This window comes from Staurois parvus, unplaced genomic scaffold (assembly GCF_062004578.1).
Source record: "Staurois parvus isolate SC_StPar_1 unplaced genomic scaffold, SC_StPar_1.0 ptg000101l, whole genome shotgun sequence".
Taxonomy (NCBI): Eukaryota; Metazoa; Chordata; class Amphibia; order Anura; family Ranidae; genus Staurois; species Staurois parvus.
The window spans coordinates 2,407,019-2,479,107 of NW_028317897.1; positions in this window are offsets into that span (position 1 = coordinate 2,407,019).

Consider the following 72,089-nt stretch of genomic DNA (forward strand, 5'->3'; position numbering starts at 1 on the left):
TTAGTGTAGAGCTTGGCTGATCTACTAAAGCTGATCTCTGGGATAAACAAATATCCTCTAAATACAAGAGGTATGTGTATTCTTACTTGAATCTTGATGTGCTTTGTGTATTTATTCCAGATCTGTGTAGTAATCTAGCATAAAACTTTTATCAATAAAAACCAGCGCAAACCCACATAATCAATTGCATTACTCAAATTATTAAACAAACTTAAAGACTGTGTCAAAAAAAACCACTTTTGTGTTAATAAAAATTAAATTATAAAATATATAAAAATAAATATATAAATATAAAAAATTAAAATTCATAAGTCCAGTGACAAAAAAATCCCAAAAACTTAAGTAGACAGTCCCGTGACAAAATAAATCAAATAATAATTAAATTATAATTTTCATTGGATTCTTCCGTGCCTTTGATCCCTTCACCATCCACCAGTGCAAAAACCAACATTAACCGCACTCACCAGATATTAGTGAGTCACACGCCTTTCAGGAATATTAAGGGCTCCTGGACCCCCTTTACTTTTTATGAGACCTCCAAATGCTGCTTCCTCTTATGTCTGGGTGCCTCTTCTGCTTACTCCTCTCACCGAATCCCCCAAGGAAAATCAGGAAGAAGAAAAGACCATAGCGTGATACCGTAGTGATTTCTCCTCAAAATAATCTCTCCAGACCACTCACATTTTAGCGGGGTATAACCCGCATTTTATTAGAAACAACAATGATTTTCTTTCAAAATGATCCACTTTCCAGGTACAGCGACTTTGCATAAAGACCCCACAGCCTGGTATACAGCAGGATGGCAGACCTCAGATGCAGACTCATCCACTATGCTAAGATGGCCCCTTGGAACGCACCGCTCGGCGTGCGTTCCACTCACCGGAAATGACGTCAGACGCCGGAACAGGCAACCGGAAGTGCGTCAACGCGTTTCGCCCCACCCACAGGGCGTTATCAAGATGCTCATTTCCACTTCCAAGCCGCTTATAAAGCAATGGGAGATCCCTCCCACTAATTAATCTGGACACAAACCTGGACACAAGCATGTCCATCACCGCCATCCCTCTGTACACCCATGTGGGGTCCCCTTACAACAAAAACAGATCCCATTAAATTAAAAAACATAATTTAAAAACCTAATTTCATAACCTTAAGTCTTCTACCCCAAACATAAGGGTAAAGACAGGAAATTACAATACATTAAATAAAAAATCTATATTAAAATAAAATAAAATAAAATAAAAATAAATGAAAATAAAAATAAATATAAAAATAAAAATAAATAAAAATGAAAATAAAAAATAAAAATATCACTAACATATAACATCTAAATATTATATATATTATAAAACTTCAAAAACACCTAATCATGAACACGCACTTCGGACATTAACTGGGTATTACCAATTTGACAAAAAGCAATTTATATCAATATCTGCATTCAACCCATTAGGATACAATGTACCCATTTGATAAATCCACTTCGTTTCATTTTGAGACACATTTATTACCATATTTCCTCCTCTCCAAGGGACTTCCACTCTATCTATCCCACAAAATTTCAGCGATGCCGGATCTCTGTTACGATACTTTCTAAAATGATATGATAAACTATGATGTTTGAATCCCTTCTTTATGTTTCTAATATGTTCTCCCAATCTGGTGGCAAGTTTCCTCGTTGTTCTCCCTATATACTGGAGTTTACAAAAAAGGGGACAGGAAAAAGCATTACAAGGATTTTCAATCCTGTTATAATGGAGCATTCCATAAGATCAATAAGTTTATATCATGTGATAGTACGCATGTTACCTATCTGCTGGAGTGCTCTTGTAAACTCCAGTATATAGGGAGAACAACGAGGAAACTTGCCACCAGATTGGGAGAACATATTAGAAACATAAAGAAGGGATTCAAACATCATAGTTTATCATATCATTTTAGAAGGTATCATAACAGAGATCCGGCATCGCTGAAATTTTGTGGGATAGATAGAGTGGAAGTCCCTTGGAGAGGAGGAAATATGGTAATAAATGTGTCTCAAAATGAAACGAAGTGGATTTATCAAATGGGTACATTGTATCCTAATGGGTTGAATGCAGATATTGATATAAATTGCTTTTTGTCAAATTGGTAATACCCAGTTAATGTCCGAAGTGCGTGTTCATGATTAGGTGTTTTTGAAGTTTTATAATATATATAATATTTAGATGTTATATGTTAGTGATATTTTTATTTTTTATTTTCATTTTTATTTATTTTTATTTTTATATTTATTTTTATTTTCATTTATTTTTATTTTATTTTATTTTATTTTAATATAGATTTTTTATTTAATGTATTGTAATTTCCTGTCTTTACCCTTATGTTTGGGGTAGAAGACTTAAGGTTATGAAATTAGGTTTTTAAATTATGTTTTTTAATTTAATGGGATCTGTTTTTGTTGTAAGGGGACCCCACATGGGTGTACAGAGGGATGGCGGTGATGGACATGCTTGTGTCCAGGTTTGTGTCCAGATTAATTAGTGGGAGGGATCTCCCATTGCTTTATAAGCGGCTTGGAAGTGGAAATGAGCGTCTTGATAACGCCCTGTGGGTGGGGCGAAACGCGTTGACGCACTTCCGGTTGCCTGTTCCGGCGTCTGACGTCATTTCCGGTGAGTGGAACGCACGCCGAGCGGTGCGTTCCAAGGGGCCATCTTAGCATAGTGGATGAGTCTGCATCTGAGGTCTGCCATCCTGCTGTATACCAGGCTGTGGGGTCTTTATGCAAAGTCGCTGTACCTGGAAAGTGGATCATTTTGAAAGAAAATCATTGTTGTTTCTAATAAAATGCGGGTTATACCCCGCTAAAATGTGAGTGGTCTGGAGAGATTATTTTGAGGAGAAATCACTACGGTATCACGCTATGGTCTTTTCTTCTTCCTGATTTTCCTTGGGGGATTCGGTGAGAGGAGTAAGCAGAAGAGGTACCCAGACATAAGAGGAAGCAGCATTTGGAGGTCTCATAAAAAGTAAAGGGGGTCCAGGAGCCCTTAATATTCCTGAAAGGCGCGTGACTTACTAATATCTGGTGAGCGCGGTTAATGTTGGTTTTTGCACTGGTGGATGGTGAAGGGATCAAAGGCACGGAAGAATCCAATGAAAATTATAATTTAATTATTATTTGATTTATTTTGTCACGGGACTGTCTACTTAAGTTTTTGGGATTTTTTTGTCACTGGACTTATGAATTTTAATTTTTTATATTTATATATTTATTTTTATATATTTTATAATTTAATTTTTATTAACACAAAAGTGGTTTTTTTTGGCACAGTCTTTAAGTTTGTTTAATAAGTTGAGTAATGCAATTGATTATGTGGGTTTGCGCTGGTTTTTATTGATATAAGTTTTTTTGGTTTTTGCACCTGTGTACAGCAGCATCTCACGGGGAATTGTGTGTATAATAGGAGAGTCCTGGGCGCTGAGGTTTTGTCTTTTTTAGCATAAAACTTTGCCTGTGGGCTGCAGCCTCCTTCAATAAAAATTAATCACTCTTGCTCTCTGCTTTTGTTGCGTAACTGGTCTTGTATCCACCCCCTACTGTAGTTTTGATGATGTTACTGCTATTTTCCCAGCTGATTTCAGGCAGTTTCTTTACAACTTGTCACTTAGCTCATGCACTCAGAGGCGTAGCTGGGGGGGGGGGGGGGGGGCAGGGGGGTACATATAGTGGGTCAAAAAAGTATTTAGTCAGCCACCAATTGTGCAAGTTCTCCCACTTAAAAAGATGAGAGAGGCCTGTAATTGGAATCATAGGTAGACCTCAACTATGAAAGACAAAATGAGAAAAACAATGCAGACAATCACATTGGCTGATTTGGAAAGAATTTATTTGCAAATTATGGTGGAAAATAAGTATTTGGTCACCTACAAACAAGCAAGATTTCTGGCTCTCACAGACCTGTACCTTCTTCTTTAAGAGGCTCCTCTGTCCTGCACTCATTACCTGTATCAGTGGCACCTGTTTGAACTTGTTATCAGTATAAAAGACACCTGTCCACAACCTCAAACAGTCACACTCCAAACTCCACTATGGTGAAGACCAAAGAGCTGTCGAAGGACACCAGAAACAAAATTGTAGACCTGCACCAGGCTGGGAAGACTGAATCTGCAATAGGCAAGCAGCTTTGTGTTAACAAATCAACTGTAGGAGCAATAAATAGAAAATGGAAGACATACAAGATCACTGATAATATCCCTCGATCTGGGGCTCCACGCAAGATCTTACCCCGTGGGGTCAAAATGATCACAAGAACGGTGAGCAAAAATCCCAGGACCACACGGGGGGACCTAGTGAATGACCTGCAGAGAGCTGGGACCAACGTAACAAAGGCTACCATCAGTAACACACTACGCCACCAGGGACTCAGATCCTGCAGTGCCAGACGTGTCCCCCTGCTTAAGCCAGTACATGTCCGGGCCCGTCTGAAGTTTGCTAGAGAGCATTTGGATGATCCAGAAGAGGATTGGGAGAATGTCATATGGTCAGATAAAACCAAAATAGAACTGTTTGGTAGAAACACAACTTATCGTGTTTGGAGGAGAGAGAATGCTGAGCCGCATCCAAAGAACACCATACCTACTGTGAAGCATGGGGGTGGCAACATCATGCTTTGGCGCTGTTTCTCCACAAAGGGACTGGGATGACTGATCCATTTACAGGACAGAATGAATGGGGCCATGTATCGTGAGATTTTGAGTGCAAACCTCCTTCCATGAGCAAGGGCATTGAAGATGAAACATGGCTGGGTCTTCCAACATGACAATGATCCCAAACATACCGCCCGGGCAACGAAGGAGTGGCCTCGTAAGAAGCATTTCAAGGTCTTGGAGTGGCCTAGCCAGTCTCCAGATCTCAACCCCATAGAAAACCTTTGGAAGGAGTTGAAAGTCCGTGTTGCCCAGCGACAGCCCCAAAACATCACTGCTCTAGAGGAGATCTGCATGGAGGAATGGGCCAACATACCAGCAACAGTGTGTGCCAACCTTGTGAAGACTTACAGGAAATGTTTGACCTCTGTCATTGCCAACAAAGGATATATAACAAAGTATTGAGATGAACTTTTGATATTGACCAAATACTTATTTTCCACCATAATTTACAAATAAATTCTTTCCAAATCAGCCAATGTGATTGTCTGGATTTTTTTTCTCATTTTGTCTCTCATAGTTGAGGTCTACCTATGATGCCAATTACAGGCCTCTCTCATCTTTTTAAGTGGGAGAACTTGCACAATTGGTGGCTGACTGTATGTACCCAGGCGCAAGGTACAGGGGCGCCAAAATGAGGCTTACAACGTTACATTATAATAAGTGAACAAGGGTAATAAATAGGTCACAAGATCACTGTAGCGGCTGCAGCAGACGTGTCATCTGATACGTCTGCCATCCACAGTGATGATGCTGCCTGCCAGCCAGCCACTGCAGCCAGCCGAGATATGGATTCTGCATACAGCTGGTTGTTATCGTGGCAGAAAACAAAGATGGTTTAAACTCTATTAAGGTACATGCAGGCTGAATATTGTGTACATATAGTGTTTATTAAATTAGTAGTACTTGTTCTAGTATAAAACAGTCCATAACTGCTGGGTAATGTCTGTTGTTGTGCTATGATTACAACATGGACAAGGCAGTGCTTCTGTTTCGTGAATGGGTGGGCTATATTTGTTAGCTTGCCATACTCTCCTCTGGCCATACTTAAAAGCTGGACCAACGGTGGCGAGCTAACAAGGTTTATCTGTAATATTTTTTTACATATTGAATAAAATTTGTTATATCGATATTTTTAAATATCTGGAGCATAATCTGTGATTAAACGGGGAGGGGGACTGAGGTGCCAATTTTATAGTTCGTCCCTGGGCGCAAAATATCCTAGATACGCCTCTGCATGCACTACAGTTATAACATGCTACATGTGTTTTTTCACATAGCACATTTCCTTATTGTTGTTGCTGCAATTATTTTTTCACAGCTTATCCCTCTCCACAGTATAATGATAACAGGCTGCATGTGTGTTTATATGGCATATTTTCTACTTGTTCCTGGATATAATTGTTTTTTCTCACAGCCTGTCTGTCAATCTGCACTACAGCGATAACAGGCTGCGTTTATTTTTTCACAATACAGAATATTGGTGGGTGTACTCTCATGTATGCCACATCCACAAAACATAACCACAAAAATCTTTAACTCCAGTTTGGGACTTTAAAGGCACCACACTCCAAGTATTAAAGTGGTTGTAAAGGCTCAAGGTTTTTTACCTTCATGCATTCTATGCATGAAGGTAAAAACCTTTCTGAGTGCAGCAGTGCCCCCAGCCCCCTCAGTACTTACCTGAGCCCCATCGAGATCCAGCAATGTGCATTCAGCTGTCCCGGGTCTCTGTCTCCTCTGGGGGAGGTTGCCCAGATGGTGTCTGGGGGTGAGCATAAATAATCTGAAGCCTGGAGCTGCCCTATTCTTGTCCAGGAGAAGATCCTAGCCTGAATGGCTGCTGTCTTTCTGGGCAGTCCAGCTGTGCTTTTGCTCATGGAGGTACCAGCTTTGCTAGCTGGGGGGCTACCCTTCTGCAAATTCCTTTGAATGTAAGGGAGGGGTTTCACTGGGGATTTGCTCTGGAAGATTCACTGAGGAGCCTGGATGCAGCCAAATACTCGGGGATACTGTGAGTACAGTCCTGAGAGAAGGATCCTAATGACTGCTGCTGCTGTTAACCCCTGGTGCACTAATACTAAGGCTTTCCTGGCCAGGAACATTACTAATGGTGTCACAGTGCTGTCTACTTTATGTTCTACTGCTTAAGGGATCGTTCTAAGAAGTAGCTTCAAAGGGAACAGTGTCCTCACATTCTTATCAAGTGTTCTGGAATGTTCCACAGCTCACCTTCTCTTTGGCACTGTCTCCTACAGTATCTCTTTTCTGCCACAAAATGTCTTCAGTCTTTTGAATTGAATGACACCCCCTGAAGCAGTGTCACCATGGCTCCCTGCACTCACAGTGCATCACAGTGCATCACTGAGGACTATCCACCACTGCAAAACATTTGAAGACACATATCATGTGACGGCCTGCAGACATCTAGAAAAAGACTTTAAGACAAACCTATTTTCATTATGTTTTTCTTTTTATAGGGCTAGAGGTTTTGCACTTTCCACTGCTGTCGTAAAATAGCTAAAAATCTAAAAGCAAAAAAGCAGGTAATTAATGATGAGACTCTAAAGAGAATGAGTAGACGTTTCAATGTTTTAGATGCATGTAAAAGAAATAAACTTCAAGTAAATAATTGTATTCATGTATATTAAAAGTTTTCCATTTTGAAGGGGCAGCCATATGCGTGCTTTACATACATAGGCTCTGCTTCTTGCTTTTCAGTGCTACACAATGGTTGTGCTTTCTTGCTCCTTCTAACAATGCAAATCTATGAGCTAGCTCACTGTGCTCCTTGAGAGGGTGATATCTTATGCACACAGCTGTTAAAAGTGAACTTTGCATGAAAATACAAGGTCAAAGGCCTGCTTTCCATAAAAAAAATACTAATGAAATATCCTAAGTTAAGCATTTTTTTTTAAATTCTGAAGATACTACTGACATCACTAAGCCTCACTGTTGCCCTTTGTGCAAACTGGTTGCTCAGCAGAAGTTTTGTGGAATTTAGAGAAACCAGCTGTCATGTACCTGGTGAAGACTGGAACATTGCACCTCCTGCCCAACGCTCCTGAAGGGCGAGATAGTGTGAAGGCACAGAGTGGCATGAATGTCGGAATAGCTGGCTGGTGATGTCCACTTCTTAGGTGGGTAGAGATAGAAGTCACAGTCCTCGGGAAAGCATGCTGAAGCAGCTGGGCACCAGAGCAGAAGACAGGAAGTAAAGCCAGGAGGCAAGCAGCAGTCAGCAATAGCATAGTTGCCAACATTTAAAAAAAAATTCTAGGGACACCTTTTTTGGGTGTGCATCCAGCAAGCTATTGTAGGTGGAGATTTATTTTGATTAGGAGTGGGGCTTTCATTTAACATGGGTGCGGTTTTACAAGAAGCATATCATTAACCTGATGCCATACTCTAATTAACACTAATTAAACATATGTAAGAGAGCTATAGTTCTATGGTTAAACAAATACAAAGTAACCAAAAATGTATGCAGTGCAGGGCAGTAAGAAATGGCAGTGCAGAGCAGTGGAGTACAGTTGTGACCAAAATTATTCAACCCCCAATGCTGTAAAGGGGTTTAGGGACTATAGTGTACATTTGGAATTGTATTCAGAATCAAATCCTACAAGGACGTTGTAACTACCCAAATGCAACTAAAATGACATCAATTGTTTATGTAATACAGTAGTAAATGGTTCTTATGTGGTTTCTTCATTGCCACAATTATTCAACCCCTTAAAGACTACCACTCTGAAGAACAGAGGTTCATACAGGTGCTTTCCATCAGGTATTGAAAACACCTGTGGATGTCACCGAGCAGCAATCAAGCATAATAAGCACCAATTAGGCAGCTTTAAAATGACTGTGATACTCAGCTCCTTCTAGACATTTACTGGTGTGGTTACAAACATGGTGAAGGCAAGAGAATGGTCCAGGAAGACAAGAGAAGAGGTGATTTCTCTTCACAGGAAGGGCAATGGCTATAAGAAGATTGCAAAGATGTTAAACATACCAAGAGACACCTTAGGAAGCATCATTCGCAAATTCAAGGCAAAGGGCACTGTTGAAACGCTACCTGGTCGTGGCAGAAAGAAGATGCTGACTTCGACTGCTGTGCGCTACCTGAAGCGTAGAGTGGAGAGAAGTCCCCGTGTGACTGCTGAGGAACTGAGAAAAGATTTGTCAGATGTGGGTACAGAAGTTTCAGCCCAGACAATAAGACGCACACTGCGTAATGAAGGCCTCCGTGCCAGAACTCCCAGGCGTACCCCCTTGCTGTCTCCAAAGAATAAGAAGAGTCGACTGCAGTATGCCAAAAGCCATGTGGACAAACCACAAAAGTTGTGGGATAGTGTTCTGTGGACTGATGAAACAAAATTAGAACTGTTTGGGCCCATGGATCAACGCTATGTTTGGAGGAGGAAGAACAAGGCCTATGATGAAAAGAACACCTTGCCTACTGTGAAGCATGGTGGAGGGTCAATCATGCTTTGGGGCTGTTTTGCTTCTGCAGGTACAGGGAAGCTTCAGCGTGTGCAAGGTACCATGAATTCTCTTCAGTACCAGGAGATATTGGATGGAAACGTGATGCAGTCCGTCACACACCTGAGGCTTGGGAGACGTTGGACCTTTCAACAGGACAATGATCCCAAGCATACCTCCAAGTCCACTAGAGCATGGTTGCAGAGGAAAGGCTGGAACATTTTGGAGTGGCCATCGCAGTCACCAGACTTAAATCCGATTGAGAACCTCTGGTGGGACTTAAAGAAAGCAGTTGCAGTGCGCAAGCCTAAGAATGTGACTGAACTGGAGGCCTTTGCCCATGAAGAATGGGCGAAGATACCCGTAGATCGCTGCAAGACACTTGTGTCAAGCTATGCTTCACGTTTAAAAGCTGTTATAACTGTAAAAGGATGCTGTACTAAGTACTAAGATTGAATGTCACTTGGGGGTTGAATAAAACTGATAATGCTGTGAGCACAGAAAAGACATTTGTGGTTATTTCATTATAACTGTTATGTTATATTTGTCTGACCTACAAGTGCCTCTTTAATGTAAATGTAAGCAAGATGACTGAATGATCAAAAGCAATGTCAAACTGGCCAAAACACTCAATTTCAGTGGGGGTTGAATAATTTTGGTCACAACTGTATATCGTATGCAGCAGTATGATGGTCAGTGAGCAGTGTGTAGTGAAGGGGCAGTCAGTGTATGCAGTGGTGGGGCAATCAGTGCATGCAGTGGTGGGGCAGTCAGTATATGTAGTGGTAGGGCAGTTATTCTGTCACTTACTACCTTGCTGGAGTTGAAAGGCTTCCCACAGGCCCCTTCTCTTACATTATTTTCAGTTGCTATCTGTGCCCGAACATAGCAGCCACCTGTACTAGAACAGAGAGAAGCGGCCACATCTCCTGCCCTCCCACCAACTCCGGCAGCCCTGCCTGTGTTACTTGCCTCCTATACTGTGACAGCAAGTTTACTAGTCCCTGCATTAAGTAATACTCTGGGCTCCCTGACCCTGTGTGGCACCCGAAAGCCCCTCACAGCGGGCAATAGCTCTCTGGAAATAGAGGCTATGTGGTAGGTATAGCCAGAGAAAATCCATGGGCTGGAGCAGAGATGTAGGCAGATTGTAGGGCGGGAGTGGGAGGCACTATATTGATTTGCGTAATAATAGATTATATTATACTCCCACCGCACCACCCCTAAATTAGACGTGGTGTGGTAAGAGTATAACAAAATCTATTTTCTTTTGTAGAGTTTCAGGTTGGGTGCTTGGAGCTGTCTGTGCGGCTCTGATTCTGGGACAATTTCTGGGACAGAGCCATTACAGGACAATAGTGCAGAAAGCAGGACTGTCCCGGAGGATCCGTGACTGTTGACAAATATGCAACAGCTGGGCAGCAAGGGACAAAATCAGTGGACAGAGCAAGTCCAGGAGACAAGCCAAGGTCAGTAAGAGCCGGGCAAAGTAGTACAGGATCAGCAGGCAAAGACACCAATCATATTGTCCCTAATCACCACCACACCAGTAACAATGTCCCTGATCACCTTTACACCAGTTACAATGCACCTGATCACCATCACACCACAGTCCTTGTGCCACTGATCACCTCCACATCAGTTACAATGTCCCTGATCACCACCACACCAGTCATATTGTCACTAATCACCGCCACACCAGTTACAGTGTTTCTGATCACTGACACACTATTTACAGTGTCCCTGATCACTGCCACTGTAGCTAGTGTCCCTGATCATTATTAGATGCATAATGTATTCCCCTAGATAGCCTTACAGTAGTTATAAAGGCTTAAGGTTTTTCACCTTCATGCATGAAGGTAAAAAAAACCTTTTCTGTGCAGCAGCCCCCCTAATACTCACCTAAGTCCCCTCTCAATCCAGTGATGTACACTGGAGTCTCGGCTATCCTGGGACTCCCTCTCCTCATTGGCTGAGACAGCAGCGGGAGCCATCGGCTCTGGCTGCTGTCAATTACAGTCAGTGAGCCAATGAGAAGAGAGGGAGAGAGGGTGAGACTGAGCCATGGGTCCATGTGCTGCTTGCTGTGAGGGACACCCGAAAGGGAGGGAGGGGCCAGGAGAGCCTGCGGGGGACCCGAGAAGAGGAGGATCCGGGCTGCTCTGTGCAAAACCACTGCACACAACAGGTAAATATAACATGTTTGTTATTTTTAGAAAAAGAAATATAAGCCTTTAGTATTGCTTTAAGGGGCTCCTTGGATTTTGGGCCTCTCTATGTTGCTAGGCTGTGAAAAAGCATAACATGCGTTATTGCCATACCTGAAAGGAGTAGCAGAATGTTTTTTGGGGTGTAATTCTAAGTATACCAATGCTATATATTGGAAACATCTTATTAATTGACAATTTTGTGAAATAAAATACATTCATTTTCATTTTCTTTCCTGCATTTTCCAAAAACTCGTGGTAAAAAATTAAATTTTCAAAAGACTCACTATGCCTTTCAGAAAATACCTTTGGAGTGTTTTCTTTCCAAAATGTCATTTTGTGGGTGTTTCTACTGTCCAAAAGTGTGATAGGTAATCAGGAAATTAGATGTGTAATTTATGCCCCTAGAATGTCTGAAGGTGCTCCTTGGATTTTTGGCCCCTCTAGGAGGCTAGGTTGTGAAAGTCTCAGATATGTAGTATCCTCGGAAGGCATAGCAGAATGTGTGTTTGGGGTATAATTCTAAGTATGACTGTGCTGCGTGTGAGAAATAACTTGTTAAAATTAATTTCTTCATTTTCCAAAAAATGGTGACAAAAAAATTACAACTCAAATTTAAAACTCTGCCTCTTATTAAATACCTTGGGCTGTCTACTTTCCGAAAAGGGGTCATCTGGGGGGTATTTATATTGTCCTGGCATTTTAGGACCCCAAAAAATTAGATAGGCAGTCATTACATCAGGATTGATCAATTTTCAAATATACTGCATATACCATAGTTTGTAGACTCTATAACTTTTACACAGACAAAATAATAAACACTGATTTGGGTTATATTTATCAAAGAAATGTAGCAGAATACATTTTAGCCTAAATTTATGGAAAAAAATATATATATTTGCAAAATTTTGCAGTTCTACCCCAGTAGGTCCCACTTGTAGTTTGGCCAGGCCTTTCCCCAAATCTTCACCCACAGCCAAGCACACAGTATTTCCAATAGCCAGGTGCACACACGCTTTTGCTCGTTGCCTCCAATGACCAGTCTAGGGAATGTTTGTTTTGTTTTATTGCAGAACTTGGTTTGGGATGGAGAGTTTAGTAGGATACTCTAAGAAAAGAACTAATTACGAGGGCCCAGTCCCATCTCCATGTCAAGCCTCTAAAATATTTATAAAAAAATGTGTTCAAACATATCCTTCACTCATCCCACTATATGATCTTGACACCATATGAGGCCTGGTCTACAAACCAAGGAGAAGATGGAGAAGTTACTTAGGTCTCCATATTCTGGCTCTCATCAGCATGCAGTGCATGCACTTCCACAGTGATTTGAAATTTCACCTTATGTGCAGGTAATGGTAAAATCGTTTTATAGAGAATTACAGTTTAAAGCATGTTAAGCAATTTTTACCCTATGTATGGAAACATGAGTTAACTTTGGGGTTAACGGTTTTCAGACCATTAATTTCAACAAAAACAATCCCATAATATTTATGGACATTTAACATATTTTATGCATGTTTCTTTACTTGTAAAAGCCTCCCTTTTGAGAACATCCACAAGCCCTGAGACTCCTGCTGGATGCCGCCATCTTGGATGTCATATCAGCAGCCCCAGCAGACTCAGAACTGTCACCCAAGTGACACTTTATTGCCTTTCTCTCCTTGGCAGCTACATAAAAGGTTATATAGGGAAGTGAAGAAAGGGGTATAGTAGCTAGGCCACAGACAGTAATCAGACATTCTCAGAAAAGAAATGGGCCATGACATGCAAGGAGGGGAAGGGGGGCTGTAAAGGGGAACTGAATGGTCAAATTTTCTAGCAAGTTTAAAGTCACCTTACATGTGAATAAATACATAGTAAGTAAGCACTTAAAGCAATTGGAAAGTTATTTTTTTTTAATAGCAAACATCATAATTATGTGCATTGTGCAATGGTTTAGCACAGAGCAGCCCCGATCTTCCTCTTCTCGCCTCTCGCACCAGTGCTGCTGGCTCCTCCTCTTCTCCTTGTGCCCCCATAGGAAGCCACTTCCTGGGGTGGCACACTTGCGGGCTTGATCCTGAGACACACTGTGCATGTCTATAGACATACACAGTGCCGCTCAGCCGTGACCCCCCTCCCACGCCACTGGATTTGATTGACAGCCCCCAGTGAGGAGGGATAGATCAGCACTGCTGTTCTTGGGCACCACAGTGGATCAAGAAGGCAAGTATTTGGGGGGCTGAGAATCAAAGGGATTTTTTACTTTAATGCAGAGAATGTATTAAGGTAAAAAACCTTCAGCCCTTACAACCACTTTAAAATACTTGATTTGTCTGTGCTTTTACCTGCAAGTTTTTACGTTGATGACATCTCATTAAATAGTTAAGCAATTTTAAACCCTTTATCTTTTTGTTTATGCTAAAGGCCTAATTGAATTAACTTACACTTGTAGAGGTTTCTGAATAATTACATTTATTTGTAATGTCACCATCTGTCTGGTATATTGACATGTATTTAATAAAGCAGTGTGCTACATGCAGCAAATTCTGACTCACTGAACTGTGACTCATTCTATTTTTCTATGAAAAAATGGGTTTCCCTAACTAAAGGTTTAAGCATTGTGCACATGTTGAAAAAGGTTTCAATGAAACATTAAACATGAAAATAGAACTCATTCAATCTAATTTTGTTTAAGGCTAAACTGGCTTAAAAATTTGTGGCGCTACCCACACAAGAGCAGCTTTGTAATTTGGGTTTTCTGTTCTGCACCTCAATCCGAGAACACACTCCGCTCCCCTGACACACCTGGTTGAATGAAAGTTACTGCAAGCACTTATAAGAACAAGTATAGATACCTTTTTCCTGTGAATTAGCACCAGGAAATAGACGCAAGACTTTAGTGGTATATGAGCTTAATGTATTGGTATGGTTAGAATAAATGTTGGTTTGAGCATAAACAAACACACAGAAGGAAAGTTTAGACACATTCTGCTAGACAATATAGTCACTACGCTAAAGTATCATAGAACAGAGTTCTGTACCACTAGACTGGAATTAACTCACAAATGCGCAAAAGACAATGCATGTAAGCAATGTGAATAATACTAATATAACTAGTCTAGAGTGCACTCTAGAATGGTGAATGGTTAGGATATAGTTTAATGTTCCCTGAGAGATACCTCTTAGCATAAGCAATAGCAGAAGATATCTGTGTTGCAGCTGTAAAAGGACAGTCTTTAGTCCTACCTTTTCAGCCAGCTAGCGTTGGGACCCAGTTGTACCTTTGGTGCACATGAGAATATTCCCAGTTAAGCCTGCAGGCAGCAATAAGGCTTCTAGATGCATATATGGTCAGTTCCTTAAGGGCTCAGACTCTTCAGTAGCAGATAGTAAATCTCTACAGCAGCAGCTTGTCAGTCCCAGTGATATTGCAGCTCACCATTTGGTCACATACAGCAATCAGTCCACTCTGCTCTACACCTAGGTGACTGTGGCTGTTGGCACCCCTAAACTTAGCACTCCAGATGCTGCCTAGGCTGCTATTATGCAGCAGTGATGGTGCACTCTGGACAGCAATGTACACTCTCTGGGCTCCCTCATGGAAAGAGGAAGTTTTGTCCTGATATAGCTGTCAACCAGTTCAGCACCACAGGGCAGAAGCAACAACTGCAGGAGCAGCTGCAGCCAGTGTTTCCCTCACTCTCCATTCTTAGCAAAGCACTTGGCTACAACGTAATAGCCAAGCATTCACCACCCTGTGCTAGGCCCCATTCACACTTGTTAATTGGGCCATTGGTGGTTAGATGCAGGAGACTCAGCAGGAGGTTCAGAGTGATTAGCTGCAGCCTGGCAGCATAGTGTGGAACTTACCTGATATAATCAGTCTTCGGCAGGCAGGAGGAAAAATGTTATTCTCCTCTCTCCTAATTATAAGGTAATTCTAACAGCAGAACTTTACCCATTCTAACAACCTATACTCTTCTGGTTCCACCTCCCTCTTTCTTACAGAACTGCAAAAAATTCTTTCCTATTTTCTGTAAATTAGATTACGTAGTAGAATATTTACAGCACTTCCTTCTTTCTGGCCTAGGCAAAAAATTCCGTAGGCCACCACTTTCTCTTGGGATTGCATGTCATGTATCCACGGAGGCAAGTCTGCCAGGTATTTTAGACATGGCAGAGACCTGTGGCATATACTTGTGCATGATCTGGGCACAGCTTCACTTTAACCACTTGCAGACCCCCCCATCCACAGTGTACTGTGAACGGGCGGCCCGTACAGGCACTGCAACATACCTGTATGTCACTGTCCTCCCGGCATTAGTACAGTGTCAGTGTACAGTATTTTTCATTGGTCACTGTATTGCTGTCACTAGGGACACCAGATAGAGTCAGGTTCAGTTTGCAGCGCTCCTAACAAGCATCAGTTAGCATTAGATTACTCATACTATAGGTCGCTGATCCCCGCCATTACTAGTATAGTGTCTGTATGGATCAATATATTGATCACAAACTAAACTATACTAGTATCCCCCTTAGTATAGTGTCCCCAAAAATGTAGCATTAACAGGATCAGCCCCGATACCTGCCAGCACTTGCATTTAGCTCCCTCCCCCCAACAATTGCAATGTCAATAGATTACTGTCACCTCTGATACAGTGCACACAAAACTGTAGTGTTAGCAGAATCTGGCCTGATCTCTGCTAGCACTAACAGGTAAATTTTATTTCTAGCAGTTCAAACAGTCCTTGATAGCCAGGAGCTCTTCAGTGGGCAATAGCTCCTGTGCTTGGACATATATACTTTTTTTTGGCCGAGATTTTTTAATCCACTTCGATTGATGTGAAAGGAGGAATCTGTTAGATTCTTTTTTGCATACATTACATGTATGTTCAACATTAAAAGAGTGGTTTGGATGCAGGGCCGTATATAATTTTTCTTTCTGGGGGGCTCAGCTCGCTGCTGGGCTGTGTTTTTACCCTCCCCCCAATCATTCCCCCTTAAGTTGCAAAGACAGCAGATGGAGGTACCCAAACTCAGCGGGCAGTGGCACCCACCAAGCACTACCCATTCATCACGCAGTTGCGGTGCAGATCCCAAAAGTCCCCTCCAATACATCAGGGTCAGTCCTTTACATCATGGTCTCCAGAATCCCCCCACCTTCTATGAGAGGGTCCTCATAGGCCCTTCCTTTACATCATGGTCCCCCAGAGCCCCCTCCTTAAATCCGGGTCCCCATAGTCCTTACCACTTATATCAGGGTCCCAAGAGTCCCCACCAATACATTAGGGTCCTACTTTACATCATGGTCTCCAGAGTCCCCCCACCCATAGACCCTTCCCTGTACATCAGGGTCCCCCAGAGACCCAGATCCCCCTCCTTAAATAAGGGTCCCCAGTGTTCCCCCCTTCCCTTACATCAGGGTCCCAAAAGTCCCCCCAATACATCAGGGTTCCCCTATACATCATGGTCTTCAGAGTACCCCACCTTACATCAGGGTCCCTAGAGCCCATTATCTTTAATTTGGGTCCCCAAAGTTCCCCCTGCTATTACATCATTATCCGCCTACCCCCCCCACACCCTTACTTCAGGATCCATTCCATCTCATTCCTCCAGGCAGCTACACGAGCTGGAAGAAGGAAGTCCTGTCCTTACCGCCCTCCACCTCCTCTGAATGTCGTGGCCTGGGGGCAGGCCAAGCATGTGATTGGTTTTTAGGACCGCCAATGTCCTAGCAACCACTCATGTTCTTTCCCTGTCCCCACCAGCATTGACAGGGACAACACAGGACAGTGGCACGGCGGTGGATGTTAGCCAGCTCTGATGCACAGCCTGCCTATTGGTAAGGCCGAGCCGAGTCTATAAAAGATTATATTTTTTGTCAAAAAATTTTTTTTTTACACAACGTTGTCACTTTAATGAAACATTTCACACACATGCCATGGGTATGTGTGGAATAAATACCCCAAAACACATTCTGCTACTTTTCCTGAGTATGGGGATATCACATGTGTGAGACTTTTTGGCAGCCTAGCCATGTACAGGCCCCCAAAATCTAATGGCCACCTTCAGGTTTTCAAGGTTTTGAAAAATGAAAACAGAAAATAAAAAACACATTTTCGCTTTCTTTTTTCATTTTCCAAAATCTTATGGCAACAAATTAGATATCTCTGTCATTCAACTCTCTACTCCTATCAACATGTTTCTTGTTTGCACATGAGCAATGCAGCACAATTGATTGGCTCTTTGCTCTGCGTCTTCCTTTCCTATTCTGAGCTCTGCTGTACAGGGGATTTCAAGACATACATAGTAAAAATAGTGTATCTACACTTGTTGCATTAAAAAATATAGGTATTGTGGAATACAGGGCTGGCTTCATTTGTTTCTTTTTATTTGCCTGGAGTTCAGCATTAATTGTATTATTATCACCATGTATTGGCAGTAGATTCTCTATAAGAATTCAAGAGGCATTACTCTTGAAGACTAACAATAGCTGATTACACCATTAATATAGGAATATGGGGGGTAAACAGGATGTTTGCCCTTTAATAAAGAATGAAACTATGTGGCACCTAAAAATATTGTCAGTTTCCACCTAGATAAATATTACAGAAAATGGAATCTATCTCATAAATTACAGCTGATAGACATAAAAATGTAATCTCTCTATACCTCCCTTCCCATTCCGTGGATCTCAGCCTGCAGAAATATATTTAGCTAAGTGCTAATGATGTCTGAAATTAAGGCCAGAAAGAGAAGTGGCCTATAGTGGGTGTACATTCTGATGTGTCTATTCACATTAAATACATACTTCTCATCCCCTATATAATGATTGCAGAGTTTCCGAAAAGCTGCAGAGTACCCTGGCAATTGCTGTTGCCGTAGCAATTACAACGTCACACGATACGCACTTTGGCTATATCTGAGCTCTGAAAAACAAGCTAGAGAATGGAAGCTGTCATGTGATGCAGATGCTGAAGTGTTGTCGAAGTATACAAACACATAGACATATGTACATTATTGCACTATTGTACTTTTTCTTTAATATATGGATTTGTTTTCTCTAAAATAAAGGTCACTTCTATTTAAAATTAACCCCCTAGCCACCCCATAATATAATTTATTACCTGTCAATCCTGCCAGTAGAACTGGTTCTTTTCCCACTGGCCTTGTGTGCACTGGGCATTTGCTCCGTTGCATGAGGCTCTGGCATTTAGGTGCCGGGGAAGGCACAGTTGCACCACCCAGCACTGCTGCTGGCAAACTATAAAACTCTATGAGAGAATGACAGCTGCTGTGGCTGGACAGGGCCACAGTGTCCAGTAAAAGTGGCAGTAAGAGGGAGTGAGAAACTACATGGCACTGCTGGGGGTGCTTACAGTGGTAGTAATTAGAGATGAGCGAATTATTCAAAAATTCGATTCGGCTGATTCGCCGAATTCGCGGAATAAATTCGATTCGAGGCGAATATATTCGCTGCGAATTTAACTTATAAAAAGGGTGTTTCTAGGCTTCAGAGAGCCTTTATATTAGTGCAGAACACTGTACCTTTAATTTAAATGCCCTTGGAGTCTGCTGGGGAAGAGAACTAATACTGTCAGTCAGTATGACATGCAGATGAGTGCCGTCGATCTTAGAATCACCGCACACTTCACTCATTTGGGCAGTCACGGGGCCAAAACCAGAGTGTGGAGCCACAGTGTGGCGGTGGAGGCAGCAGCAATGGGAGGCCATACAGCGCCCTATGACAAAATGGAACCCACCAGCAGTGTGAGGAGACCTGAAAGTGGCACATGGCAGAGTGTGGCGATGGAGACAGCAGCAATGGGAGGCCGTACAGGGACCCATGACACACTCTGGACCTGGCAGCAGCATGAGGAGGCGGTACAGGGGCCCATGACAGATTACGGGCCTGGCAGCAGCATGAGGAGGCGGTACAGGGGCCCATGGCAGAGTGGCGGAGCGTAAGCAGCTAAAATTGAAGGCCATACAGAGGCCTATGTTAAAAAGTCCCCCCAGCAGCAGCGTGGGGAGACGACTAATAGTCGTCTCCCCACGCTGCTGCTGGGGGGACTTTTTAACATAGGCCTCTGTATGGCCTTCAATTTAAGCTGCTTACGCTTCGCCACTCTGCCATGGGCCCCTGTACCGCCTCCTCTTGCTGCTGCCAGGTCAAGAGTGTGTCATGGGTCCCTGTACGGCCTCCCATTGCTGCTGACTTCATCGCCAGACTCTGCCATGTGCCACTTTCAGGTCTCCTTACACTGTTGGTGGGTTCCATTTTGTGATAGGGTGCTGTATGGCCTTCCATTGCTGCTGCCTCCACCGCCACCCTGCGCCATGTGCCTCTGTCGTCTGCTCATGCTGCTGACGGCTTCCGCTTTTTAACCGAGGCCTGTGTTTGGCTTCCGAATACTGCTGCATCCACCGCCACCCTACGCCATGTGTCTCTGTCGTCTGCTCACGCTGCTGACGGCTTCCGCTTTTTAACCTAGGCCTGTGTATGGCTTCAGAATAATGCTGCCTACACCGCCACCCTGCGCCATGTGCCTCTGTCGTCTGCTCACGCTGCTGCCAGGTCCATACTGATTCATGGCCCCCTGTACCGGCTCCTCATGAACGTGGTTCAGCGGGTTTGCATCACTTAACGGCAAATCGTTGACAAACGCTGGGACGTTCAGTGTTGTGCGCATTAAGCCAGACACCAAAGGGCAGCACAGACCTGTTATTACTCGCTCAAGCATGGCTGAACAAAACCAGTCTCTACCACAAATTGGACCCAGACCTGCCCAGGGTCTCGTAAGTAGATTGCACGGAGGAGTAGAGTTCGTTATTGGAATTAACTGTGAGGGACTTTTAAACCTAGGCCTGTGTATGGCCTTCAATTGAAGCTGCTTCTGCTCCGCCACTCTGCCATTGGACTCTTGATAGTCGTCGACTATCAAGAGTCCAATGGCAGAGTGGCGGAGCAGAAGCAGCTTCAATTGAAGGCCAAACACAGGCCTAGGTTTAAAAGTCCCTCACAGTTAATTCCAATAATGAACTCTACTCCTCCGTGCAATCTACTTACGAGACCCTGGGCAGGTCTGGGTCCAATTTGTGGTAGAGACTGGTTTTGTTCAGCCATGCTTGAGCGAGTAATAACAGGTCTGTGCTGCCCTTTGGTGTCTGGCTTAATGCGCACAACACTGAACGTCCCAGCGTTTGTCAACGATTTGCCATTAAGTGATGCAAACCCGCTGAACCACGTTCATGAGGAGCCGGTACAGGGGGCCATGAATCAGTATGGACCTGGCAGCAGCGTGAGCAGACGACAGAGGCACATGGCGCAGGGTGGCGGTGTAGGCAGCATTATTCTGAAGCCATACACAGGCCTAGGTTAAAAAGCGGAAGCCGTCAGCAGCGTGAGCAGACGACAGAGACACATGGCGCAGGGTGGCGGTGGATGCAGCAGTATTCGGAAGCCAAACACAGGCCTCGGTTAAAAAGCGGAAGCCGTCAGCAGCGTGAGCAGACGACAGAGGCACATGGCGCAGGGTGGCGGTGGAGGCAGCAGCAATGGCAGGCCATACAGCACCCTATCACAAAATGGAACCCACCAACAGTGTAAGGAGACCTGAAAGTGGCACATGGCAGAGTCTGGCGATGAAGTCAGCACCAATGGGAGGCCGTACAGGGACCCATGACACACTCTAGACCTGGCAGCAGCAAGAGGAGGCGGTACAGGGGCCCATGGCAGAGTGGCGAAGCGTAAGCAGCTTAAATTGAAGGCCATACAGAGGCCTATGTTAAAAATAATAACATGTTTGGGGCATGATTCATGGCGGATTTAGTCAGTTGTGTCAGGAACTGGTGGTTTGAAATCCAGACTAATCCACGCCTGATTCATTTTCACAAACGTGAGTCTCTCCACACTTTGGGTGGACAGTCGTGTCCTCCGCGGAGTTACAATACCTCCTGCCGCACTAAACACGTGCTCCGATGCCACGCTACTGGCCGGGCATGACGACCTTTCAAGGGCAAATTCAGCTAGTTGGGGCCAAAGGTCAAGTTTCGTTGCCCAGTAGTCAAGGGGATTGTCTACCTCGGTTGGCAGGGTGCTGTCCAAGTAGGCCCAAGCCTGTTGTTTGAGGTCCTGCTCCAGGTCCACCTGATGCTGCTGCTGCTGCGGCTGGTTAGTAGTTTCCTCACTGCGCTGGTGAAGAAAGCTACTCATCATCGACTGCAGACTGAGGCAGCTGCTGCTGCTGGAGCTGCCACTGCTCCTACCACCCCACCCCTCCCCTGCTGCCATGGCAGCGGAACGTGAGCGCACAGGGCCCACAGTGTCTGAGGATGGACGTTGGCGCACAAAGGCAGAGACCAACTGACTACATAGGTGGTTTTTATAGTACTTTATTTTGGCCTCCCTCTCAGCAGGTGTGAAAAAGGCCACCATTTTTGAACGGTAGCGAGGGTCCAACAAGGTGGACAGCCAAAAGTCATCCCTCTGTCTGATGGTTATTATTCGGCTGTCGCTACGCAAGCAACCGAGCATGCTATGGGCCAATTGTGCCAAGGAATGCGAGGGACTCCCTGCCTCCATCTCCACAGCATACTGCCACGGTGCGTCTGGGTCCTCTGTCTCCTCCTCCTCCTCTACCAGATGCTCCTGCTCCTCCACTCCTGTCCGCTGAGTGGAAAAACCACCCATTTCACTCAATAATTCCTGAGCACAAATGTCCTCCTCTACCTCCTCCTCTTCTTCCTGTCCTGCCCCCACAGGGGTCATGTGGCGTTGAGATCTGTGCGCCACGTCTACCGCACCCTAACCAGCCATTGTTAACAGCATTTGTTCCAGGACGTGCAACAGAGGAATGACGTCGTTCATCCCATAGTCCTGCCGACTCACGAATAGCGTGGCCTCCTCAAAGGGCCTGAGCAAGCGGCAGGTGTCACGCATGAGCTGCCAATGGCTGACATCGAAGTTACACAGGGGAGTACCTTTATCCGCTTGTAACATCAGGAAATCGGTGATGGCCTTTCGCTGTTCGTAAAGGCGGTCTAACATGTGTAGGGTTGAATTCCACCTTGTTGCAACGTCGCAGATCAGGCGATGCTGTGGAATTCCGTTCTGCCGCTGCAGCTCAAGGAGGGTGTGCTTTGCGGTGTAGGAATGGCTGAAATGCATGCAAAGTTTACGTGACATTTTAAGGATGTCTTGCAGTGGGATGGTGGATTTTAGGAACCGCTTGACAACCAGATTGAACACGTGAGCCATGCATGGCGCATGGCACAACCTTCCTTGACGCAGAGCAGACACCATGTTCTTTCCGTTGTCGGTCAACATGGTTCCGATTTTCAGTTTGCGCGGAGACAGCCATCTGTCGATTTCTCTGTTCATTACACTCAGAAGTTCCTCCCCTGTGTGACTACGTTCGCCAAGGCATACCAGGTGCAGCACAGCGTGACACCGTTGCGCCCTGCACATGTGATATGCCGGTCGGGTAATGGGACTTGGCACGGGGGTGGCGGCTGAGGACGCGGCGGAAGAAGAGGTGGTAGAGGCGGACATCTTTGCTGGACCAAGGACGTGCAAACGTGGAGGCAAAAGCGGCGTGACCTGTCCAAGTTGCTGGTGCGGCTGTGCCGGCACCACGTTCACCCAGTGGGCCGTAAATGAAATGTACTGTCCCTGACCGTAGTTACAGCTCCACACGTCGGCGCTGCCGTGCACTTTGGCAGAGACCGACATGCTTAAAGACTGGCCCACCATCTCTTCTACATGTGAATGCAGGGCTGGCACTGCCTTTTTGGCGAAGAAATTCCGGCTTGGCACTCTCCACCGCGGCTCGGCACAAGCCATCATTTCTCGGAAAGGTGCTGAGTCCACCACTTGGAAAGGGAGGGACTGCAGCACCAGCAACTTGGACAGGAGGACGTTCAGCTTCTGCACCGTCGGGTGCGTGCTCGCAAACTGTTGTCTCTTGGAAACGGATTCCAAGAAAGACTGCTGACGGAATCCGTGAAGAGGAGTAGCAGGAGAAGGAGCATCTGAACGAGCGGAAGATGCCAACGAGCGACAACTCCCCTCAGCAGAGGTGTTGGAGCCTTGACTGGCTGATAGAAGGCGATTGACGTCGGGTGACGGAGCAAGTAACGGAGCGGGTGATGGAGCGGGGGCTGGGGCAGGCAGAACCGCCGTATCTTTATCACGGTTTTCCCAGGCCACCGAATGGCGACGCTGCATATGCTGACGCAACGCTGTAGTCCCAACATGGGCCCCCTGGCCACGCTTGACTTTCTGGCCACATAGTCGACATACGGCTACGTTTACTTCCTCGGGCGGCTTGACGAAAAATTGCCACACCGCCGAGTAGGAAACTTTGCCCCCGCTACTCCTCACTGGCTGACTGCTACATCCTCCGTGCACACCGGCACCACTACTGGCCGTGGTGGTAGGCTGCAGTGGAGCTGGTGCTCTACTCCGTGGCCGTTTGCCTCCACTGACACTGCTGCGACCCTGCTGCCTCCTGAGCAACCCACCGACTGTTTTGCTCGCTGGCAAGCTGGCACCCTCTTCTCCTGATGATGCGGAAGCAATAGCCTGATGACGACGAGGCTGCCAAGTGCGATCAGCCTCATCATCATCAATTAGGGTCTCCGCGTCACTACTAGCGCCCTCGGCTGCGTGTGGGTCAGGAGACAGACCTGTCTCTAGACCGGCTACCGAGCCACTCTCCTCGCCACTACTTCTTTGCCTGGCTGCTGAAGAGGCGGATGTCTCCCCCCGTTCCTGACCGCCCTCTGTTAGCTCTTCCTCACTGTACAGTGGGGCTGAGCCCACAGCATGCGATACTTCGCTTGGTGAGGGAACACCAAAGGACAGGGGCAGGTAGAGGACACGTGATTTCAGTGGGCTTGCTCCCGGGCCATGCCAACTAACGGTTGTGTCTGACGTACCCACCGACCATTGGCTGTAGGTGTCAGAGGTGACCTGGGAAGAGGAAGACGACCGAGTCAACCAATCGATGACGGCAGGGTTGTCGGTGGAGACACGACCGCTGGATGACACCGGGAGCACTGGCCTCTGGCTGCAACTAGTGCTGCCTCGACCCCTTCCTCTGCTGCCACGTCTGCTCGCTCCTGAAACATTGCCTCCTCTGCCACTCCTCTGCGTGTTGTCTGACATACTCTTTAATTCAATAGTGGTTGTGAAGCAGAAAGTAACGGTTCTGTGTCCCTGAGTAACAATTCTGTGTCCCCGAGTAACGATTCTGTGTCCCTGAGTAACAATTCTGTGTCCCCGAGTAACGATTCTGTGTCCCTGAGTAACGATTCTGTGTCCCTGAGTAACAATTCTGTGTCCCTGAGTAACGATTCTGTGTCCCTGAGTAACGATTCTGTGTCCCTCAGTAACAATTCTGTGTCCCTGAGTAACGATTCTGTGTCCCTGAGTAACAATTCTGTGTCCCTGAGTAACGATTCTGTGTCCCTGAGTAACGATTCTGTGTCCCTCAGTAACAATTCTGTGTCCCTGAGTAACAATTCTGTGTCCCCGAGTAACGATTCTGTGTCCCCGAGTAACGATTCTGTGTCCCCGAGTAACGATTCTGTGTCCCTGAGTAACAATTCTGTGTCCCTGAGTAACGATTCTGTGTCCCTGAGTAACGATTCTGTGTCCCTCAGTAACGATTCTGTGTCCCTCAGTAACAATTCTGTGTCCCTGAGTAACAATTCTGTGTCCCTGAGTAACGATTCTGTGTCCCTGAGTATTGATTCTGTGTCCCTCAGTAACAATTCTGTGTCCCTCAGTAACAATTATGTGTCCCTCAGTAACAATTCTGTGTCCCTGAGTAACAATTCTGTGTCCCTGAGTAACGATTCTGTGTCCCTGAGTAACAATTATGTGTCCCTGAGTAACAATTCTGTGTCCCTGAGTAACGATTCTGTGTCCCTGAGTAACGATTCTGTGTCCCTGAGTAACGATTCTGTGTCCCTCAGTAACGATTCTGTGTCCCTGAGTAACGATTCTGTGTCCCTGAGTAACAATTCTGTGTCCCTGAGTAACGATTCTGTGTCCCTGAGTAACAATTCTGTGTCCCTGAGTAACAATTCTGTGTCTGTCCCTGAGTAACGATTCTGTGTCCCTGAGTAACAATTCTGTGTCCCTGAGTAACAATTCTGTGTCCCTCAGTAACGATTCTGTGTCCCTGAGTAACAATTCTGTGTCCATGAGTAACAATTCTGTTTCCCTGAGTAACGATTCTGTTTCCCTGAGTAACGATTCTGTGTCCCTGAGTAACGATTCTGTGTCCCTTAGTAACGATTCTGTTTCCCTCAGTAACGATTCTGTGGCCCTGAGTAACGATTCTGTGGCCCTGAGTAACGATTCTGTGTCCCTGAGTAACAATTCTGTGTCCCTGAGTAACGATTCTGTGTCCCTGAGTAACAATTCTGTGTCCCTGAGTAACGATTCTGTGTCCCTCAGTAACGATTCTGTGTCCCTCAGTAACAATTCTGTGTCCCTGAGTAACAATTCTGTGTCCCTGAGTAACAATTCTGTGTCCCTGAGTAACGATTCTGTGTCCCTGAGTAACAATTCTGTGTCCTTGAGTAACGATTCTGTGTCCCTGAGTAACAATTCTGTGTCCCTGAGTAACGATTCTGTGTCCCTGAGTAACGATTCTGTGTCCCTGAGTAACGATTCTGTGTCCCTGAGTAACGATTCTGTGGCCCTAAAGTCTCTGTGGCCCTAACTCTGTCCCTAATACAGACAGGTCTGTCTCTCTTGAATGACTGGAGGCTAATGGAGAATTCTAAGATGGCCGCGATTTATAGCTCCACCATTACACAGTGCTGGCTGGCTGGCTGCTGATTGGCTAATGCGATCACATGTCATGAATGAATGCATTATGGGTCAGCGCGCCTTGTCTGCGCGCCTTCCCAGAGATCCCCGCTCCGTCGCCACACATGTCGCCGCCATTTTTGGGAAAATTTTTTCTAATCTTCGAAACGAATTCCACTTCGCCATGTTCGATTCGCTCATCTCTAGTAGTAATGCTGCCACTAAATGAGTGACTTCCTAATACAGTAGCAGGAACTTCAGGAGAGTGAACATCAAGAGTTTGAGGACAAACCCTGCATCATCTGAAACTTGAATCTGTGACATCAGAGCCCTATTAGACCATCATCTGCATCTGAGCTGGCTTAGTGCACTGGCAGCCTGAAGGTGAGGTCACGGAAGTGCTTTGTACTGAGCACATGCAGGTTTTCTAATTGCAGAGATCAGTGAATGGAAGCTCACTGGTCTCCTCCCATTTGGCATCCTGATGGACTTTAACTGCAGGATGGCTGTCAAAGTTTTAGCACAGCCCTGCACATAGAATTGGCATTGCTGCTGTTGATTGTGATGTGCAGAGCAGCTCAATTTCTTTGACAGTTATCCTGCAAGGCAGGAGCCTCTTGAAGTATGCAGAGCAGGGAGCAAGCTTTGACTATAGAGCACTGGGCCTTGGAGTTGCTGGAGCCAGCTTTGCAGATGTCGAAGCTCCAGGAGCTCAGCAACAGGATACAGGAGTGAAGCTTGCTGATGTGGTGTTCTGCTGGGAGCCTGCGTGATGGAGCTATGGGGACACAGCAGCATGTCCTCCTGGTATGGATAGGGAGCCACCATGAAACTTACAGCCAATACTTGTGAGACAGTGCTGGAAAAAAGGGGGGGCATGTCATTTTGGAGAAGGGAGGCATCAGAAAAGGAGCGAGGGACACTTGTGGCACATTGTCAGAGCAGAGGGGTACATATGCTACTGGGGAGTTAAAGTATGGAGATGGTGAATCAGGTGGAAGTAGTGGGAAGTGTAAAAGGGTTGCCATAGGGCAAAGCACTGTGCTGGGAGTTCTAAGGAGTGTGAAAGTGTTCCTATGATCCTGTCCCCCACTAGCTATAAACAGAAGTCCAGCTTAATTTTTATGTAGTTAAGGATGGTGCTAACTTTTTTTATTTCATTTGTTATTTACTTGACATCTGTTTAAAGAGGTAGTAAAGGCCCTTAAAAAAAAAAGAAAATCCTTTCCCCTGCACGTTAAGAGCATAATGTGCTAGTATGGATTACGTACTAGCACATTAATATTGTTATTATAATACAGGATATATATAGCGCCAACAGTTTATGCAACGCTTTACAACAAAAGAGCAGAGAGTACAATTACAATACAAATGAATACAGGAGGGATCAGAGGGCCCTGCTCGTTAGAGCTTACAATCTAATATTATGAAAGACTTACCTTAAGACAAAGCCATTCAGTGGCATGCTGTCATTGCTGACAGGGCTTTTATATTTACCCAAACTTTCTTGCGGGTTTCGAGGGAGCTGCAATGACGTCACTCCAATGCATGCGCACGGGAGTCATGGCTGCAACACAGAGCTCTGAAGGGACAACATGCTTCCATTTAGAGCACAGTTCGCATGTACTGGTGATGTCACTGACTGCAGTAGTAGTGAATACATCCTAAACAGTGCACATTTAGGAGATATTCTTTGTACCTAAAGTAAGCTTACCTGTAGGTGAAAATGACCAAGCTGTGTTTACTACTGTTTTAAACTACATTCACTCTAAGAATACCCTGTCCACAGGGTGACAATCCAGCTGTGAGATTTCTCTGCAAAACATACACTATATTGCCAAACGTATTGGGCCAGCCCTCCAAATTATTGGATTCAGGTGTTCCAATCACCTCCATGGCCACAGGTGTATAAAATCAAGCACCTAGGCATGCAGACTGCTTCTACAAACATTTGTGAAAGAATGGGTTGCTCTCAGGAGCTCAGTGAATTCAAGCGTGGTACCGTGATAGGTTGCCAACTGTGCAATAAGTCCATCCCTGACATTTCCTTGCTACTAAATATTCCACGGTCAACTATTAGTATTAGTATTATTATTATTATACAGGATTTATATAGTGCCAATAGTTTGCTCAGTGCTTTACAATATAAAGGGAGACAATACAGCAACAATACAGTTCAATACAAGAGGGATATGAGGGCCCTGCTCCTTGGAGCTTACAATCTAGGAGGGAGAGGCTAGTGGTACAAAAGGTAGTAACTGTGGGGGGATGGACTGGTAGGAGGAATAGAAGATTCCATTATTATCTGAGGGCAGGATAGGCTTCCCTGAAGAGATAGGTTTTCAGAGATCACCTAAAAGTGAGCAGAGTAAGGGATAGTCTGATAAATTGGGGTAGAGAGTTCCAGAGGATGGGGGAAGCTCTGGAGAAGTCCTGGAGACGAGCATGGGAGGAGGAGACAGAGGAGCTAGAGAGTAGGAGGTCCTGCGAGGAGCGGAGAGTACGGTTTGGGTGATATTTGGAGACAAGATTGGTGATGTAATTTGGGGCAGAGTTATAAATGGCTTTAAATGTTATTGTTAATGTTTTGAATTTTATCCGTTGGGCAATGGGAAGCCAGTGGAGGGATTGTCAGATATAGAACGGTTAGTAAGGTAGATGAGTCTGGCAGCAGCATTCATGATAGACTGAAGAGGGGATAGCCTGCGATGAGGTAGGCCAATGAGGAGGGAGTTACAATAGTCAAGGCGAGAGATAACAAGGGAGTAAATAAGTTGCTTAGTAGTTTCCGAGGTTAAGAATGGACATATCTTGGAGATGTTGCGTAGGTGAAGTCTACAAGATTTGGACAGCGATTGGATTTGGGGCTGAAAGGGGGCTGAGAGTCTAGGATTACACCTAGCCACATGTTATTGTTGTTGATCTTGATGGAGAAGTCAGGGGAGGGGGCACGGGCTGGAGGGAATACTAGGAACTCAGTTTTTAAAAGATTGAGTTTGAGGAAGTGGAGTGACATCCATGCTGATATATCACTTAGTAGGTTAGTAATGCGAGAGGACACTGAAAGGGTGAGGTGAGGAGTAGAAAGATAGATTTGTGTGTCATCAGCATAGAGAAGGTACTTAAAGCCATGGGAGTTTATCAAGTGACCAAGGGTGGAGATGTAGATGGAGAAGAGTAGGGGTCCAAGGACAGAACCTTGAGGGACTCCTACAGAAAGAGGGAGTGGAGAGGAGGAGCCAGAGTTATAGGTAACGGTGAAGGAGTACTGCGATAGGTAGGAGGAGAACCAGGAGAGAGCAGAGTCTTGGAGTCCAAGAGAGTGGAGTTTTTTGAGGAGGAGGGGATGGTCAACAGTATCAAAAGCCGCAGAGAGGTCAAGTAGTAAGAGTATGGAGTAATGGCCATTGGTTTTAGCAGTTAGTAGATCATTAGTGAGTTTTAGTAGGGTAGTTTCAGTAAAGTGCAGTATTATAACAAAGTGGAAGCAACTTCGAACAACAGCAACTCAGCCACGAAGTGGTAAGCCATGTAAAAAGATTTAGCAGGGTCACCACATGCAGAAGAACAAAAGGTGCCAACTGTCTGCAGAGTCAATAGCTAAAGACCTCCACACTTTGTGTGGCCTTCAGATTAGCACAACAACAGTGTACATACAGCTTCATGGAATGGGTTTCCATGGTCAAGCAGCTTCATCCAAGCCTTACATCAGCAAGTGCAATGCAAAGCGCCGGATGCAGTGGTGTAAAGCACACAACCACTAAACTCCAGAGCAGTGGAAATGTGTTCTCTGGAGGGATGAATCACTCTTCTGGCAATCCGATGGACGTGTCTAGGTTTGGCGGTTGCCAGGAGAACGGTACTTGCCTGACTGCATTGTGCCAAGTGTAAAGTTTGGTGGAGGGGGGATTATGGTGTGGGGTTGTGTTTCAGGGCCCTTAGTTCCAGGTACCAAGACAATTTGGACAATTTCATGCTCCCAACTTTGTGGGAACAGTTTGGGGATGGACCCTTCCTGTTCCAATATGACTGTGCACCAGTACACAAAGCAAGGTCCATAAAGAAATGGATGAGCAAGTTTGTGGTGGAGGAACTTGACTGGCCTGCACAGAGTCCTCACCTCAACCTGATAGAACATCTTTGGGATGAACTACAGAGGAGACTGCGAGCCAGGCCTTTCAGTCTGAAAACAGTGCCTGACCTCACAAATGCGCTTCTGGAAGAATGGTCAAACACTCGCATAGACACACACCTAAACCTTGTGGTTAGCCTTCCCAGAAGAGTTGAAGCTGTTATAGCTGCAAAGGGTGGGCAAACTCAATATTGAACCCTACGGACTAAGACTGGGATGCCATTAAAGTTTATGTGCGTGTAAATGCAGGCGTCCCAATACTTTTGGCAATATAGTGTATATGACCAAACAAAAGTTACATAATAAAACAAAAATAACAATGACATATAAACAATTCATAGAGGTAAAGCAAAACCAACATAAGATGCAGGTTAATCAGCATTACAAACATTTAACATTTGTACATGCAATTATAAAACTTGTTAGTCTACATTGCATAGCTGAAGCTGAATTCCAGGCAGTTATAAAACACACCAGTTTTTTTTTAAATCCAGTTTAAAGGGTCATAAAAATTTGCTAAATTGTATTCTACATGCAGCTGGCAGAAAGTAGGAAAATCTCTACATAATAAATAAATAATAGCAGGAAGTGCCAGGCAGCCTGCCCCCAACCATGCATGGTGCAATCTACTCCTGGGAAAGACGCTGAACCCATGCGCTCACAGAACATAAATACCACTCCCATTATGCAATGCGGCTACACTCCCCTGCAATCCATATTCATGCTGTTCATTTGCCTAGCCCCTACCCATGTCCTGGAAGGCTCTCATAGCTTCCTGAAGGCAGGCAGAACTTAGACAAACTCAACAGCACCAGAGCATCATGAGCAGACCTGACTAATCCATCACAGCACTCTGTTAAGCAGAGAACCCAATTAGATTTTCCTAACAGTCTCTTTGTTAAGTAGAGAAACAAAGCTATACTTAACCTCTATACTTAACCTCTTCTCTACTGTGCTGTAGCAGGAAGACAGCTACAGAGCAGTTGTCTAGTTCTGGGAGGATCACTGGGTAAATACAGTTGCCAGTTATTGGCTGCACTCTCCTCACGCTGTCACAGAGGAAAGTACTGCCGATTACCGGCAATTGTCAGAGAAGTGATCGGCACTGATCATCAGTGCCCCGATGATCAGTGCCACCCACTTGTTCCCATCTGTGCCACCCACCTGTACCCATCAGTGCCACCCACCTGTGCCCTGCAGTGCCACCCACCTGTGCCCACCAGTGACCTGCAGTTCCACCCACCTGTGCCCATCAGTGCCACCCACCTGTGCCCAGCAGTGCCAAGCAGTGCCACCCACCTGTGCCCAGCAGTGCCACCCATCAGTGCTGCTCAGCAGTGCCACCCATCAGTGCTGCCCAGCAGCGCCACCCATCAGTGCCCATCAGTGCTGCTCATCAGTGCCACCTATAAGTGCCACCTATCAGTGCAGCATCATCAGTACCAGCTCATCAGTGCCAAATATCAATGCCACCTATCAGTGCCCATCAGTGGCCACCTATCCGTGCCACCTCATCAGTGCTGCCTAGTGCAAAAAATAAAGCACCCAGTGGCGATTAAATACCACCAATGAAAGCTCTATTTGTGTGAAAAAATGATAAATTTCATATGGGTACAGTGTTGCATGACCACGCAATTGTCATTCAAAATGCAACAGCTCTGAAAGCTGAAAATTGGCCTGGGCAGGAAGGGGGTAGAAGTGCCCAGTAGGCAAGTGGTTAACCTAACTATACAAATCCTCTCTCCTGATTAGGAGAGTGTTACAGGCAGAAGAGAGCAAAGTGATGACCTCATTAGTGTGCTGCTGAGCCTATATTGGTCATTCATAGATGGTGTGGGACATGGACCAGACTGTATTGCATCAATGCTCTGTAATCTGCAGAAAGGTCTTAAACAGTGCAGAACCTGGCTGGGCTATTGTGTGGACCTTAAAGCTGATCTCATGGAAAAAAATACCATTCCCACTCAACCCCTTGTAATGTATATCTCTTATTATGAAAAAAGTATCTTCTGGTCACCATTACCAAGAAGCACAGAAGATCATGTGACATTGGATTCAGGAAAAGCAATAATGGGTATTACTCCAGTCATACATTATACAATTTTCTTATTCAATTTTGTTTAGATTTACCTTCAACTAAGTAGTGCAAGGGCCTGACTGATTGCACATTATTATTATTATTATACAGTATTTATAAAGCGCCAATAGTTCGCTCAGCGCTGTACATTACAATCGGGGACAGAACATGTGACAGAACAATACCAATACAATGCAAAACATGAGGGGATTGAGGGCCCTGCTCTTTCAAGCTTACAAACTAGGAGGGAGGGGATGGTGGCACAGGAGGAGATAGCTGTGGGGGATGGAGTGGTAGGAAGAGTGGAGGAGGTCGGCAAGTTAGCAGGGGGTGGGGTAGGCTTCCCTGAAGAGATGGGTTTTCAGGGTGCACCTAAAGGAGAGGAGAGTAGGTGATAATCTGATGGGTTGGGGCAGGGAGTTCCAGAGGATGGGTGACACCCTGTAGAAGTCCTGGAGGCGGGCATGGGAGGAGGAGACCAGGGAACTAGAGAGAAGGAGGTCTTGTGAGGAGCGGAGTGTGCGTGCTGGGCGGTACTTGGATATTAGGTCAGTGATGTAGTTCGGGGCAGTATGGTGGACAGCTTTGTACGTCAGTGTTAGGATTTTGAATTTGATCCATTGCGCAATCGGAAGCCAGTGGAGGGATTGGCAGAGGGGGGTGGCGGAAACAGAGCGGTTGGAAAGGTGAATGAGTCTGGCAGCCGTATTCAGGATCAACTGAAGCGGGGATAGCCAGCGGCGAGGCAGGCCAGTGAGGAGGGAGTTGCAGTAGTCGAGTCATGATATGATGAGGAAGTGGATGAGCTGTTTAGTGGTTTCTGGAGTTAGGAACGTGCGTATTTTGGCGATGTTGCAGAGGTGGAGTCTGCACAAGTGTGTTAAAGATTGGACTTGGGGCTGGAAGGATAGGTTGGAGTCCAGAATGACACCAAGTACTCTGGCCTGTGGGGGTTTGATGGTGGCGTTGTTGGATGTGATGGAGAAGTCAATGGGGGGGGGGTGTCCAGACTGGGGGGAAGACAAGAAACTCGGTTTTGGAGAGGTTCAGTTTAAGGAAGTGGAGTGACATCCAGTCTGATATGTCTCTCAGTAGGTGTGTGATTCGGGCGGAGACCGAGGGGGTGAGGTGGGGGGTTGAGAGATAGATTTGTGTGTCGTCGGCATAGAGGTGGTAGTTGAAGCCGTGAGAGTGTATGAGTTGGCCAAGGGAGGAGGTGTAGATGGAGAAGAGAAGGGGCCCGAGGACAGAGCCTTGAGGAACCCCAACAGAGAGGGGGAGTGAGGGGGAGGTGGTAGCATTATAGGTAACGCTGAAAGAGCGTTGTGACAGGTAGGATGAGAGCCAAAAGAGAGCAGAATCTCTGAGGCCGAGGGAGTGTAGTTTTTTGAGGAAGAGGGGGTGGTCGACTGTGTCGAAGGCTGCAGAGAGGTCAAGGAGTAGGAGCACTGAATAGTGGCCATTAGCTTTGGCGGTTAGCAGGTCGTTGGAGAGTTTGAGTAAGGCAGTTTCGGTGGAGTGTAGGGGACGGATGCCGGACTGTAGGGGATCGAGGAGGTTGTTGTCGTTGAGGTGAGAGCTTAGGCGGGTGTAGACTAGGCGCTCAAGGAGTTTAGATGTAAATGGGAGCAGAAAGATGGGTCTGAGGTTGCACATGAACTTTAATGGCATCCCAGTCTTAGTCTGTAGGGTTCAGTATTGAGTTGACCCTCCCATTTGCAGCTATAACTGCTTCAACTCTTCCGGAAAGGCTTTCCACAAGGTTTAGGAGTGTGTCTATGGGAATGTTTGACCATTCTTCCACAAGCGCATTTGTGTGGTCAGGCACTGGTGTCAGACGAGAAGGCCTGGCTCGCAGTCTCCACTCTAATTCATCCCAAAGGTGTTCTATTTGGTTGAGGTCAGGACTCTATGCAAGCAAGTCAAGTTCCTCCACCCCAAACTCGCTCATCTATATCTTTATGGACCTTTCATTGTGCACTGGTGCGCAGTCATGTTGGAACAGGAAGGGGCCATCCCCAAACTGTTCCCACAATGTTTGGAGCATGAGATTGTCCAAAATGTCTTAGTATGCTGATGCCTTAAGAATTTCTTTCACTGGAACTAAGCGACCAAGCCCCTATCTTGGTAACATGCTCAAATTCACTGAGTTCCTGAGAGCGACCCATTCTTTCACAAATGTTTGTAGAAGCAGTCTGCATGCCTAGGTGCTTTATTTTATACACCTGTGGCCATGGAGATTATTGGAACACCTGAGTAAAATGATTTGGAGGGGTATCCTAATACTTTTGGCAATATAGTATATATATATACAGTGGGGATCGAAAGTTTGGGCACCCCAGCTAAAAATTTGTACTAATGTGCATAAAGAAGCCAAGGAAAGATGGAAAGATCTCCAAAAAGCATCAAATTACAGATTAGACATTCTTATAATATGTCAACAAAAGTTAGATTTTATTTCCATCATTTACACTTTCAAAATAACAGAAAACAAAGAAATGGCGTCTGCAAAAGTTCGGGCACCCTGCAGAGTTAATATCTTGTACTGCCCCCTTTGGCAAGTATCACAGCTTGTAAACACTTTTTGTAGCCAGCCAAGAGTCTTTCAATTCTTGTTTGAGGTATCTTTGCCCATTCTTCCTTACAAAAGTCTTCCAGTTCTTTGAGATTTCTGGGCTGTCTGTCACGCACTGCTCTTTTAAGGTCTATCCTAGATTGTAAGCTCGTAAGAGTAGGGCCCTCTTACCCCTCGTACGTTGTTTGTTGTTGTTGTACTGTGCCATGTATTGTCCCCCCTATTGTACAGCGCTGAGCAAACCCTTTGGCGCTATATAAACTCGTAGTAATAATAATAATAATAATATCCATAGATTTTCAATTATGTTGAGGTCAGGAGATTGTGAAGGCCATGGCAAAACCTTCAGTTTACGCCTCTTGATGTAATCCCCTGTGGATTTCGAGGTGTGTTTAGGATCATTATCCATTTGTAGAAGCCATCCTCTCTTTAACTTCAGCTTTTTCACAGATGGCATCAAATTATCATCCAAAATTTGCTGAAATTTTATTGAGTCCATTTTTTCTTCTACTCGTGAGATGTTCCCTGTCCCCCCGTAACTGCAGAGTCCAGTAAAAACATGTGGGTGAGCCCGTTAAGCTGCCTTTCCTTAACCACTTGCCTACTGGGCACTTCTACCCCCTTCCTGCCCAGGCCAATTTTCAGCTTTCAGCGCTGTTGCACTTTGAATGACAATTGTGCGGTCATGCAACACTGTACGCATATGAATTTTTTATCATTTTTTCACACAAATAGAGCTTTCTTTTGGTGAGATTAAATTACCACTGGGGGTTTTATTTTTTTTCACTATAAATGAAAAAAAAAGCAACAAATTTGGAAAAAAAAGATTTTCTTTGTTTCTATTATAACATTTTGCAAACAGATAATTTTTCTCCTTCACTGATGTGCATCGACGATGCTGCACTGATAGGCAGCACTGATGGGCACTGATAGGTAGCAATAAAGAGGTGGCGCTGATGAGGCGGCACTGGTGGGCATTGATGAGGAGGCACTGATGATGCACTGATATGCAGCAATGATAAGTACTGATAGGCGGCACTAATGGGCACTGATATGCAGCAATGATGGACAGTACTGACTGATAGCACCAACTGGAGGCACTGACAGACAGCACTGACGGGTGGCACTGCTAGGCACTGAAGGGTGACACTGCTGGGCACTGATAGGCGACACTGATGGGCAACACTGCTGGGCACCGATGGGCGACACTGCGGGGCACTGATGGACACAACTGTTGGGCACTGATGGGCGGCATTGCTGGGCACTGCTGGGCAGCACTGATAGTGCAGATCTCCCCTGTCACATCTGATGGTTATTGCCAGTACTTTCTTCACGCTGTGACAGTGTGAAGAAAGTGCAGTCGATAACCAGCAAGTGTATTTACATTGGGATCTGCTGTGTCATTGTCCACAGCTGATCACGTGGTAAAAGGCCACTGTGATTGGCCTTTTACCTTATCACGTGATCAGCTGTGTCCGTAGGACACATCGATCACCGACGGCGCCTGGAGCACGCCGCTGGGGGCGAGCAGGGGGCAGGTTCTGGGAGGACGTCCATGGGCGCCCTCCCAGAACTAGACAACCGCGCTGTAGCCGTCTTTCGGCTATAGCGTGGTTGGGAAGCGGTTAAGCTGCAAAGGCATAGTCTGGGGTGTATACATGCTTCAGCAAAAATGATCCCCTTCTAGCAAATTGAGTCACTAGTGTAAAAAAGGCCTAAGGGTAGTTCAATAAAAGGCAAATATTAAAGTAGATGAAAACCCTTTTTGTGCTAAAGCACTGTATCTAATAATTGCACTTATAATCCATTTATTGCACCTCAGGGCTGCCATTCTCATGCAGCCTATTTGCAACCGCTCCTTAGCTACATGCACTCCACTGATGCCTGTATGACATCTCTCAGAGTGGGTTTCTTGATGGTGACAACAGTAGACCATTCCTGTGTTATTGGAGTTGAAATGGTCACTTGTAGACTCTACCAGCAAGTTTATGTGACCATGACAACACTGTAACAGCATTTACCCAAACAAGGACCTTCATGTCAGGATTACCAGGTATTATTATATTAAAAGATGCAGATTTAAAAATATTGAGAATTACATAAAATGAGAGTAGTAGCTTATGGGGCATTTTGGCGTATTGCAGTTTGCATGTCTTTTACTACACTTGGTTTGTTGCACATTTTTGCACTTTGCAAAATGCGTGTTTGCTTCTGTGTTTGGGGTGTTGTTAACAATTAATGGCACAAAAAGTATGACTAGTTCATTTTAGGTGTATTTAGGTGTATAAAACTGTGCTCACTGATAACGATTGCACTGGAGAAGCGTATGAGTACAGAGGTCAGCGTGAGCAATCTCCTGGATGGGGGAGGGCAGGTGCAGGGTGTGTTTTAGTGAATTCAGCTGGTAAACTACTTCCTTATTCTACTAATAGTTTTCACGTCCTGTAGGACATATACCAGGGAGTCATAGGGGAGTTTTCTATAGAAGAGACTGGAGCCTGAGCTAATGCCTGCTCTGGAATATAGAGAAATATTTTCTTTTCTGCAACAGAGGTACATTAATGGTATATTGGTACATAGGGAAGCTGGAATTTAGAAAAAAAGAGGAAAACTTAGTCTTTAGAAATAGTCGATGTTGAGTGAGAAAGTAAAGTTCTGCTTTAACATGTTAGAGCTTTTGTAGAGATCTGCTGCCTTTACTGTCTGTATTTTCAATAGTTTTTGCTTATTGATTATCACAGAGTTAGTTGGTTACAAACTGGTACTTCCTGTCCCTGCTAGCTGGGTCAGAAACTTCGACTGGAGGACTGTGATGGTTTATAAAGGGGAATTTCCAGGCAGTATACACAGAACTAAGCCACCTTAGCTTATACACACAGGAGCTGCTGTATTTCACCCAGGCCAGAAGCAGAGACTATTAGGCAAGTATTCCTATGTTCTAATAGTTTAACAGCAGTTGCCCATAGCTTCTTGAGTATGTATCAGAATCCTTGTGACAGATGTATCTCTATCGTATTGTTATTATATCACACGCACAGTGCCAGATAGCTAGGTCTGTGCTACTGTATGTGTGTAACATTGATCTTCCAGTATATTACTAGGCAAATCTGTTTCTTTTTTACTCTAGTGTTTATTCTAGTTAGTGTTACTGAACCCACAACAGTAAAATCAGTCTGTATATGCAGTAAAGCATGCTTGCTTTACTCACTGTGGAACCTAAGCATTTAATCAGTCGCATTGTGTAAAACGGCTGTTTGATCCTTTCTTCTCTGATCCTCCCCCTCTTCTACTCTCCCCAATCCATCTGCTGATAGTACAGAGCTCAAGGAGTCACTCTGCACAAGCTCAGTTTAAGGTGTATTACTAGAGAGTTTTTTTTTCTTTGGGAGGGTGCATGTGATCAGCAAAGAGCCAATCAGCACCGTCCAGACAGAAGGTCGGGGTTATGCAGCCTTTATGTTACAGTCAGAGCAGAACTGAAACTCCTAATTGGAGCTTTAACCAGTGTTCAGCTTGACACTGATAGAAGTCACAAGACTGCTATATACTGCTGATGAGGAACACTTTGGAAACACATCAGATCTCAATGGAGAAAAATATCATGCTGGATATCTATATTGATATGGACTGGGTAATGTGTTAGGAATGTAAGGATGCCCGGTCGTTTGATGGAAATTAAAATTATAAACCTATACAGAGGACTGAATTCAAAGTCACCTAAAATCAAAGTGAAAAAAAGAGGCAGCAGGCTAGTCCATTTTGCTGAAATTTTATTGCAGCAACTCAAAATGGTACTCAATAGTTTATATGGCCCCCACGTGCTTGTATGGATGCCTGACAACATTGGGGCATGCTCCTAATGAGACAACGGATGGTGTCCTGGGGTATTTCCTCTCAGATCTGGACCAGGGCATCACTGAGCTCCTGGACAGTCTGAGGTGCAACTTGGCGGCATCGGATGGACTGCAACATGACATCCCAGAGGTGTTCTATTGGATTTAGATCAGGTGATCGTGGGGGCCATTCAACAGTATCAATTCCTTCATCCTCCAGGAAATGCCTGCATACTCTCGCCTCATGAGGCCGGGCATTGTCGTGCATCAGGAGGAACCCAGGACCCACTACACCAGTGTAGGTTCTGACTAGAGATGAGCGAATTTCTCAAAAATTCGATTCGGCTGATTCGGCGAATTCCAGTGTGAAATTCGATTCGATGCGAATTTCTTCGCTACGAAGATGACTTATAAAAAGGGTTTCTAGGCTTCAGAGAGCCTTTAAATTAGTGCAGAACACTGTACCTTTAATTTAAATGCCCTTGGAGATGAGGAAAGAGAAGGAGAAGGAGAAGGAGAAGGATGAGAAGAAGGAGAAGGATGAGAAGAAGGAGAAGGAGAAGGATGAGAAGAAGGAGAAGGAGAAGGATGAGAAGAAGGAGAAGGAGAAGGATGAGAAGAAGGAGAAGGAGAAGGATGAGGAGAAGGAGAAGGATGAGAAGAAGGAGAAGGATGAGAAGAAGGAGAAGGAGAAGGATGAGAAGAAGGAGAAGGATGAGAAGAAGGAGAAGGATGAGAAGATGGAGAAGGAGAAGGATGAGAAGAAGGAGAAGGAGAAGGATGAGAAGAAGGAGAAGGATGAGAAGAAGGAGAAGGATGAGGAGAAGGAGAAGGATGAGAAGAAGGAGAAGGATGAGAAGAAGGAGAAGGATGAGAAGAAGGAGAAGGATGAGAAGAAGGAGAAGGAGAAGGATGAGAAGAAGGAGAAGGATGAGAAGAAGGAGAAGGAGAAGGATGAGAAGAAGGAGAAGGATGAGAAGAAGGAGAAGGATGAGAAGAAGGAGAAGGAGAAGGAGAAGCAGAAGAAGAAGGATGAGAAGAAGGAAAAGGAGAAGGATGAGAAGATGGAGAAGGAGAAGGATGAGAAGAAGGAGAAGGAGAAGGATGAGAAGAAGGAGAAGGATGAGAAGATGGAGAAGGAGAAGGATGAGAAGAAGGAGAAGGATGAGAAGAAGGAGAAGGAGAAGGATGAGAAGAAGGAGAAGGAGAAGGATGAGAAGAAGGAGAAGGAGAAGGATGAGAAGAAGGAGAAGGATGAGAAGAAGGAGAAGGAGAAGGATGAGAAGAAGGAGAAGGATGAGAAGAAGGAGAAGGATGAGAAGAAGGATGAGAAGAAGGATGAGAAGAAGGAGAAGGATGAGAAGAAGGACAGTTCTGTGACAGTTTCTGTCTATTTCTGACAGTTCTGGGACATTCACTCCATACAGCTGTTTCAACCGCTGTATGGAGGGAATGTCATGGAACTGTCAGAAATAGACTATTAATGACAGTTCTGGGACTGTCCTTCCATGCAGCGGTTGAAACATTGTATGTATTTGTTTCCATAAATGGATCCATTTATGGAAACAAATAGATACAATGTTTCAACCGCTGTATGGAAGGACAGTCCCAGAACTGTCATTAATAGTCTATTTCTGACAGTTCTATGACATTCCCTCCATACAGCGGTTGAAACAGCTGTATGGAGTGAATGTCCCAGAACTGTCAGAAATAGACTATTTATGACAGTTCTGGGACTGTCCTTCCATACAGCGGTTGAAACATTGTATCTATTTTTTTCCATAAATGACATTCTGCAAATACACTTAGAGGAGCGCTGCAGATACACTTTTTGCCGGCTTGGAATTAATCTTATTTTCATCCTACTTCTTCTTCTTCATCCTCATCCTCATAAGAAGAAAAAGAAGAAGTAGGATGAAAATAAGAATAATTCCAAGCCGGCAAAAAGTGTATCTGCAGTGCTCCTCTAAGTGTATCTGCAGAATGTCATTTATGGAAAAAAATAGATACAATGTTTCAACCGCTGTATGGAGTGAATGTCCCAGAACTGTCATAAATAGTCTATTTCTGACAGTTCTGGGACATTCACTCCATACAGCTGTTTCAACCGCTGTATGGAGGGAATGTCATAGAACTGTCAGAAATAGACTATTAATGACAGTTCTGGGACTGTCCTTCCATACAGCGGTTGAAACATTGTATCTATTTGTTTCCATAAATGGATCCATTTATGGAAACAAATAGATACAATGTTTCAACCGCTCTATGGAAGGACAGTCCCAGAACTGTCATTAATAGTCTATTTCTGACAGTTCTATGACATTCCCTCCATACAGCGGTTGAAACAGCTGTATGGAGTGAATGTCCCAGAACTGTCAGAAATAGACTATTTCTGACAGTTCTGGGACTGTCCTTCCATACAGCGGTTGAAACATTGTATGTATTTGTTTCCATAAATGGATCCATTTATGGAAACAAATACATACAATGTTTCAACCGCTGTATGGAAGGACAGTCCCAGAACTGTCATTAATAGTCTATTTCTGACAGTTCCATGACATTCCCTCCATACAGCGGTTGAAACAGCTGTATGGAGTGATTGTCCCAGAACTGTCAGAAATAGTCTATTTCTGACAGTTCTGGGACATTCACTCCATACAGCTGTTTCAACCGCTGTATGGAGGGAATGTCATGGAACTGTCAGAAATAGACTATTAATGACAGTTCTGGGACTGTCCTTCCATACAGCGGTTGAAACATTGTATGTATTTGTTTCCATAAATGGATCCATTTATGGAAACAAATACATACAATGTTTCAACCGCTGTATGGAAGGACAGTCCCAGAACTGTCATTAATAGTCTATTTCTGACAGTTCCATGACATTCCCTCCATACAGTGGTTGAAACAGCTGTATGGAGTGAATGTCCCAGAACTGTCAGAAATAGACTATTTCTGACAGTTCTGGGACAATCACTCCATACAGCTGTTTCAACCGCTGTATGGAGGGAATGTCATGGAACTGTCAGAAATAGACTATTAATGACAGTTCTGGGACTGTCCTTCCATACAGCGGTTGAAACATTGTATGTATTTGTTTCCATAAATGGATCCATTTATGGAAACAAATACATACAATGTTTCAACCGCTGTATGGAAGGACAGTCCCAGAACTGTCAGAAATAGTCTATTTCTGACAGTTCTGGGACATTCACTCCATACAGCTGTTTCAACCGCTGTATGGAGGGAATGTCATAGAACTGTCAGAAATAGACTATTTATGACAGTTCTGGGACTGTCCTTCCATACAGCGGTTGAAACATTGTATGTATTTGTTTCCATAAATGGATCCATTTATGGAAACAAATACATACAATGTTTCAACCGCTGTATGGAAGGACAGTCCCAGAACTGTCATAAATAGTCTATTTCTGACAGTTCTATGACATTCCCTCCATACAGCGGTTGAAACAGCTGTATGGAGTGAATGTCCCAGAACTGTCAGAAATAGACTATTTATGACAGTTCTGGGACATTCACTCCATACAGCGGTTGAAACATTGTATCTATTTTTTTCCATAAATGACATTCTGCAGATACACTTAGAGGAGCGCTGCAGATACACTTTTTGCCGGCTTGGAATTATTCTTATTTTCATCCTACTTCTTCTTTTTCTTCTTATGAGGATGAGGATGAAGAAGAAGAAGTAGGATGAAAATAAGATTAATTCCAAGCCGGCAAAAAGTGTATCTGCAGCGCTCCTCTAAGTGTATTTGCAGAATGTCATTTATGGAAAAAAATAGATACAATGTTTCAACCGCTGTATGGAAGGACAGTCCCAGAACTGTCATAAATAGTCTATTTCCGACAGTTCTGGGACATTCACTCCATACAGCTGTTTCAACCGCTGTATGGAGGGAATGTCATAGAACTGTCAGAAATAGACTATTAATGACAGTTCTGGGACTGTCCTTCCATACAGCGGTTGAAACATTGTATGTATTTGTTTCCATAAATGGATCCATTTATGGAAACAAATACATACAATGTTTCAACCGCTGTATGGAAGGACAGTCCCAGAACTGTCATTAATAGTCTATTTCTGACAGTTCCATGACATTCCCTCCATACAGCGGTTGAAACAGCTGTATGGAGTGAATGTCCCAGAACTGTCAGAAATAGACTATTTCTGACAGTTCTGGGACAATCACTCCATACAGCTGTTTCAACCGCTGTATGGAGGGAATGTCATGGAACTGTCAGAAATAGACTATTAATGACAGTTCTGGGACTGTCCTTCCATGCAGCGGTTGAAACATTGTATGTATTTGTTTCCATAAATGGATCCATTTATGGAAACAAATAGATACAATGTTTCAACCGCTGTATGGAAGGACAGTCCCAGAACTGTCATTAATAGTCTATTTCTGACAGTTCTATGACATTCCCTCCATACAGCGGTTGAAACAGCTGTATGGAGTGAATGTCCCAGAACTGTCAGAAATAGACTATTTATGACAGTTCTGGGACTGTCCTTCCATACAGCGGTTGAAACATTGTATCTATTTTTTTCCATAAATGACATTCTGCAAATACACTTAGAGGAGCGCTGCAGATACACTTTTTGCCGGCTTGGAATTAATCTTATTTTCATCCTACTTCTTCTTCTTCATCCTCATCCTCATAAGAAGAAAAAGAAGAAGTAGGATGAAAATAAGAATAATTCCAAGCCGGCAAAAAGTGTATCTGCAGCGCTCCTCTAAGTGTATCTGCAGAATGTCATTTATGGAAAAAAATAGATACAATGTTTCAACCGCTGTATGGAGTGAATGTCCCAGAACTGTCATAAATAGTCTATTTCTGACAGTTCTGGGACATTCACTCCATACAGCTGTTTCAACCGCTGTATGGAGGGAATGTCATAGAACTGTCAGAAATAGACTATTAATGACAGTTCTGGGACTGTCCTTCCATACAGCGGTTGAAACATTGTATCTATTTGTTTCCATAAATGGATCCATTTATGGAAACAAATAGATACAATGTTTCAACCGCTCTATGGAAGGACAGTCCCAGAACTGTCATAAATAGTCTATTTCTGACAGTTCTATGACATTCCCTCCATACAGCGGTTGAAACAGCTGTATGGAGTGAATGTCCCAGAACTGTCAGAAATAGACTATTTCTGACAGTTCTGGGACTGTCCTTCCATACAGCGGTTGAAACATTGTATGTATTTGTTTCCATAAATGGATCCATTTATGGAAACAAATACATACAATGTTTCAACCGCTGTATGGAAGGACAGTCCCAGAACTGTCATTAATAGTCTATTTCTGACAGTTCCATGACATTCCCTCCATACAGCGGTTGAAACAGCTGTATGGAGTGATTGTCCCAGAACTGTCAGAAATAGTCTATTTCTGACAGTTCTGGGACATTCACTCCATACAGCTGTTTCAACCGCTGTATGGAGGGAATGTCATGGAACTGTCAGAAATAGACTATTAATGACAGTTCTGGGACTGTCCTTCCATACAGCGGTTGAAACATTGTATGTATTTGTTTCCATAAATGGATCCATTTATGGAAACAAATACATACAATGTTTCAACCGCTGTATGGAAGGACAGTCCCAGAACTGTCATTAATAGTCTATTTCTGACAGTTCTATGACATTCCCTCCATACAGCGGTTGAAACAGCTGTATGGAGTGAATGTCCCAGAACTGTCGGAAATAGACTATTTATGACAGTTCTGGGACTGTCCTTCCATACAGCGGTTGAAACATTGTATCTATTTTTTTCCATAAATGACATTCTGCAAATACACTTAGAGGAGCGCTGCAGATACACTTTTTGCCGGCTTGGAATTAATCTTATTTTCATCCTACTTCTTCTTCTTCATCCTCATCCTCATAAGAAGAAAAAGAAGAAGTAGGATGAAAATAAGAATAATTCCAAGCCGGCAAAAAGTGTATCTGCAGCGCTCCTCTAAGTGTATCTGCAGAATGTCATTTATGGAAAAAAATAGATACAATGTTTCAACCGCTGTATGGAGTGAATGTCCCAGAACTGTCATAAATAGTCTATTTCTGACAGTTCTGGGACATTCACTCCATACAGCTGTTTCAACCGCTGTATGGAGGGAATGTCATAGAACTGTCAGAAATAGACTATTTATGACAGTTCTGGGACTGTCCTTCCATACAGCGGTTGAAACATTGTATGTATTTGTTTCCATAAATGGATCCATTTATGGAAACAAATACATACAATGTTTCAACCGCTGTATGGAAGGACAGTCCCAGAACTGTCATTAATAGTCTATTTCTGACAGTTCCATGACATTCCCTCCATACAGCGGTTTCCGGCAAAAAGTGTATGTGCAGAGTTCCTCTATTCTGCAGATACACTTAGAGGAGCTCTGCAGATACACTTAGAGGAGCTCTGCACATACACTTTTTGCCGGCTTGGAATTATTCTTATTTTCATCCTACTTCTTCTTCTTCTTCTTCTTCATCCTCATCCTCATCCTCTTCTTCTTCTTCTGAGGATGAGGATGAGGATGAAGAAGAAGAAGAAGAAGTAGGATGAAAATAAGATTAATTCCAAGCCGGCAAAAAGTGTATGTGCAGAGCTCCTCTAAGTGTATCTGCAGAATAGAGGAACTCTGCACATACACTTTTTGCCGGCTTGCAATTATTCTTATTTTCATCCTACTTCTTCTTCTTCTTCTTCATCCTCTTCTTCTTCTTCTGAGGATGAGGATAAAGAAGAAGAAGAAGAAGAAGAAGAAGTAGGATGAAAATAAGATTAATTCCAAACAGGCAAAAAGTGTATGTGCAGAGCTCCTCTAAGTGTATCTGCAGAATAGAGGAACTCTGCACATACACTTTTTGCCGGCTTGGAATTATTCTTATTTTCATCCTACTGCTTCTTCTTCTTCTTCATCCTCATCCTCATCCTCAGAAGAAGAGGATGAGGATGAGGATGAAGAAGAAGAAGAAGAAGAAGAAGTAGGATGAAAAGAAGAATAATTCCAAGCCGGCAAAAAGTGTATGTGCAGAGTTCCTCTATTTCTGACAGTTCTCTCACAGCTTCTTCACATGTACAGCGGTTGAAACATCTGTATCCTAAATGGAAACTAATAGATACAAATTGTATCTATTAGTTTCCATTTAGGATACAGATGTTTCAACCGCTGTACATGTGAAGAAGCTGTGAGAGAACTGTCAGAAATAGAGGAACTCTGCACATACACTTTTTGCCGGCTTGGAATTATTCTTCTTTTCATCCTACTTCTTCTTCTTCTTCTTCATCCTCATCCTCATCCTCTTCTTCTGAGGATGAAGATGAAGAAGAAGAAGAAGTAGGATGAAAAGAAGAATAATTCCAAGCCGGCAAAAAGTGTATGTGCAGAGTTCCTCTATTTCTGACAGTTCTCTCACAGCTTCTTCACATGAACAGTGGTTGAAACATCTGTATCCTAAATGTAAACTAATAGATACAATGTTTCAACCGCTAAACATGTGTTCCTTCTGTCAGAGAACTGTCAGAAATAGCGGAGCTCACTGCAGGGACACTTTTGCCGGCTGATCGGGAAATGTTCGATTCGCGCACCCGAAGTAGGCAAAATTTCGGTTTCGCCGCGAATCGAATATTTCCTGAAATTCGACTCGAATTCCGGTTCGCCTGGTTCGATTCGCTCATCTCTAGTTCTGACAATGGGTCCAAGGATTTTATCCCCATACCTAATGACAGTAAGGGTGCCATTGTCTAGCCTGTAGAGGTCTGTGCATCCCTCCATGCCTTTCCAGACCATCACTGACCCACCACCAAAACGGTCATGCTGAACAATGTTACAGGCAGCATAATGTTCTCCACGGCTTCTCCAGACCCTTTCATGTCTGTCACATGTCCTCAGTGTGAACCTGCTCTCATCTGTGAAAAGCACAGGGCGCCAGTGGTGGACCTACCAACTCTGGTGTTCAATGGCAAATGCCAATCAAGCTCTATGGTGCCGGGCAGTGAGCACAGGGCCCACTAAATGACATCGGGCCCTCAGACCACCCTCATGAAGTCTGTTTCTGAGTGTTTGGTCAGAGACATTCACACCAGTGGCCTGCTGGAGGTCATTTTGTAGGACTCTTGCAGTGCTGGTTAATGTTATACAGTATGCGAGTGGCAGCAGTCCCTCTGCTCCCATTTACTTTGTATAGATCAGGGGTCGGCAACCCCCGGCATGCATACCAAATATGGCACACATCCACATTTATGCTGACACGCAAGACGTGAGGGATGCCTGGGACACCCACCTCCCACGCATCAGCAAAGCCAGCAGACAGTTGTTGCTGCCTACACAGGAGGGAACACGGCTGGAATCAACTCATTGCCCGCCTGCCTCACTACTCAGTTTGCATACAGCCAACAATGAAGCAGTGGATGTCAGGGTCTAGGAGGTGGTCCGCACCTCCCCCCACCCCCCCCCCGGATGGATGTGGAGATGAGTCGGTAAGCTCTTCCATCCTCGGACTTCACTCAGGTTTGACAGGACATGTAGGTGAGTGGCCCCTCCCAACACTGCATACAGTTAATCTGTTTCTTTGCCAGACACAACCTCGATCAGCACAGCATGTAGCTGGCAGTTGCGGTTCTGACCTGTGAAATCCTCAACCTGCAGCAGCCAGCTACACACTGTGCAAATCCAGGTTGTGTCTGGAAAAGAATCATATCTTAGCTGTGTGCAGTGTTGGGAGGAGCAGCTCTGCTGAGTGACCTGTCAGCAATGATACCGTCCTGTGCCCCGCTGATGCGTGTCCTCTGCCCCACTGAGCCCTGCCCTTTGCCCTGCAGCTCTGCTAAGTACCTTGTCAGAAGTGACACCATCCTCTGCCCTACTAACACCCATCTACTTCTCTGCTAACACCCATCTTCTGCCTTGCTGACACCCCTCCTCTGCCCTCCTGATGCCTGTCCTCTGCCCTGCTGAGCCTTTCCAACTCCTGTCATATGCCATGCAGCTCTGCATCTATCAGCAGTGACACCATCCTCTTCCCCACTAACGCCCGTCCTCTGCTCTGCTGACGCTGACTATAGTGCAGGAATTGGGATGATTTGAGGCATGAAGGTGCAGGAGTTGGGGCTGATCTGAGGCCTGATGGTGAAGGATTTGTGAGTGATCTGAGGTGTGAAAGTGCAGGAATTGGGGATGATGTGAAGTGTGAAGATGCAGGAAGTGGGATGTTCTGAGATCTGATGATGCAGGATTTGGGACTGAGCTGAGGTTTGAAGATGTGGGAATTGGGGCTCTTCTGAGGTGGGAAGGTACAGGATTTGGGGTGATCTGAGGTGGGAAGGAGCAGGAATTGGGCTGATTCAGGCATGAAGGTACAGGATTTGGGGTGATCTGAGGTGGGAAGGAGCAGGAATTGGGCTGATTTCAGGCATGAAGGATTTGGGGCTGATCTGTGATCTGATGGTGAAGGAATTTAGACTGATCTGAGGTGTGAAGGTGCAGGAATTTGGTTGATCTGAGATGTGAAAGTGCAGGAATTTGGGTGATCTGAGGTGTAATGATGCAGGAACTGGAGTGATCTGAGGTGTGAAGGTTCAGGATTTGGGACTGATTAGAGGTGTAAAGGTGCAGGAAATGGGGTGATATGAAGTCTATATTGCAGAAATTGGGCTGATTTGACGCATGAAGGTGCAAAGCTCAATATTCATTTCTTACTGTTATTCAACTTTTTTACAGCATTTAGTTTATAAAAATTCCTCTTCGTGATTGAGTACGTGAAGTTGGCCTTTTTATGTAGCAGGAACTCTCAATTTCTTTCAAAATATTTTCAGCACACTATGCTCTAAAGATTGCCTACCCCTGGTTTAGATTATTGATTCATATCCTAGGAAAGGAATCCCTTCTTTTCACAGAGGCCCTGTTTTAGGTGGAGGCACTGCCAATTCTATTACAAGACCCACTCTTCCACTTAGCAAAAGTTCTGATTCTCTTATTCACCTACAGGTTTAGCACATTATCTTGTTTGGGGAGGGACATTTATCATAGCCCACCCGAAAGAGAGCTACAATTACATGTAAATTTAGTGACTGGGTTTGAATACACTGTAAGCCTGTGCAGTCATTGTAATTTAGGAAAGTGTACGTCAGTTCTTGCATAATCACAACCAGCATTCCACTTGTAAGTCATAACATTTGAACAAGTTTTAGAAATAAGCCACAGGTTACATAATGTTTTGTGGTAGGAGAATTTCTACTTAAAAAGAGGTACTTCTAAAGCTTTTAACCACTTGAATCCCCACACCTTATTCTTCCTTATTCTCCTTGAGGCCCAAAGTGATTTTTTGTTTTTGTAGATGGCTCCCTAGCAAGTACTATATATATCTTTTTGTTCTTTTGTTGTTAACTAGATAGCGTATTTGTACAAGTAATCTTTTATTTCTTAGGGTTTTGCAAAGAAATAATGAAAGATTTGAAAACATGAATTCTGTAATTTTCCCCAACACTCAGTTTATATAATTTTCTTCCAGGAAAGTTGGCGGCCATCATTCGGGATTGATGTGGACCTGTATCACTGAACAACTGAATAATGATTGATGTATATTGTGGGCCTTTTTTTGTTTGTTAATAAAAGACTTCTCAAACATTTGGATATTTTTATTTCTAGGGTACTCCCATGTGAATGAACACCTTACTCATTCACATGGGGGGAAGATATCTGGTATTTTTATTGTTAAAGCTGCCTGCCCACAGGCCCCACAACCACTGGCTCAGGGTTGTGGAGAAGAGGCTCTTGTCCTCATCAACATGGGGACAGGGTATTTGCTAGGAGGTATCCCCTTGGTAAGATACCCCCCGTGTTGAGAGCATGTGACCTGGTATTGTTTGAGGAGGAAAGGTGGGTGCACACCTCCCCTTTTCCTGGCCTACCAGACTGCATGCTTAGATAAGGGTATGGAATGGAATCTGTGGGGACCTCATGCCAATTTTTTTGGCATTGGGCCCCCTTAAAATTTAAACCAGACCCAAAGGTTCTGGTACGTATTGTGATGGAACCCGCATGACACATTTTTTTTAATAGGGCAAGGAAACATCACTGGTTATCAGGTTGCTGGCGGGTGCTGGCTCCCTGACCACCATAATCTCTGAGTTGGAACTATCACATTTAGCAGTGATAGGACGACCATTGCCAAATGTTTCACTTTCCGCTGCAGCCAGAGGTCCGGTTTGGGGTAAGATAAGGTAGAAGCCCTGGTTCACACTAATGCGTTTTTTAGTGCTTTTTGCAGAAACGCACTACTGTCCATTTAACATGGTTTCCTATGGGACATGTTCACATCTATGCTTTTTTGTGCTTTTTCGAGCTGCTGGCATTTTTGGAAAGGGTCAGGGACTTTTTTAAATGCAAAACGCAGCATTTGTGCTGCAATAGAGTTTAATGGAGAAGCATGTAGTGCATTTTTGCTGTGTTTTGCGTTATTTTGCCTAGCAACAAAAAAAATTCCCGTTTGACACAAAAAAGCTGAAAAATGCAAAATCCAGCAATAAAAGTGTATGCAAAAAGCACTGCAAAACTGACAAAAAGCACAATGCATTGGTGTGAACCAGGCCAAAAGTAATGAGTTAAAAAACATAAAATGAAAAAAAAAATTAACAAGTGGTATTTTTTCCATGTTTTAGTGAATTGCCTGTTCCAGAGATATTACGCATTAGTTATTTTAACTTGGTAAATTGACCCCAAATTCTTCCAATTAAAATGATATCAAATAAGTGTGCATTTACAGCATGTAACATAGCAGAACGGTGAAGATCAATGTGAAAGCTTTAGGCTTCTACTCTGCAGGGATAAATCACTATAAAGCATTAAGGTTTCTTTTTCCTGACATGTTTGCTGTCTAAATGTTAATAAACTGTTATTACATTCTGAACTGATTTGGTTTTTTATTTAATTCAGTTAAGTGACTGTAAGGAGATTGGACACAGTGTGTACAGAACCGGCAGTAGCTCTGAAACACTTGTGTGTTGTGTTTTCCGCAGATATCCACCACTGTAGCACAAGATAACCAAATTAAGCTAAATCAGCAGTTTTTCTTGCGAAACTAGCCACATGTGTTCCAGAGATTACCTATAATTGATGTTTCCAAACATTGCTGACACTGACCTGAAAAATATGCAGATAGAAGAGATTTTTCCATTTCTCTCCCATAAAGTTAAGTATTGTAAAAAAAAAAAAAAATGTTACATTACCATGGTATTTTAAAGCAGTCCATACATTTGCTGCATTTTACTTGTTACGTACAAACAATGTAAGTAATGTATAATTCTTATGGATATTTATTACCTCTTAAATCACATATTAAAGCGATAAATTCTATGTTAACCACTTCAAGTCCAGACACTTTCACCCCCTTCCTATCCAGGCCAATTTTCAGCTTTCAGCGCTGTCACACTTTGAATGACAATTGTGCGGTCATGCAACATGTAGCCATATGAAATTTTTAGCATTTTTTTCACACAAATAGAGCATTCTTTTGGTGGTATTTACTTGCCGTTGGATGTTTTATTTTTTGCACTATAAACAAAAAAAGAGCAAAAACAATTAAAAAAAAAAGTTTTTCTTTGTTTCTATTATAAAGTTTTGCAAACAGGTACTTTTTCTCCTTCACTGATGTGCATTGATGAGGCAGCATTGATGGGCACTGATAGGCAGCACTAATGGGCACTGATAGGCAGCACTAATGGGCACTGATAGGCGGAACTGATGGCCACTGATAGGCGGAACTGATAGGTGGCATTGATGAGCTGGCACTGATTATGCTGCACTGATGGACACTAATGGGTGGCACTGACTGACAGCACTGACTGGCAGCACTGCTGGGCACTGACTGGTGGCACTGCTGGCCACTGATAAGTGGCACTGCTGGGTGGCACTGTTGGAGGGCACTGCTGGGCACTGGTGGGGTGGCACTGCTGGGCACAGGTGGGTGGCACTACTAGGCACTAATGGGCACAGGTGGGTGGCACTGCTGGGCACGTGTGGGTGGCACTGCTGGGCACTGATCATCAGAGCACTGATCATCAGTGCCCCGATGACCGGTGCAGATCCGTCCTCTGACAATCAGCAGTACTTTCCTCATGCTCTGACTTACCTGTCCACCCTCTATTCTTACCTATTGACTCACTATTCTTACCTGTCCAATCACTATCCTTACCTGTCCAATCTCTATTTTACCTGACCAATCTCTATTCTTACCCGTCCAGTATCTATTCTTACCTGTCCAATCTCTATTCTTACCTGACCAATCTCTATTCTTACCCGTCCAGTATCTATTCTTACCTGTCCAATCTTTATTCTTATCTGTCCAATTTTTATTCTTACCTGACCAATCTCTATTCTTACCCGTCCAGTATCTATTCTTACCTGTCCAATCTTTATTCTTATCTGTCCAATCTTTATTCTTACCTGTCCAATCACTTTTCTTACCTGTCCACCCTCTATTCTTATCTTTTGACTCACTATTCTTACCTGTCCATTCACTATTCTTATCTGTCCACTCACTATCCTTACCTGTCCAATCTCTATTTTTACCTGTCCATTCACTATTCTTACCTGTCCAATCTCTATTCTTACCTCTCCATTCACTATTCTTACCTATCCAATCTTTATTCTTACCTGTCCACTTACTATTCTTACCTGTCCATTCTCTATTCTTACTTGTCCATTCACTATTCTTACCTGTCAAATCTCTATTCTTACCTATCAATTCACTATTCTTACCTGTCCAATCTCTATTCTTACCTGTCCACTCACTATTCTTACCTGTCCACTCACTATTCTTACCTATTCATTCTTTATTCTTACCTGTCCACTCACTATTCTTACCTATCCAATCACTATTCTTACCTGTCTAATCACTATTCTTACCTGTCCATTCACTATTCTTACCTGTCCATTCACTATTCTTGTCCACTCACTATTCTTACCTGTCCAATCACTATTCTTACCTGTCCGGTCTCTATTCTTATCTTTCTACTCACTATTCTTATCTGCCCACAGAACTTTTTTGGTAGTGGAGCACAGTGCATTACCGCAGGTTTTGGTGTGTTTGCCGCACTTGGGGTGCCTTTAACATGTAATGACAACACAAATACAATGCACATTTGCAGTGTGTTTATGAGATGCAAGGCAAAGCACGCATTTTCTGTGCAGTTTCCCATGCATTCAGAAACACATAGATGTGAATGGAGGCTCATTGTTTTTGTGTAAACAAACCAATTTCACTTTCCGGCCTCATTGACATGGAGTAGAGGAAGGACATTTTTTTGGCTCATTTCTCCAGTGACACACATAGAGCAGCCCTTTGATTTTCAATGGGCTGCGCTACACGTGGCAAAGTAGCTCATGGGACATTGTGGAGTGATGTGGGTTGCATGTTTTTTAATGTGCATTTTGCTGCATTTGTCACTCATTTTTTCATGTGGCAAAATGTGTGCTTGTTTCTCTTTGGTGTGCTGTTAACAATTAATGGCACCGAAAGCACAACTAGTTAATTTTAGGTGTATAAATGTGGCCATACACAATAAAATCTGTACAATCTCTGTACGATCTCCTTTAGATTTACCAAAAACGATATCATAGGAGGACACACCATCTATCCAATCACTCTCTATCCAATCAGGCAGGTTCTTGCATACATAGTTGACAGTAGATCTAAAGGAGAGTGTACAATCAGATTGCACAGTGTATGGTGAGCTTTACAGAACCCAGGACACACTTCTGCTGTTTTCAGTACTACAACTCTATCCACATAGGCTGTTATCTAATCGCTTAGCACACTCTGCTAAATGACCGATCTATGCAAGATGAAATTAAGATAGAAAAAAAAAAGTAAACCGTGTATTTAGTGAGAACGGTGATCATTGATTAATTGCATTGGAAAACCATGAAGCTGTGGAAGTGGGTGGTAGTGATCTGCTGGAAAGGGGGAAGGCAGCCACAAGTATGTGCTAATGAGGTCAGCTGATGAAATCCTTCCTGTGTCTTACTGGTTTCTCTGTCCTAAATCTACATATCAGCAAGTGATGAAGCTTTCTAATTCAGCAAGGGCTAAGGTAAGGCCTTGTTCTCAAAATCAAAGAGCGCTTCTATTTTTCTGCAGCAGAGGTACATTAATGGCATATTGGTACATAAAAGATAAAGATAAAAAAAAAGTTAACTTAGCCTATAAAGTAAAAATTTGTTAAAAAAATATTTGTGCTGCAGCAGAAAAAGTCCTACCTGTTGATCCTGCCAATGAATTCAACCTAATGCAACTTTCTATGATGGGGGACAACGATGCTACATTGTTTCTGAATTCATAGAACAGTTGCCACGCTCATATAGGCTGTGCTTGCTTGCACTACAGTGGGATGTAAACTTGTTTGCAAGGGGTGTGACGATCATCATTGTCTATGCTGATTCAAAGCCTGTATCTTGTCAATCAGCATCTGGTCAACCACTGTCCTTCCCACTGCTTTCTGGATTGGATGCACTGCATCTGTGGCTGAAACGCTCCTGCTCTGAGTTGCCATGTCTGGAATGGGAGGCATGTGAGACAGATATGAAGGGGGGTTTTGGCTTAGTCAAGGAAGGTAAATTTAGTTTGAATTTTCATTATGAGGTTTGTGCATCACATAGTAACTGGATTTGGGACTGTCATACAGGAGTCTTCAGCTGTACCTTATAGAGGAACTGCACTGCATCTGAGCACCACAAACCAAAAACGCAATTTAATTCATTTTTAATATTCAAAGCAAACTCCCCCAACCGTCCATGTCTCCATGCTTTGTTTTGTTGAAGAATTACTTTGAAAACACCCCCTTAGCATTTTATCCACTGCCATCTTGAGTAAGGTCAGATGATTCATGTAGCATTTACTTCCTGGAATCTATCTGCCCTTAGCTCTGGCATGCAGGCAGGAGGGTTTGCTTAGCTGAAGAAAACCCTTCCTCCCCTTCTGAAGACTCCTGAGATGTATGACATCATTTGCTAGACCAGAAACCAGGAAGTAACTGCAGAAATGTAAAAAAAAGTTAAAAACAAGTAAATATGATATACCCTCCTATCTATTCATGAATTCTAGCAAGGTAAGGATTACAAATCGTCAATGTTGATTGAGAAAGTGAAGTTGCACTTTAAGTTGGCCCTTAGGCTACCACTTAGGTTTGTTCATACCTCCTGCAGTCCTGACAGGCAGCCCAACAGCCATTTGAAACAGTGCACACAGCAGTTAATAACACTGCCAGCCTGCAAAAGGAAGTACTGTTACTGGTGGAATCTCCAGGTCAAATATTTTAAACAGATTCACAAAATGTGATTTGCTTTAGAAAACAACTGCAGTCACTTATAAATCACTGTGGCACAATTGCTAAGCAATTCATACATTTTACCTTTTGCCTTTGTTTACCCCAGAAATAACAAGAGCAAACAGCAGAGCATAAAACATGAGCATAGAAAAAAAAAAGGAAAATCATAATAGACAGTTTTTTTTTGTTACTGTGAAGATGTATTTTTTTTAAAATAAGTTCCTATACAAATCAAGAACACTGAGCCCTGTCAGAATATCGCAGACAACTACCCACGTTACAGTCTCCTATTTTATTTTTCTTCCTAAAACAAATTCAGTGAAAAAATAATTGTGGCATTCCTTAGCAACTGTGACAAACGTACATATACTATTTACAGAAATAAAACAATTCTTTTCAATCTCAAACTATTTATGTGTTCTTTATTTGTGATTAAAGCGGAGTTCAATTTAACCTGTTGCTGCCAATGGAACTCACATGTGCAGCGCCAAAAGGCATGGCTTTAACACCCACACACCACACATATGCAATACTGGGCGGCGGATGTTTCTGTGCTGCATGCTCCCAACACAGAGACAAGCTGTGTGGCAGGCGCAGCACCCTTTGGTGCCTAGTGCGCTGTGGCATTAGAAAAATTATGCAATTGCTGTTTCTTTGTTTGATTAGACTGACTTTACTCTGTAATTCCTCCAATGCCACTCTATGGATGCAGTAGGTTTAAAGAGCACACCAAATACTTTAGTTAACTTCTTTAATAACTTCAATCTTCTTCATATAACTGCTTACAATGGCTTATTTCTTTCGTATTACAATGGTTTATTTCGTATTACATTGGGTTGATTCAATAGCTTATCTCGATAGGTTCAATAGATTTGATAAATTCGTTCTGTATATTTCGATAGATTGATAAATTCACTTGGATTTATAAATTCGATTATGATTACTCTACAGTGACTTGATTCGTAAGTTCGTAAATTCGGTGGGACTACAAGTAAACACATACAACAGTTTTTAGACACAGATCTACCTGCACTGTTAAACAATAGAGGAACACACAAGTGCATTAAATACCTATTTGGCCTTCTGTACTTCCATGGAGCTTCTCTGATTGGAACTTTGTCTGTTTCCTCTTCTGTCTGGTGAGCATGTGTCTCTAGAAAATCCTAGCAGGGAGTTTTACACAGGCATAAATGTGAAACTGGCTGGGATTGGTTAAGGCTCTGTACAGTGTGAGGCTGTCTGTGATTGGCTCACCTTATACTAACTCTTAAAGGCATATTTTCCTTTTCTGCTTCTGCTAACACAATGAATATACAAATGTCATATAACAATCAAAGACATAAATCACAGCAATGATTCTGCTTTTGGCTTTAACATATGCACATATATACTGTACTGAGGTTATTGGCAGGTTTGGTATACACATATATGTGAACCATATTAGCAACCTAGGACTGGTCTTAGCTGGCCAGCTACACTCCCACCAAAATTACCTATAATTCTATGTTCTCAGTAATAGGATTCGAACATGAATTTGAGGAATTTTCCATCAGTTTCTTAACTCTCAAGTGTCTTTGTTACTCTCAAGCAGAACAACTAACTTTTGTATTGGACGTTCCAACCTGAGTGGAGTTGTGAGACGGTTTCCCTTTTTGTCCAGTTTTGAGTCTCCCATTTGTAACAAAACTCTTCTTACTAGTCCTTCTTCGTCCTTTCGAGCTTCTAGGACTTTGGCCAATTTCCATTGACTTCTAGGTAAGTCGTCTTCCTTTACTAACACTATGTCATCAACATGAACATTTCTTCTAGGCGTTTGCCATTTACTTCTTAGTATGAGATGAGCTAAGTACTCCTTGCTCCATCTATTCCAAAACTGCTCTGATAGATATTGAACTCTTCGCCATCTTTTCCTTGCGTATAAATCCTCTTTGGTGAATTTGCCAGGTGGTGGTTGTATGTAATCAGACTTAAGGTGAAGTAGATGGTTGGGAGTTAGAGGTTCCAAGCTTGTTGGGTCGTTGATGTTGTTGACTGTAAGTGGACGACTGTTAACAATAGACATTACTTCATAGAATAGTGTCCTAAGTGAAGCATCATCTAATCTTCCGGCGTTCTTTTTCAAAACTGAACTTAGTACGTTTCTTACAGTTCTGATTTGCCTCTCCCAGACTCCGCCTGTATGGCTTGCATGTGGAGCATTCATGTGAAAATCACACTGTTTCTCTAACAAGTACTCGGTTACTTTTTCTTTATCAATCTCTTTTAGAGCCTTGTTCAATTCGTTCTTTGCTCCAACAAAATTCGATCCTTGGTCAGATCTAAGTTCTCTGACAGTACCTCTAATGGCTATGAAACATCTTAAGGCGTTGATAAAGGCGTCAGTTGACATATCTTCCAACATTTCCAGGTGAATTGCTCTGGAGCTTAGACACGTAAATATCAGTCCATATCTCTTGTTTGGTGATAAATGGGCCGAAGCAATCCATTCCGCTATAAAGAAATCGTGGTGATGGGTTTACACGATCAGCTGGTAGATCAGCCATTCTTTGTTCTTCTGTAGGTCTACGTGCCTTTCTACAGATTACACATTTACTTATGTACTTCGCTATAACTTTGCTTCCTTTCACTATCCAGTAACCACCTTCTCTCAAACAGCTTTGAGTAAAGCTTCTTCCTTGATGCAAGGATTTGTTGTGGTAGTGATTGATAATCAATCTTGTGAAGGTAGAATTTTTGGGTAGAAATGCTGGACGCTTAACTTTGTTAGGTAGCGATGCATTTTCCAGCCTCCCTCCCACCTTCAGTATACCATCCTGCAGAATAAGATTAAGCTTGTACAATGGGTGGTTGTTTGGAAGTCTCTTAGGTTCTTGACTAAGTCTCTTCAATTCTTCACTGTAGAATCTTTGATGAATGAGTCTTATAACCGTTTCTTCAGCTTTCACTCTTTCCTCTACATTCAACAATTCTTTCTTTCTGATTCCTTTTGCTAAGCGTTGAATTCGAGCTACAATGTTTATGACTGTATTCCACTTTGAACATCTGGCTAGTCGTTAAAGTATGTCATCTTGACACTTGGTGGCAGTGCTCAATGTTTGAACTACCTTTACTTCTGGATCACCCATAGACAGTTCTGTATAACCTTCACTGGGTTTGATTTCCCTTTCCCAAAGGAACTCTGGACCGGTGAACCAGTTTGAATTCTTCAATTCTGTTACATTTAGGCCTCTTGAAGCATGATCTGCCAGGTTTTGCTTTGTGTCAACATAGTGCCAATGTTCTAAATTCGTTGCTTTTCAAATTTTTTGAACTCTGTTAGCGACAAAGGTGTGGAATATTCGAGCTTCATTGTTTATGTAACCTAGGACAACTTGTGAGTCTGTCCAAAAACGCTGTTCATCTATTTTCAATTCCAATTCTTCTTTCAAAAACTGACTTACTGATGCTGAAACGACGGCTGCCGTTAGTTCGAGTCTTGGTATTGTCTGAATATTGTTGGGTGCTACTCTGGCCTTTCCCATAACTAGGGCACAGTGTATCTTTTCTTCTCCTATTACTCTGATGTAGGAGCACTGACCATAACCATGACTACTGGCATGTGAAAAGTGATGAAGTTCTATTTTCTTGTACTTTCCGAAATCAGGAGGTATAAAACATCTGGGTATCCGAATTTCTTTCAAATTTTGCAAGTCTCTTATCCAACTCTCCCACCTTGGCCTCAAGCCTGCTGGTATGGGTTCGTCCCATCCCAACTTCTGTCTGCATAATTTTTGCAGTATTTCTTTTGCTCTGAGGATTACTGGTGCCAAGAATCCCAATGGATCATATATTGAGGCTACTGTGGAAAGAATGATACGTCTATTTGGAGCTTTCTCTTCCATGGATATTTCAAAGAAAAAATTGTCGTTTTCTACATTCCATCCCAATCCGAGTACATTCTGAACTGGAAGAGGATCATAGTTAAGATCCACATTCTTCATTGTTGATGCACGTTCGGAGTCACTGATGGATTCTAGTACCTCTCTGTCATTTGAGATGAATTTGTGAAGACGCAGGTTTCCCTTTGCGCATAACTCTTGGCTCTGTCTCACCAATTGAATTGCCGATTTTGAGGATTCTAGGCTTATAAGACCATCATCTACATAAAAGTTTTTCTTCAAAAAATTTGCTGCTAATGGACAATCCTTTTCATTCTGATTGGCCAGATACTTCATACCATAATTAGCACAACCTGGGGATGATGGTGCTTCAAACAAGTGTACTTTCATCCTGTATTCCGCTGGCTCTGTATCTGTATCTCCGTCTTCCCACCATAGGAACCTCAGGAAGTCTCTATCTTCTTCCTTCACATGAAATTGGTGGAACATCTTTTCAATGTCGCACATGACTGCTATGGGATACTTTCTGAATCTACAGAGTACTCCAGGTACAGTGTTTGTAAGATCTGGTCCCTTAAGTAGATGATCGTTCAATGCAACATCATTGTACCTTGCTGAGCAATCAAAAACTACTCAGATCTTATCTGGTTTCTTTGGGTGATAGACACCTTGATGTGGGATGTACCACACTTCTCCATTTTTAGGCTGACCATCAACTTTCTCTGCATGCCCTTCTTTGAGGATTTCTTTCATGAATTTCAAATAATCGTCTTTGAGTTTGGGATCTCTTCCCATGCTTTTCTTTAAGCTTTTCAATCTTGCCAGGGCAAGATCTCTGTTATTTGGCAGATGAGGTCGTTCTCTAAAAGGTAGGGGCATTTCAAGATAACCTTGTTGATTTTGCTGAATATTATCTTCTAGAACTTGTACAAACTTTATGTCCTCTTGGGATACACTCTTTTCATTACAACTTACGTCTGCAAAGTCGGATTCTAGGATTTTGAGTACTTTCGCTGGACTTACAGTTGGTAACTCTTGGACAGATATTCTATGACACAATCCTGTCACCTGTCCTGAATCTGCAATCTGTCATTTTCCTCCAACAACACCCCATCCTAGATCAGTTTGGGCTGCGTAGGGTTCACCCTTTCCTCCTGCGATTATCTTTTGTGGCAACAACGCCTCGGGACAGTCGTAGCCTATCAACAGTCCAACACCAAATTCCTTCAGCGGGGACATTTCATGAGATATGACAGATAGATGTTCCCATTTGTTGGCTGTTTCACAGGTAGGTATGCGATCTCGATCCAGAGGTATGTCGTCTTTTGTATAAGCTGGAGGTAGATCTAATATGCAGTTTGAGTGGAGTCCTCTAACTCTCAGTCCTTTGACTCTTTGACTGTTCACCAATGTGTCTCTTCCTGTCATTGTGGTGAGTTTGAGTTTCACTGGTTCTGTGGCCACTTGTAATTTCTTGCAGATTTCTTGATCAATGAAGGTGATGTCACTCTGGGCATCCAGTAGCGCATAGGCGTATACCTTCTTGTTCTTCCTTTTAGGATTTGAAATACACACTGGTACAACCATTGACGTGACATTGATTTCTCTTTCTCTCACTCTGCAAGAGAATACTGTTGCTTTATTTTCTTCCTCAGTATCCTTGGGCATTAAGGATTTCTCTTTCTTTGGACGTTCTTCATGTAGTGGTGTAGGATGACGTCCTTTACAAATGCTGCAAGTGGCCTTTTTCTTGCATTCTTTAGTAATATGGCCTTTTCTTAAACATCCAAAACACAGCTGATTATCAAACACAAACTTCTTCTTTTCATCTGGAGACCTTTCCTTCAATTGTTGGCACTAGAGATGAGCGAATTATTCAAAAATTCAATTCGACTGATTCGGCGAATTCGTGAAAAAATTTCGATTCGAGTCGAATATATTCGCTGCGAATTTAACTTATAAAAGGGTGTTTCTAGGCTTCAGAGAGCCTTTATATTAGTGCAGAACACTGTACCTTTCATTTAAATGCCCTTGGAGTCTGCTGGGGAAGAGAAATAATACTGACAGTCAGTATGACATGCAGATGAGTGCCGTCGATCTTAGAATCACCGCACACTTCACTCATTTGGGCAGTCACGGGGCCAAAACCAGAGTGTGGAGCCACAGTGTGGCGGTGGAGGCAGCAGCAATGAGAGGCCATACAGCACCCTATGACAAAAATGGAAACCACCAGCAGTGTGAGGAGACCTGAAAGTGGCACATGGCAGAGTGTGGCGATGGAGACAGCAGCAATGGGAGGCCGTACAGGGACCCATGACACACTCTGGACCTGGCAGCAGCATGAGGAGGCGGTACAGGGGCCCATGACAGATTACGGGCCTGGCAGCAGCATGAGGAGTAGGTACGGGGCCCATGGCAGATTACGGGCCTGGCAACAGCAATGGGAGGCCGTACAGGGACCCATGACACACTCTGGACCTGGCAGCAGCATGAGGAGGCAGTACAGGGGCCCATGACAGATTACGGGCCTGGCAGCAGCATGAGGAGTCGGTACGGGGGCCCATGACACACTCTGGACCTGGCAGCAGCATGAGGAGGCGGTACAGGGGCGCATGACAGATTACGAGCCTGGCAGCAGCAACTTGGACAGGAGGACGTTCAGCTTCTGCACCGTCGGGTGCGTGCTCGCAAACTGTTGTCTCTTGGAAACGGATTCCAAGAAAGACTGCTGACGGAATCCGTGAAGAGGAGTAGCAGGAGAAGGAGCATCTGAACTAGCGGAATATGCCAACAAGCGACAACAGGGGCCCATGACAGATTACGGGCCTGGCAGCAGCATGAGGAGTCGGTACGGGGGCTCATGGCAGATTACGGGCCTGGCAGCAGCAATGGGAGGCTCGTAATCTGCCAGCACCCTATGACAAAAAATGGAACACACCAGCAGTGTGTGAGGAGACCTGAAAGTGGCACATGGCAGAGTGTGGCGATGGAGACAGCAGCAATGGGGGGCCGTACAGGGACCCATGAGAGACTCTGGACCTGGCAGCAGCATGAGGAGGCGGTACAGGGGCCCATGGCAGATTAGGGGCCTGGCAGCAGCTATGGGAGGCCCGTAATCTGCCAGCACCCTATGACAAAAAATGGAACACACCAGCAGTGTGAGGAGACCTGAAAGTGGCACATGGCAGAGTGTGGCGATGGAGACAGCAGCAATGGGAGGCGGTACAGGGACCCATGAGAGACTCTGGACCTGGCAGCAGCATGAGGAGGCGGTATAGGGGCCCATGGCAGATTAGGGGCCTGGCAGCAGCTATGGGAGGCCCGTAATCTGCCAGCACCCTATGACAAAAAATGGAACACACCAGCAGTGTGAGGAGACCTGAAAGTGGCACATGGCAGAGTGTGGCGATGGAGACAGCAGCAATGGGAGGCCGTACAGGGACCCATGAGAGACTCTGGACCTGGCAGCAGCATGAGGAGGCGGTATAGGGGCCCATGGCAGATTAGGGGCCTGGCAGCAGCTATGGGAGGCCCGTAATCTGCCAGCACCCTATGACAAAAAATGGAACACACCAGCAGTGTGAGGAGACCTGAAAGTGGCACATGGCATGAGACACTGTGGACCTGGCAGCAGCATGAGGAGTCGGTACGGGGGCTCATGGCAGATTACGGGCCTGGCAGCAGCAATGGGAGGCTCGTAATCTGCCAGCACCCTATGACAAAAAATGGAACACACCAGCAGTGTGTGAGGAGACCTGAAAGTGGCACATGGCAGAGTGTGGCGATGGAGACAGCAGCAATGGGGGGCCGTACAGGGACCCATGAGAGACTCTGGACCTGGCAGCAGCATGAGGAGGCGGTACAGGGGCCCATGGCAGATTAGGGGCCTGGCAGCAGCTATGGGAGGCCCGTAATCTGCCAGCACCCTATGACAAAAAATGGAACACACCAGCAGTGTGAGGAGACCTGAAAGTGGCACATGGCAGAGTGTGGCGATGGAGACAGCAGCAATAGGAGGCGGTACAGGGACCCATGAGAGACTCTGGACCTGGCAGCAGCATGAGGAGGCGGTATAGGGGCCCATGGCAGATTAGGGGCCTGGCAGCAGCTATGGGAGGCCCGTAATCTGCCAGCACCCTATGACAAAAAATGGAACACACCAGCAGTGTGAGGAGACCTGAAAGTGGCACATGGCAGAGTGTGGCGATGGAGACAGCAGCAATGGGAGGCGGTACAGGGACCCATGAGAGACTCTGGACCTGGCAGCAGCATGAGGAGGCGGTATAGGGGCCCATGGCAGATTAGGGGCCTGGCAGCAGCTATGGGAGGCCCGTAATCTGCCAGCACCCTATGACAAAAAATGGAACACACCAGCAGTGTGAGGAGACCTGAAAGTGGCACATGGCATGAGACACTGTGGACCTGGCAGCAGCATGAGGAGGCGGTACAGGGGCCCATGGCAGATTAGGGGCCTGGCAGCAGCTATGGGAGGCCCGTAATCTGCCAGCACCCTATGACAAAAAATGGAACACACCAGCAGTGTGAGGAGACCTGAAAGTGGCACATGGCAGAGTGTGGCGATGGAGACAGCAGCAATGGGAGGCCGTACAGGGACCCATGAGAGACTCTGGACCTGGCAGCAGCATGAGGAGGCAGTATAGGGGCCCATGGCAGATTAGGGGCCTGGAAGCAGCTATGGGAGGCCCGTAATCTGCCAGCACCCTATGACAAAAAATGGAACACACCAGCAGTGTGAGGAGACCTGAAAGTGGCACATGGCATGAGACACTGTTGACCTGGCAGCAGCATGAGGAGGCGGTACAGGGGCCCATGGCAGATTAGGGGCCTGGCAGCAGCTGTGGGAGGCCCGTAATCTGCCAGCACCCTATGACAAAAAATGGAACACACCAGCAGTGTGAGGAGACCTGAAAGTGGCACATGGCAGAGTGTGGCGATGGAGACAGCAGCAATGGGAGGCCGTACAGGGACCCATGAGAGACTCTGGACCTGGCAGCAGCATGAGGAGGTGGTACAGGGGCCCATGGCAGATTAGGGGCCTGGCAGCAGCTATGGGAGGCCCGTAATCTGACAGCACCCTATGACAAAAAATGGAACACACCAGCAGTGTGAGGAGACCTGAAAGTGGCACATGGCAGAGTGTGGCGATGGAGACAGCAGCAATGGGAGGCCGTACAGGGACCCATGAGAGACTCTGGACCTGGCAGCAGCATGAGGAGGCGGTATAGGGGCCCATGGCAGATTAGGGGCCTGGCAGCAGCTATGGTAGGCCCGTAATCTGCCAGCACCCTATGACAAAAAATGGAACACACCAGCAGTGTGAGGAGACCTGAAAGTGGCACATGGCAGAGTGTGGCGATGGAGACAGCAGCAATGGGAGGCCGTACAGGGACCCATGAGAGACTCTGGACCTGGCAGCAGCATGAGGAGGCGGTATAGGGGCCCATGGCAGATTAGGGGCCTGGCAGCAGCTATGGGAGGCCCGTAATCTGCCAGCACCCTATGACAAAAAATGGAACACACCAGCAGTGTGAGGAGACCTGAAAGTGGCACATGGCAGAGTGTGGCGATGGAGACAGCAGCAATGGGAGGCCGTACAGGGACCCATGAGAGACTCTGGACCTGGCAGCAGCATGAGGAGGTGGTACAGGGGCCCATGGCAGATTAGGGGCCTGGCAGCAGCTATGGGAGGCCCGTAATCTGCCAGCACCCTATGACAAAAAATGGAACACACCAGCAGTGTGAGGAGACCTGAAAGTGGCACATGGCAGAGTGTAGCGATGGAGACAGCAGCAATGGGAGGCCGTACAGGGACCCATGAGAGACTCTGGACCTGGCAGCAGCATAAGGAGGCGGTATAGGGGCCCATGGCAGATTAGGGGCCTGGCAGCAGCTATGGTAGGCCCGTAATCTGCCAGCACCCTATGACAAAAAATGGAACACACCAGCAGTGTGAGGAGACCTGAAAGTGGCACATGGCAGAGTGTGGCGATGGAGACAGCAGCAATGGGAGGCCGTACAGGGACCCATGAAAGACTCTGGACCTGGCAGCAACATGAGGAGGCGGTATAGGGGCCCATGGCAGATTAGGGGCCTGGCAGCAGCTATGGGAGGCCCGTAATCTGCCAGCACCCTATGACAAAAAATGGAACACACCAGCAGTGTGAGGAGACCTGAAAGTGGCACATGGCATGAGACACTGTGGACCTGGCAGCAGCATGAGGAGGCGGTATAGGGGCCCATGGCAGATTAGGGGCCTGGCAGCAGCTATGGGAGGCCCGTAATCTGCCAGCACCCTATGACAAAAAATGGAACACACCAGCAGTGTGAGGAGACCTGAAAGTGGCACATGGCAGAGTGTGGCGATGGAGACAGCAGCAATGGGAGGCCGTACAGGGACCCATGAGAGACTCTGGACCTGGCAGCAGCATGAGGAGGCGGTATAGGGGCCCATGGCAGACTAGGGGCCTGGCAGCAGCTATGGGAGGCCCGTAATCTGCCAGCACCCTATGACAAAAAATGGAACACACCAGCAGTGTGAGGAGACCTGAAAGTGGCACATGGCAGAGTGTGGCGATGGAGACAGCAGCAATGGGAGGCCGTACAGGGACCCATGAGAGACTCTGGACCTGGCAGCAGCATGAGGAGGCGGTATAGGGGCCCATGGCAGATTAGGGGCCTGGCAGCAGCTATGGGAGGCCCGTAATCTGCCAGCACCCTATGACAAAAAATGGAACACACCAGCAGTGTGAGGAGACCTGAAAGTGGCACATGGCAGAGTGTGGCGATGGAGACAGCAGCAATGGGAGGCCGTACAGGGACCCATGAGAGACTCTGGACCTGGCAGCAGCATGAGGAGGCGGTATAGGGGCCCATGGCAGATTAGGGGCCTGGCAGCAGCTATGGGAGGCCCGTAATCTGCCAGCACCCTATGACAAAAAATGGAACACACCAGCAGTGTGAGGAGACCTGAAAGTGGCACATGGCAGAGTGTGGCGATGGAGACAGCAGCAATGGGAGGCCGTACAGGGACCCATGAGAGACTCTGGACCTGGCAGCAGCATGAGGAGGCGGTATAGGGCCCATGGCAGATTAGAGGCCTGGCAGCAGCTATGGGAGGCCCGTAATCTGCCAGCACCCTATGACAAAAAATGGAACACACCAGCAGTGTGAGGAGACCTGAAAGTGGCACATGGCAGAGTGTGGCGATGGAGACAGCAGCAATGGGAGGCCGTACAGGGACCCATGAGAGACTCTGGACCTGGCAGCAGCATGAGGAGGCGGTATAGGGGCCCATGGCAGATTAGGGGCCTGGCAGCAGCTATGGGAGGCCCGTAATCTGCCAGCACCCTATGACAAAAAATGGAACACACCAGCAGTGTGAGGAGACCTGAAAGTGGCACATGGCAGAGTGTGGCGATGGAGACAGCAGCAATGGGAGGCCGTACAGGGACCCATGAGAGACTCTGGACCTGGCAGCAGCATGAGGAGGCGGTATAGGGCCCATGGCAGATTAGAGGCCTGGCAGCAGCTATGGGAGGCCCGTAATCTGCCAGCACCCTATGACAAAAAATGGAACACACCAGCAGTGTGAGGAGACCTGAAAGTGGCACATGGCATGAGACACTGTGGACCTGGTAGCAGCATGAGGAGGCGGTACAGGGGCCCATGGCAGATTAGGGGCCTGGCAGCAGCTATGGGAGGCCCGTAATCTGCCAGCACCCTATGACAAAAAATGGAACACACCAGCAGTGTGAGGAGACCTGAAAGTGGCACATGGCATGAGACACTGTGGACCTGGCAGCAGCAAGAGGAGGCGGTACAGGGGCCCATGGCAGATTAGGGGCCTGGCAGCAGCTATGGGAGGCCCGTAATCTGCCAGCACCCTATGAAAAAAAATGGAACACACCAGCAGTGTGAGGATACCTGAAAGTGGCACCTGTTTGGGGCATGATTCATGGCAGATTTAGTCAGTTGTATCAGGAACTGGTGGTTTGAAATCCAGACTAATCCACGCCTGATTCATTTTCACAAACGTGAGTCTCTCCACACTTTGGGTGGACAGTCGTGTCCTCCGCGGAGTTACAATACCTCCTGCCGCACTAAACACGTGCTCCGATGCCACGCTACTGGCCGGGCATGACAGCCTTTCAAGGGCAAATTCAGCTAGTTGGGGCCAAAGGTCAAGTTTCGTTGCCCAGTAGTCAAGGGGATTGTCTACCTCGGTTGGCAGGGTGCTGTCCAAGTAGGCCCAAGCCTGTTGTTTGAGGTCCTGCTCCAGGTCCACCTGATGCTGCTGCTGCTGCGGCTGGTTAGTAGTTTCCTCACTGCGCTGGTGAAGAAAGCTACTCATCATCGACTGCAGACTGAGGCAGCCGCTGCTGGTGGAGCTGCCACTGCTCCTACCACCCCACCCCTCCCCTGCTGCCATGGCAGCGGAACGCGAGCGCACAAGGCCCACAGTGTCTGAGGATGGACGTTGGCGCACAAAGGCAGAGACCAACTGACTACATAGGTGGTTTTTATAGTACGTTATTTTGGCCTCCCTCTCAGCAGGTGTGAAAAAGGCCACCATTTTTGAACGGTAGCGAGGGTCCAACAAGGTGGACAGCCAAAAGTCATCCCTCTGTCTGATGGTTATTATTCGGCTGTCGCTACGCAAGCAACCGAGCATGCTATGGGCCAATTGTGCCAAGGAATGCGAGGGACTCCCTGCCTCCATCTCCACAGCATACTGCCACGGTGCGTCTGGGTCCTCTGTCTCCTCCTCCTCCTCTACCAGATGCTCCTGCTCCTCCACTCCTGTCCGCTGAGTGGAAAAACCACCCATTTCACTCAATAATTCCTGAGCACAAATGTCCTCCTCTACCTCCTCCTCTTCTTCCTGTCCTGCCCCCACAGGGGTCATGTGGCATTGAGATCTGTGCGCCACGTCTACCGCACCCTAACCAGCCATTGTTAACAGCATTTGTTCCAGGACGTGCAACAGAGGAATGACGTCGTTCATCCCATAGTCCTGCCGACTCACGAATAGCGTGGCCTCCTCAAAGGGCCTGAGCAAGCGGCAGGTGTCACGCATGAGCTGCCAATGGCTGACATCGAAGTTACACAGGGGAGTACCTTTATCCGCTTGTAACATCAGGAAATCGGTGATGGCCTTTCGCTGTTCGTAAAGGCGGTCTAACATGTGTAGGGTTGAATTCCACCTTGTTGCAACGTCGCAGATCAGGCGATGCTGTGGAATTCCGTTCTGCCGCTGCAGCTCAAGGAGGGTGTGCTTTGCGGTGTAGGAATGGCTGAAATGCATGCAAAGTTTACGTGACATTTTAAGGATGTCTTGCAGTGGGATGGTGGATTTTAGGAACCGCTTGACAACCAGATTGAACACGTGAGCCATGCATGGCGCATGGCACAACCTTCCTTGACGCAGAGCAGACACCATGTTCTTTCCGTTGTCGGTCAACATGGTTCCGATTTTCAGTTTGCGCGGAGACAGCCACCTGTCGATTTCTCTGTTCATTACACTGAGAAGTTCCTCCCCTGTGTGACTACGTTCGCCAAGGCATACCAGGTGCAGCACAGCGTGACACCGTTGCACCCTGCACATGTGATATGCCGGTCGGGTAATGGGACTTGGCACGGGGGTGGCGGCTGAGGACACGGCGGAAGAAGAGGTGGTAGAGGCGGACATCTTTGCCGGACCAAGGACGTGCAAACGTGGAGGCAAAAGCGGCGTGACCTGTCCAAGTTGCTGGTGCGGCTGTGACGGCACCACGTTCACCCAGTGGGCCGTAAATGACATGTACTGTCCCTGACCGTAGTTACAGCTCCACACGTCGGCGCTGCCGTGCACTTTGGCAGAGACCGACATGCTCAAAGACTGGCCCACCATCTCTTCTACATGTGAATGCAGGGCTGGCACTGCCTTTTTGGCGAAGAAATGACGGCTTGGCACTCTCCACCGCAGCGCGGCACAAGCCATCATTTCTCGGAAAGGTGCTGAGTCCACCACTTGGAAAGGGAGGGACTGCAGCACCAGCAACTTGGACAGGAGGACGTTCAGCTTTTGCACCGTCGGGTGCGTGCTCGCAAACTGTTGTCTCTTGGAAACGGATTCCAAGAAAGACTGCTGACGGAATCCGTGAAGAGGAGTAGCAGGAGAAGGAGCATCTGAACGAGCGGAAGATGCCAACGAGCGACAACTCCCCTCAGCAGAGGTGTTGGAGCCTTGACTGGCTGATAGAGGGTGATTGACGTCGGGTGACGGAGCAAGTAACAGAGCGGGTGATGGAGCAGGGGCTGGGGCAGGCAGAACCGCCGTATCTTTATCACGGTTTTCCCAGGCCACCAAATGGCGATGCTGCATATGCTGACGCAACGCTGTAGTCCCAACATGGGCCCCCTGGCCACGCTTGACTTTCTGGCCACATAGTCGACATACGGCTACGTTTACTTCCTCGGGCGTCTTGACAAAAAATTGCCACACCGCCGAGTAGGAAACTTTGCCCCCGATACTCCTCACTGGCTGACTGCTGCTTCCTCCGTGCACACCGGCACCACTACTGGCCGTGGTGGTAGGCTGCAGTGGAGCTGGTGCTGTACTCCGTGGCCATTTGCCTCCACTGACACTGCTGCGACCCTGCTGCCTCCTGGGCAACCCACCGACTGTTTTGCTCGCTGCCAAGCTGCCACCCTCTTCTCCTGATGATGCGGAAGCAATAGCCTGATGACGACGAGGCTGCCAAGTGCGATCAGCCTCATCATCATCAATTAGGGTCTCCGCGTCACTACTAGCCCCCTCGGCTGCGTGTGGGTCAGGAGACAGACCTGTCTCTAGACCGGCTACCGAGCCACTCTCCTCGCCACTACTTCTTCGCCTGGCTGCTGAAGAGGCGGATGTCTCTCCCCGTTCCTGACCGCCCTCTGTTAGCTCTTCCTCACTGTACAGTGGGGCTGAGCCCACAGCATGCGATACTTCGCTTGGTGAGGGAACACCAAAGGACAGGGGCAGGTAGAGGACACGTGATTTCAGTGGGCTTGCTCCCGGGCCATGCCAACTAACGGTTGTTTCTGACGTACCCACCGACCGTTGGCTGTAGGTGTCAGAGGTGACCTGGGAAGAGGAAGACGACCGAGCCAACCAATCGATGACGGCAGGGTTGTCGGTGGAGACACGACCGCTGGATGACACCGGGAGCACTGGCCTCTGGCTGCGACTAGTGCTGCCTCGACCCCTTCCTCTGCTGCCACGTCTGCTCGCTCCTAAAACATTGCCTCCTCTGCCACTCCTCTGCATGTTGTCTGACATACTCTTTAATTAAATGATTCTGTGTCCCTGAGTAACAATTCTGTGTCTGTCCCTGAGTAGCAATTCTGTGTCCCTGAGTAACAATTCTGTGTCCCTCAGTAACAATTCTGTGTCCCTCAGTAACAATTCTGTGTCCCTGAGTAACAATTCTGTGTCCCTGAGTAACAATTCTGTGTCCCTCAGTAACAATTCTGTGTCCCTCAGTAACAATTCTGTGTCTGTCCCTGAGTAACAATTCTGTGTCTGTCGCTGAGTAACAATTCTGTGTCCCTCAGTAACAATTCTGTGTCCCTCAGTAACAATTCTGTGTCTGTCCCTGAGTAACAATTCTGTGTCTGTCACTGAGTAACAATTCTGTGTCTGTCCCTGAGTAACAATTCTGTGTCTGTCCCTGAGTAACAATTCTGTGTCCCTCAGTAACAATTCTGTGTCCCTCAGTAACAATTCTGTGTCCCTGAGTAACAATTCTGTGTCCCTCAGTAACAATTCTGTGTCCCTCAGTAACAATTCTGTGTCCCTCAGTAACAATTCTGTGTCCCTGAGTAACAATTCTGTGTCCCTGAGTAACAATTCTGTGTCCCTCAGTAACAATTCTGTGTCTGTCCCTGAGTAACAATTCTGTGTCTGTCACTGAGTAACAATTCTGTGTCCCTCAGTAACAATTCTGTGTCCCTCAGTAACAATTCTGTGTCTGTCCCTGAGTAACAATTCTGTGTCCCTCAGTAACAATTCTGTGTCCCTCAGTAACAATTCTGTGTCCCTCAGTAACAATTCTGTGTCCCTGAGTAACAATTCTGTGTCCCTGAGTAACAATTCTGTGTCCCTCAGTAACAATTCTGTGTCTGTCCCTGAGTAACAATTCTGTGTCTGTCGCTGAGTAACAATTCTGTGTCCCTGAGTAACAATTCTGTGTCTGTCCCTGAGTAACAATTCTGTGTCTGTCGCTGAGTAACAATTCTGTGTCCCTCAGTAACAATTCTGTGTCCCTCAGTAACAATTCTGTGTCCCTCAGTAACAATTCTGTGTCTGTCCCTGAGTAACAATTCTGTGTCTGTCCCTAAGTAACAATTCTGTGTCCCTCAGTAACAATTCTGTGTCCCTCAGTAACAATTCTGTGTCCCTAAGTAACGTTTCTGTGGCCCTAAGTAACGGTTCTGTGGCCCTCAGTAACAAATCTGTGTCCCTCAGTAACAATTCTGTGTCTGTCCCTAAGTAACAATTCTGTGGCACTAAGTAACGTTTCTGTGGCCCTAAGTAACGTTTCTGTGGCCCTAAGTAACAATTCTGTGGCCCTAAGTAACGTTTCTGTAGCCCTAAGTAACGTTTCTGTGGCCCTAAGTAACGTTTCTGTGGCCCTAAGTAACGTTTCTGTGGCCCTAAGTAACGGTTCTGTGTCCCTCAGTAACAATTCTGTATCCCTCAGTAACAATTCTGTGTCTGTCCCTGAGTAACATTTCTGTGTCTGTCGCTGAGTAACAATTCTGTGTCCCTCAGTAACAATTCTGTGTCCCTCAGTAACAATTCTGTGTCTGTCCCTGAGTAACAATTCTGTGTCTGTCCCTGAGTAACAATTCTGTGTCCCTCAGTAACAATTCTGTGTCCCTCAGTAACAATTCTGTGTCTCTGAGTAACAATTCTGTGTCCCTGAGTAACAATTCTGTGTCCCTCAGTAACAATTCTGTGTCCCTCAGTAACAATTCTGTGTCTGTCCCTGAGTAAC